Source organism: Ursus maritimus, unplaced genomic scaffold, assembly GCF_017311325.1.
Source record: "Ursus maritimus isolate PB19 unplaced genomic scaffold, ASM1731132v1 scaffold_12, whole genome shotgun sequence".
In the NCBI taxonomy this organism is placed as follows: domain Eukaryota; kingdom Metazoa; phylum Chordata; class Mammalia; order Carnivora; family Ursidae; genus Ursus; species Ursus maritimus.
Genome location: NW_024423564.1, coordinates 61,972,085 through 62,043,907, shown reverse-complemented (window position 1 = coordinate 62,043,907; position 71,823 = coordinate 61,972,085). Strand labels below are relative to the sequence as shown.

Genomic DNA, 71,823 nt, shown 5'->3' with positions numbered 1-71,823 from the left:
TATTTTAAAGCTTTTTTTTGTTTGTTTCCAGAGAAGAGCAGCTTGCTGATTGGAGGATCTGCATTTAAAATAGACCCCCAGAGACACATGTGTGGCCTGAGACATCCTGTGTAATTCAATAAACATCTACCTCTCCCCCACCCCCACCTGTGCTGCCTACAGCAAGCTGGAGAGTCAGAGAGGGGAAGGAGTTATTTTTGAGCGTTTTGTGCTCAGTCTTGTCGGACTACATATGCAGTAGAGTTTATGTGTGCACTTTGCTCCCAAAAGTGACTTTCAACTCTTACTTTACATGCAGTTCCAAGTTGGGTATCTAATTTCTAGGTCCTTAGCATATCAAAAAACAACAATAGTGGATGGGAGTGGGGAGGGGTAGAATAAGAATAGTGGTTAAGAGCACAAATTCTGGAGTCAAACTGTGAGTTTGCATTTTGGCAAACTGCTGCTTCAATGCTGTATGACTTTGAATAATAAACTTGACCTTTTTTGCCTCAATTTCCTCATCTGTAAAATGGGAATAATAATGGTACCTATTTCACAGGGTTGTCATAAATATATATAGTTAATATATATAAAGTCATTCCAACAGTAAGGACTATATGAGCATTAAATAGGGTAGGCACACAAGGAACAGTCATGAAAAGTAAAGGAAATAACTTATAAAAAGTGCCTAGCACAGACCAAAATGGATGTTCAAGTGCTGCTTGCCATTTGCTAAGCATGCTTTAGGCTTGCATCCTATTAAACCTTTGCAACATGGGGCTTCCTTGGCCTGATAAATCTTATTGCCTTTCTTTGCTGGCAATCTGTTCATTTGTGTCACCCAACTTAAATGCATTCTACCCTCTGAAGACTCCCTTGGCTTCTTTGGAGAGAATGAGTCACTCCCTCTTCTTCAGTTCTGCGGCATTTACCCCATCACCTCACTGGATGGCATTGTGTTGTAATTACTTCTTTGTGAATTTTCTTCCTCACCAGATTTTATGGTCCTCCTCCATGGCTGGAGCCACATGTTATTTTCACAGCATCTAGCACAGTACTTGGCCCGCAATAAATGTTTTGATGAATGGATGAATAATAGCACACACTTACACAGGGCTTAGTTCTAGGCTCTGTTCCAATGCTTTATGAGTATTAACTTGTATAATCTTGACAACAATCCTAAGAAGTATTATTATCTTCTCTAACTTAACAGATAAGGTAAATGACACAAAAGAGTTATGTAATTTGTCTAGGGTGCCCTCAGCTATTAACTATGAAAGCCAGGAGTCAAATCTAATCAGCTGGTGCCAGAGACCAGGCTTTAACCAACACACTACAACGCCTCCCAGAAAACAAGGGAACAAATTCACACACAAACTCGGCTTTCCCCAAGGTCTCACTTTCTCACGTTTTGAAATGGCTCATTCATTCATCCAACAAATATTTACATAGTGTTTTCTATGTGTACACCATCATGTTAAACACCTATCTCTAATTGTTCCTTTTTTTTTCTCTCTACCTGACCCCCGTCCCCACCCCTCCCCTGTCTCTACTAGCTCTGCTGTTCTATAAACTTCTTTAATTTTCTTTCTTTCTTTAAAAATTTTTTTATTTTTTTTCAGTTTCTTAAATGTGTTGTGTTCTCTCTCAGCTCTAGGTCCATGACTGCCACTTTACCTGTCTAATTCATGCTTACCTCAGTTCTCAGCTTAAATGATTTCCTTCTGAAAGCCTTCCATTATACCCTAATAAGGTAGGTACCCCTGTTCTGGGTTCCCCATGGCACTTTAACTTTTCCTTATCATAGCATTTGTCATACTTACTGTTCTTGCCCGTTTACTTGTCTGCCTTCTGTACTGGGCTATAGCTCTGTGAGAGCAAGGACTGAGTCTTATCCAGGTTATCCACCTATCCTGATGACCAGCACATAGTAGATGTTGCATAAATATTTGTTGAATGACTGACTGAAGCATGAACAAGACAAAATCTCTATACTTAAGAAATCTAATGGGGGAAAAAGTCTAGAGGGGATATAGGGGGGGAAAAAACCAGATTTCTAATTCTACCTGGGGTAAAATGAGAGAGGGGAGTTCAGCAGAGTCTTAAAGAATGAGTGAGAATTTGTGAAAAGGAAAGGAAAATGTTGACTAGAGGTCATAAGCAAGAACTGTACTAGCAATTGCTTGGTTGCCTAAGTGGCTAAACTATTTTATTGTATGCCCCAAAATAACATTAACTTAGTTCTACAATTGACTGATCTGAGTTTAGAAGCAATAGGAAATAACTTAAAGGAAATATAATGAAATTATTTGTACTCCTGGGGCACCTGGGTGGCTTAGTCGGTTAAGCGTCAACCTTCGGCTCAGGTCATGATCCCAGAGTCCTGTGATGGAGCCCCACATCGGGTTCCCTACTCAGCGGGAAGTCTGCTTCTCCGTCTCCCTCTGCCTGCTGCTCCCCTTACTTGTGCTCTCTCTCTGTCAAATTAATAAACAAATAAAATACTTTAAAAAAATTTTTTTAATTATTTTTACTCCTTAAGTACCTCTCCTGTGAATTCCCATGAAAATCTCTTCTTACCTCTATTATCATATTTATCATGCTGCATTGTCATTGTCAAAGTGTCTCTACTCCACTGGATGAGCTATTTAAGGCCTGGGATTAGGTACTATATGTATTTATTTATTTATTTATTTATTTATTTAAAGATTTTATTTATTTATTTATTTGAGAGAGAGAGAGAATGAGCAGTGGGAGGGGCAGAGGGGGAGAGAGAGAGAGAGAAGCAGACTTCTCGCTAAGCAGGAAACCAGATGGTGGGGGGTGTGGGGGCTCCATCCCAGGAACCCCAGATCATGACCCGAGCCAAAGGCAGACGCTTAATCAACTGAGCCACCCAGGCACCCCAGGATTAGGGTACTTTAAAGTCTGATTCAGTTCTGTATATCTCTAGTACCCAGAACAAACCCAGTCCCAGGGAGAGGATCTGTGAATACTCTAACATGACGATAAAGTCTTAAATCAGCTGACCCCCAGCAGTCTTTCAGCTTTGTATCATGTCCCATACTCAGTGCTCCAGTTATTAGGAACTGAACCTTTCAGTTTCCTGAACAAAATTGGGCTCCTTAAAGCCTCTGGGCCTTCCCACATGCCAATGCCACTCCCAGTCTCTTCCCACTCATTTCCCTAGCTCTTCATCTACCTAGCTCCTGCTCATCCTTCAGATTTCAACTTAAATATTACTTTGAAGGAAGCCTTCCCCAACCCAAAGACAAGTTTAGATGTTCCTATTATATGGTTTTATAATACTCAATATTTCTCACCTGTATCATTTATCATACTTGTAAATACTTGATCATTGTCTCTCCAGGAGGTCATAAGTTTCATAATTCAGCACTTGGAACACAGTGTGTAAGAGAACAGGTGCTCCATAAAAATTATTTTGAATTGGGATGCCTGGGTGGCTCAGTCAGTTGGGAGTCTGCTTTCGGCTCAGGTCGTGAGCCCAGGGTCCTGGGATCAGGAACCGCGTTGGGCTCCTTGCTCAGCGTGGAGTCTACTTCTCCCTCTGCCTGCCAGTCCCCCTGCTTGTGTACTCTCTCTCCCTTTCTCTGACAAATAAATAAATAAATCTTTAAAAAAATTTATTTTGAATAAGTTACTGAATAAATGAATAAAATGCTATTATATAGTATGATTTTAGTGGCCCAGCATTCAGGAAGCTCTGTATGGTATTATGATAGTTTGGAACCAACTAAATCAAACCAGTGATCACCAGTTACTATTAGAAGCACTTCCTCTTCACCATTAAGAATCAGGACTGTTGGGGTGCCTGACTGGCTCAGTCCATAGAACATGAGGCTCTTCATATCAGGGTCATGAGTTTGAGCCCCACGTTGGGTGTAAGGCTTACTTAAAAAAAAAAAAAGAAGAAGAAGAAAAGAAAAAACTCTCCTTCTGAGCTTCCTTTTCCTTTTTTTTTTTTTTTTTTTAAGATTTTTATGTATTTATTTGACAGAGACAGAGACAGCCAGCGAGAGAGGGAACACAAGCAGGGGGAGTGGGAGAGGAAGAAGCAGGCTCCCAGCAGAGGAGCTCGATGGGGAGCTCGATCCCAGAATGCTGGGATCACGCCCTGAGCCGAAGGCAGACACTTAACAACTGAGCCACCCAGGCGCCCCCTGAGCTTGCTTTTCCTATACTAGCTTTCAACTCTTCTCTTGCTCCAGGTCCTTCTTCCTGGTTCTTCAAAGGCTTGCCCTAGCCTGCCAGCCCCAGGATTTACCTTTCCTCAGCAGCCTTTCCCAGAGCATCAAAATATGATTGCTCCTAGCTCCAGACCACCTTACTCAGCACATCTGCAGCTTCTACCAATTTCTTGTAAGCTCAGGCACAAGGAATGGGAATGGGTGGTGTGGAGGAGCCAAAGAAAAGACGGTTCTTGCCCTCAACAAGCCCCCAGTCTACTGAGGAGACAGGATAAATACAAAAAGCAAAATAACATAGCATACCGTATATATTTAAATGCCAAATACTTTTTTTTTATTTTTTAAAGATTTTATTTATATTTATTTGAGAGAGAGAGAGATCATATGCGCACAGTGGAGGGGCAGAGGAAGAGGGAGAGTCCTAAGCAGACTCCATGCTGAGCACAGAGCCAGACTCAGGGCTCAATCTCATGACCCTGGGATGATGACCTGAGCTGAAGGCAGACGCTCAACTGACTGAGCCACCTGGGTGCCCCTAAACTCTTTATTTTTTTAAGATTTTTAAAAAGATTTTATTTTTAAGTAATCTCTACACCCAGTGTGGGGCTTGAACTCACAACACCAAAGTCAAGAGTCACACACTCCACTGACTGAGCCAGCCAGGAGCCCCATTTTTTAACTCTTTAATTCAAAATAATTTTAAATTTATAGAAGAGTTGCAAAAATAGCGAGCAGTTTTTCCGACTATCTTTCTCAGATATGTTGTCATTTTAAATCAAAAAGCAACAGGCAGACATCATTAAAACTGAAAGAATTCAAGGAATCCAGCATCCTTCTTAAAAAGACTTCTTAATGCTGAAATCCAGCTAATCAAGACATGAATGTAAATAAAGGAAAGAAACTATCATAAAGGACTGATGGTGAAAATGGAATCCATTTAAATCTAGAACTAAGCCTGAACAGCTAGAGGAGTTATAGTTACAAAAGAAAATGTAAACATTATGGATCTTGGCAAAGTAAAAATAATGAGCAACAAAAACTAGGCAGTACCAGAGAGAAGATGGGGAGAAGTATAATAGTATTAATCACCCCACCATGACAGACAATAATCAATCAATATTGTCTAACACTAAAATGCATAGTTTCCAGGCACCTGAGTGGCTCAGTGGGTTAAGCATCTGCTTCTTGATTTCAGCTCAGGTTGGGATCTCAGGGTCTTGAGATCGAGCTCCACATCAGGCTCCACGGTGAGTGTGGGGTTTGTTTGAGATTCTCTCTCCCTCTGTCTCTGTCCTCCCTGTACTCTTGCATTCTCTCTCTCAAATAAATAAATAAATAAATAAATAAATAAATAAATAAATAAATAAAATCTTTAAAAGTAAATAAATGCATAGTTTAAAAAAATGACAACTCCATGGGGCGCCTGGGTGGCACAGCGGTTGAGCGTCTGCCTTCGGCTCAGGGCGTGATCCCGGCGTTACGGGATCGAGCCCCACGTCAGGCTCCTCCACTATGAGCCTGCTTCTTCCTCTCCCACTCCCCCTGCTTGTGTTCCCTCTCTCGCTGGCAGTCTCTATCTCTGTCAAATAAATAAATAAAATCTTAAAAAAAAAAAAAATGACAACTCCAATTATTTTCATAATCTCATAACTATCACTTATCAGCTTTTGGTTTTTTTATTTCCTAAATTAATTTCAATAAGACATTTTTATTAAATCTTTTATATGAAGTATTTTGTCCAGTATGAACCCTTTGGATGGATTCCATGTGTTGATTATGCTTTGTAAATACATATAGAGATGTCCAGAATGATTTTTACCACATATTAAAGATGTTATTTTGAGTGTTAGAATTGAGGGTGGTCTGTTATTTTCTTCCTTGTGTTTTTTCTGTACTACTTGAATTTTTTATGAGCATGTATTCTTATTTTTTATAGCATTGTTTTTGAAGCATGATAAATTTCTACTCTAAAAAAGTAAAAAGAGAGCGAGTTTGGTTCTGAGGAAATAATCCCTAACTTTTTAGAGGCAGATTCTCTCAATAATACCAATAGTCATGGTTATATTATTGAGTGCCTATACTATGCCAAAGAGTTTGCATACAGTATCTTTATTACTCATCACAATGATAAAAGCTAGGCATGATAATCCCTAATTTACAGAAAAAGCTCAGGGTGATAAAGCCTTTTGCCCAGAGTCACATATCCTGAAAAGGTCAAAATCAAGATATGTGCTCAGACTTCTCTGATTCTTTCCATTGAACCACTGGTGTGTCCATACAGTTAGAATGAACTCATTATAATTAAGCTTTCTCTTTGAATTTCCACAACCTTGCATTATTCTCTGGATGTTTGATGACAAATAGTAGGACACCCACAAAAAGCCTGGAAATAAGATTCCCCCTGAAATAAAATCCGCTCTCCACAAATGAAATTAGCCATCTATAGGAAACTAAGAACCCATGTGTAAAACCTAGAAGTTTGGGGACACTCAGAATTTCCATCAAGATGACCTGGGAGTATTCTCAAAGCTGCAGGCCTGGAAACTGACTGCAATGTAGTAACTGGAAACCACTTCAGTTGTGTTACATCCTGTTTGGAGAACATCTGTGTGAATAGAAAGGGAGGATGGTCAACCATGGAACCTTAAAAACGGAAAGTCACAGAATGGTCTCTCCAGGCACTGTCCTATGCAACATAAACGTCCGTAACATAAATGTTAACCCATTTCTTTTCCATTTTCTCTTGGGCTAGAGGAAGAGAGAAGTAAAGACCTAGTCAGGAAAAGGCTGAGCATCTTCTCAGACCAATGCACAATGTTCAGAGTGTGATGAGCTCAGACATGGTCTGGATAGGTGGTAAGCACGGCAAGAAACTCCGGTTTACCAGGTGAAAATAGCAGCCAGTCTAGGCAGCGAATGACATTGAAAAGAGTCTAATGGGAGGAAAACTGTGGTTCTGGGTTATCATTCTATTCCCAGCTATATGCCGGCTCGTGGCTAAAATAAGGAGAAGGACCCATTCCCACTCCCTACCCAGATTAGGATTAGTAGGAATTACGCAGGCTGACAACCATGCAACAGTTCTCCTTCAGTGGGAGAACTGCAGCTGAAGACCAGCCATACCAACTGAATCAGCCTTGCCTGTCCAAAACCAGGTCTAATTCTTGGTCCCACCTGCTACCAGAGGTAAGGCAGTCTACCCGTACATTGGTCAGGCAGGACTGGCTCAAAAACTGGGCAGAACTGACCCTTTGGTTCCAGGGTATAACACTAATAATAGTTATAATTTATTAGTGATCACTCTTGCCAAGATTTTCACTTACCTTTTCTCTCTACCTAGTAACAACCAATGGAGATGGGAATTGTTATTTCTAAAAAAAATTTTTTTTCAGAATAAGAAATTTAGTTTCAGAGACCGTAGGCAACCTGTCCAAAACTATATAGTTAATAAGTGGTAGGGCCAGGAATTCAACACATTTCAAAGTTTGCTTGCTGAAGAAAAGAAGAGGTTTTAGGGTTCCCTGGGTAGCTCAGTTGGTTAAGTGTCTGCCCTTGGCTCAGGTCATGATCTTGGGGTCCTCGGACTGAGCCCCATGTTGGGCTGCCCTCTCAGCAGGGAGTCTGTTTCTCTCTCTCCCTCTGCCCCTCTTCCCACTCATGCTCTCTCTTTCTCTCTCTCTCTCTCAAATATACAAATAAAATCTTAAAAAAAAAAAAAAAAGAAGAAGAAGAGGTTTTAATTGTTGGCAATGCAAAGCAATTTCTAGGGAATTTTCTAATATTATAACAGATCCCTTAAAAGTACAATATACCTTCTAATATCTCAATATGGGCCCCAGCTTTGAACCTTTGATAATTCTACCAGGAACCCGTATAACAGAGGGCAGTCCTGTGAAATATTTTCCACAGGAAGCATCTGCCCAAATATTTCCGAGGCTGCAAAGTGTCCCAAGAGAAAGGGGGGAAAGCTGAGGCCAATCACAAGCATGGTGGTAAGTCCAGGTACCAGGTGGACTGAAGCAGAGAGAAAATGCAGGCTTCCTGCTTTCCGTTCCCTCTGGAAGCCTGTTCTAGTAAAATAAACTCTTTCCAAGACTCAGGTTCCCAGGTTAGTGATCTGGTTTTCTTCTAATAGGAAGTGAGCTGTCTCTCAATCAGGGAGTGGGGGAGGGGGAAATTATTGCCAATTACACTAAATACGTTAGGAGGGAAGATTCAGACATTTTATGTCTTTACAATTAAAAGACCTTTTTTCCCCCTTCTCCCAGCCCCCTCCACAGACCTCCACTTTATTCTTAGAGTCAATTACCCCAGCCACAGGACAGACATTCTTTCTTTGAGTGTTTACAAGAGAATCAATTTTAAAAGATTTTTTATAATCCTTTTTTGTTTAAAGAAATGGACATAATAGAAAGGATTGAGTCCCTGCCAAGAAAACGCTTTCTGAACCTTCTTTGGCTCAAATTGACAACACTTTAAGGTCTTTCAATAAACCAAGTCACTGGTCTCAAATAGAAAATTGCTACCAGGGAAGAATTTTTTTTTTAACAAGATGTCTTTGAGTTAAATTAGAGCCCATAATCACCCTGACTCCTTTATTCAGACTCCTTTTTTTAAATTTTTGCTCCTTTTATTATTTTTTTAAATTGAAGTATAGTTGACACACAATGTTACATTAGTTTCAGATATACCACATAGTGATTTGACAACTCTTCATGTTATGCTATGCTCCAAGTGTAGCTACAATTTGTCACCATCCGACACCATGACAATCCCATTGACTGTATTCCCTATGCTAGATCTTTCACCTTTGTGACTTATTCATTCCATAACTAGAAGCCTGTTCCTCCCACTCCTCTTTACCCATTTTGCTCACCCTTCATTTTCCTCCCTCTGGCACCCGCCAGTTTGTCTCTGTATTTAGCAGTCTGTTTCTGCTTTTTTATTTGTTTGTTCATTCGTTTTGTTTTTTAGATTCTACATGTAAGCAAAACCATACGGTATTTGTCTTTGACTTATTTCAGTTGGCATAATACTTTCTAGATCCATCCATGTTGTCACAAATGGCAAGATCCCATTCTTTTTAAAATTTTTTATAATTCTTTTTTTTTTTTAAAGATTTTATTTATTTATTTGACACAGAGAGAGAGACAGAGAGAGGGAACACAAGCAGGGGGAGTGTGAGAGGGAGAAGCAGGCTTCCCGCTGAGCGAGGAGCCTGATGCGGGGCTCGATCCCAGGACCCTGGGATCATGACCTAAGCTGAAGGCAGACACTTAACAACTGAGCCACCCAGGTGCCCCTCTTTTTTTATTTTTATTTTTAAAATGTTATTTATTTATTTAAGAGAGAGAGAGTGAGTGTGAGAGACCATGAGCAGGGGGAGGGGCAGAGGAGAGGGAGAAGCAGACTCCCCACTAAGTGCAGAGTCCACTAGGGGCTAGATCTCCAAATCCTGAGATCATGACCTGAGCTGAAATGAAGAACCAGCCACTTAACTGACTGAGCCACCCAGGTGCCCCAGTAGGCTGCCTTTTCATCAGACTTATTATCCTTTATATTTCTACTTCACGTGTGATTAACGAGAACCATTCCCCATGTGCCAGGCATTAATCCATCCTGATCCTTGTTCTCCAAGGACTTCCAGTTTGGGGAGATGAACTGGCACTCACAGATAATACAAAAGAATGAAAAGACAATGGGGAAAGTGGGAAGGTCTAAGGGGGACTGAGCGTGCAACAATGAGTTAGAGGGTTATGAACCAGAATTTGGGGTCCCTGAGCAGGAGGCACAGTGCTTCAATCGTGTCTCAGTGATGAGGGAAAAATAATCCTCTTCCCTCTGGGGCTGAAAGGGAATCATCTTTTCCTTGTGTCTCTTTTCCTATGTCTTCTCTTCAACCACTGCCATACCACCATCTGCCCATTCATTCAACCAGCATTTACTATGTGCTGAGCATTGTGCTAGGCACATCATACACATTTTTTCATTCAACCTTTCCAGAAGCCCTGTGAAAATGGAATTTTTGCTTCACCTGACCATTGGGAAACTGAAGGCAAGGAAGGTTAAGGTCACGTAGTTAATACCTGATTCAGCTGACATTTGCCCTTTGTTTGTCCCTGAAAGCCTGTACCCTCTCCACTATACTCAAAAGCCAGAAAGTTCCTAGAGATGAATTAGATAGGATCCCTGCCCTTAAGCAACTCATAGTTTAGTGGAGAAGAAAGACAAATGAAGAGTTTGTTCATTCATTCCGTCACTCAACAACACTTACTAATTGCCACTGTTTACTAGTTGCTGTCATCAAGCAGAATCAGACATAGTTTCCGGCCTTCAAGGAACTTACGGTCTTTAGGAGAACAGACAAATTATTACAATCCAGATAAGTGACAATATCATGTAATGAATCCTTTAAGAAAAGACATCATAAGGCTTCAGGAAATAGGAAAGGATCCAAGTCTCCCTGGGATAATTGGGAACAGCTCCACAAGGACAGGGGACATGTTTGAGCAGAAAAGAATGCATAGGAATGCGCCATGAGAAGCTTCTTCCAATTGTCCAAATGCTCCATGCTGTCTTGCCTCTGAACCTTTACACATGTTGTTGCTCTCTCTAAACCAGTTCCCTGCTCCCCCTTCCTGGCCTAACACCTGACATCTTTCTGGTGTCTATTTGGATGACACTTCCTCTTTTTCTTTCACATGCCTCCTTTCCTTCCTACATCTAGACTAAGACTTACTGCCATGTTTTCCCATAGAACTGTGTGTGTATGCAAATGGTGGAGAGGGATAGAGCTTTTGTTTATTGTGAGAAGTTCAGTGTGGTTGCAGTATAGAGTACATGGTTCAACCAAGAAATATTTGTGGAATGAGTGATTGAATGAATGCTTTAAAGAACTACAATTTCACCCAGGAAAGTAGGCATCAACCAGATTATTAAATCTCTCCTAAATTCACACATCCAGACATTAGAACTGTCTCTATCACATTCCCCTTCTCTCTCCCTGTTCTCTCCCCTTCTTCTCATTGTTCAAAATGTCTTTTTGTCCTAGATTCCTTTCCTGACAGCTCTCCTCTATTCTTCCAGTCTACCACTCCTTTGTGCCTTTCTGGGATCAGTGAGGTCAGGCAGACAGGCTCTAGGGGCCAGATGTTCCTGCTATCTGGATCCGAGTCCACTAATTGGAACTCTAGATACCAAGTTGTACGAAACCTTCAAGATCATCCTTTCTCTCACGGGAAACTGGTCTGCTGGCCTTATATCTTTTGTTTGTTGCTGAAGCACCTACTCCATGGAAGTGTTTGACGGGAAGGGCAGCAGTGCCATCCATGGACTCCTGGATCTCTCCAGTCAGTGATCTGTGGGCACCCCAAATTCAGCTTGTCCGAAATCAAAATACCGGAAAGGGCTTGGGTTTTGGAATCAGAAAAACCTGAGTTTAGCTCTATACTTTACTTGTTATATGAACCTTGGGCAAGTTATTTCAAATCTCTGAACCTTTGTTTCCTCAACTGAGAGCCCAAAGGTTTTGGAACAGGGGAGTGCTATGGTCTGTGCCTGTTTTAGAAAGATCCCTCCTGCAGCTGTGTGGGGGATGGGCCGGAGGGGCGAAACTAGAGGCAGTTCAGAGGCTGCTGAATAGAAGTGTTTCCAATTACCTCAGCCTCAGGCCTCCATAGCACACTCTCCACTGTGACCCCGGAGCCAACCTCATGCTGTTGCCTAGCAACTCACCTGCATCACCCAGGGATCTGAAGCTGGGGCCCCACTGACGATGGGGAAATGACCAGTTTAATTACAAAGTCTCAGGGGAATCATGCATCCGTTCATTCCTCAAATACTCACTGGGCTCCCACCAAGTACCCAGCCCTCGGCGAGGTATTGGGGATTTAGAGATTAATAAAACACTGTCTCTTTCCTCAAAAAACTCATAATGTAGCAGAATGGATCACCAAATGACCTATGATGAGTGAAAGAAGCCAGATAGAAAAAGCTATATTGTTTGCTCACAGACTAAGTCACTGAAGGGTATTTAAACAAAAGAGAGCAAACCATGATCAGATTTTTGTGTGAGAAAGATTATTCTGGTTTCTCTGTGGGAAACTGCATTGGATTGGATGGGGCAAGAGTGGAGGCAGGGAGACCAAGGAGAAAGCTGCCCCAGGAGTCCAAGTGAGAGAAACTGAGGCCTAACTGAGGATAGAGGCTAAGGAGAGGATGGGAGGATCTTTAAAAATCAGTGACATCCTACCTGCTTTGAATTTTACACATACTGTTAGAAATAAAACTCCCAAGAAGGCAGAGATTATAGTATTTTATTTTATTTTTAAACTTAAGTGCAGAGAGTTGAGTTAAACATATTACTTAGTTGTTTCTTTGGCCTGGAAGTCCTGTTCCCTTCATTCATTCATTCATTCATTCATTTTCTCTCTCTCTCTTTTTTTAAATAATCTCTACACCCAACAGGAGGTTCGAACCCATGGTCCCAAGATTGAGTGGCATGCTCTATGGACTGAGCTAGCCAGGTGCCCCTACGTATTTTCTTTTACTTTCTTTCCTCTCCCCACCCTTGTAGGTAACTCTTTAATGCATTGACTGTGTGGCTTTTTTAAAAGATTTTATTTATTTATTTGCTAGAGAGAGAGAGAGCACAAGCATGACCTGAGCTGAAGGCAGATGCTTACCCGACTGAGTCACCCAGGCATCCCATGTGCAACTGTTTTTATTCTTGCAAAATGTGCATTTTCATAACGTGTGCACATGTTTCACATTTATGTAAATAGCACTGGATTATGTATCTCATTCTGTCTCTTACTTTTGTACAACACACTGTATTTTTCAAGATCTATCCCTGCTGCTATGTGTATCTTTAGTCTGTTGTCTCTAACTGCTTGCCAGGATTTTAGAATCGGATTGACAACACAATGCCATTGAAAGTGCTCTACCACGGAGTGGAGAGACTTCAACTATAATCTCTACTTCTCTACTAACTTGTTTTGTGAACCTGGGCAAGGGCCTTCTCCTAATCGAATCTTGGCTTCCCCACTTGCAAAATCAGAGGCTCCTTTTACCTCTAACTTCCATGCAATTTCCCTTGTTTTATACACAAGAAACTCCGGTCTGGAGTATATGACTTGATCAAGGTCACACACCAGTTACCAATAGTTTAGCCCACATTTATTGCGTACCGGGCATGGTGCTAAGTACTTTGGATACTTAAATAAGTAAGCCCTGCTGAGTCCCTCCTCCCAGGACCTCTAAACAGAGCTGTGTTAATTTTCCAAGAGCAGGTGCAGAGATAGCCTTCGGCACCGGTCAGAAGTAGTAGAGATATTAATAGGACATAGCCTCAGAAAGAATCTGGGGCAGCACCTCCACCACCCCAGTCAGGCCCCACAACATTCCTGACCTCAAGAAAAGGAAAGAGGTTGGGTTCATAGCTTCTTGTTTGTAAAAGGTTATTTATTGCCATAGCATTTACCAGTGATAACTGATCTAAGAAGAAAACCATTATCTATCGTACGCCTAATATTATGCAGCAGTAATTGCAGGATAAGTAAAATTTTATATTCTGCTTTTAAAAAGTGTTTTAGTTATTGAACAAGAAAACAGCTACTGTCAATTATTTACTCTGTGCTAGACAGCAAGCCCTTTACATGTATTACTTCATTTAATCTTCTTTACAATCCCATGAAGTAGGAGGTACTATTATTACCCCCTTCTTAAATGATAGGGAAACAGAAGCACAGTGAGTTAGATTATTTGTCCAAGGTCAGTGGATTTCAAGCATTGTGAATGCAAGCCACAGTAGAAACATAGTCTATGTCGTAATCTGAATCACTCATACCTGTTTCACAATACTACACCAACACTTACTCTATGGGACCTACTCCGATATTTTCTATTCAAGTCTTTTTCCCCCCTCATACTGGTCTGAGCCACTATATTGATTCTATGACCTACTAATGGGTTGCAACTTGCAGTTTGAAAACAATGCCCGAGGTGACAAATATACCACAATCCTAACAAAATTACACAAAATGTGAAGTCACCATACTCTGTAATGTGAACTTTCACGTCCTGAGCACCTGCCCTGTATCGAGTTCCATGCCGCGTGTTAAAGACATGATCTTACCCTCAAAGCACTCAGACACTCCTCAAGGAAACATAGGTAGGTAGGCAGTGACAACACAGCCGCGGTCCTCAGTCCTGGCAGCAACTTAGAACTACCTGAGGGTTTTTTAAAAGCACTAATGTTGAGGACGTCTTCCCAGGCTTTCTGATTTAACTGGGCTGGAGTGGGACTGGACGTCAGTATTTTTTAAGAGCTCCCCAGGTGATTCTAAGGCGCGCCCAGGACTGAGGATCACGGCAATACAGCGTAAGTACTGCTAGAGGGAAGTTTAGAACAGGCACACCTAGCTGCCTAAAGTTGCTGAGAGCAGCGCCTGGCTGGCTCCATCGGTGCAGCGTGGGACTCTTGATCTTCAGGGTTGTGTGTTCGAGCCCCGTGTTGGGTGTAAAGATTACTCAAAAGTAAAGGATGTTGAGAAGAGCCTCAGAAGTGGTTTTCAGAGTTGGGTTTGTGTGCTGAATTCCTTCTGCTTGGCTCTTTCTTGATTGTTTGGCTCTTTAGATCCACTGTCCACTATCTGCCCAGTACCGTGAACCTGTGCAGACAAGTCATTTGGCTCCTTCGCTCCCTGGCTTCCACTTAGGTATGTGCCAATGCCCCTGCAGGGGATCGCGAGAGGGAGGAATGTGAGGGCTGGGTAATTAATTCCCGGGCTACTTCCTGCAAGTCTCCCTTTAGCTGGCTGTGAACCTTCTTTGAAGGTAACTGTCCCTTTCACATTGGCTGGATGCACAGGACTCTTCCACTTTCTGTAATCTCTCCTCCCTCCCCCCACCCTTTCGGGTCAAGGGGCGTTAACAGCTCACATGAGGTTCCTGAACTCTCCCTGGTCTTCCTCTATACCCCACCCACATGTTTGAAATTAGTCCCTTTGTAAATAAACCGTTGTCTAATTGTCCTAATCTGAGTGTGTCATCTGTTTCCTATTGAGACTGACTGATAAAGCCTGGAAGCAGGATGGGAGCTTGCTGTAAGGATAAGGAAGGGGGGGGGATGGCAGAGGGAGCAGAATGAGTAATGGCAAAAAGCATGAAAATATTGTATTTTTGTTTGTTTGAGTCTCTTTATTGGCTAAGGACAAATTGATAAATCCACTGTTCAGTTCTGTCCTAGTCTTACCACCAGCAGCATTTGACTTCTTAATAACTCCTTCTTGGTAAAACAAGCAAACAAAAAAATGAAGAATTTTAAAAATTAAAAAAAAAATACAAAAAAAAAAAACCTCCTTCTTGAGACAAATCTGTCACTTGGCCTCCATGATATCGCACTCTATTGGTTCTTGTTCTTCCTCTAGCTCCTCTTTTAAGTCTCTCATTTCCCTGATTTCTTCATCTCCCTGATGCTGAATGTTGGAGTCCCAACAACTGTTCTTGGTTCTCCTGTCTATCTACACCAACTCTCCATCATCATCCAGTATCATGGCTTCAAATACTCTATATGCTGTCCACTCCCAAATTTACGTATCAGACCTGGAGTTCTCCTCCAAGTCCAGACTCAGATACCCAACCTAAACAGAGAAGGGAGTGGTGTCTGGACCTGGCTCCTAGAGCCAACTGTTACATTTTCAGGAATTTTTCCAGCCTCTTGTTAAACACAGCCATTACTAAAAATTAAATTATATAAACTTAAAATTAAATAAATTCTATTAAAAACAAAGGTAATATTCAAAAAAAAATAAAAACAAAGGTAATATTCAAAACCATCACTTTTTTTTTTTTTTAAGATTTTATTTATTTATTTGAGAGAGCACAAGCAGGGGGAGGCGCAGAGGGAGAGGGAGAAACAGACTCCCCACCCAGCGGGGAGCACTATGTGGGGCCTCATCCCAGGACCCCGACATCATGACTGGAGCTAAAGTCAGACACTCAATCAACTGAGCCACCCAGGGACCCCAACACTCATCACTTTCCTATATTTTATTGTTTCCTATGCTCTTGGTGTTATTTACATCTATTCTCTCTGTATTCTGGAAATACTATTTAATGGTGTGCTATTCTTTCATTTCTTCCTAACTCCACATTCAGTGACATCATGTTGGTAGCTCTGAAACCAGCCATGGTGAGAGTATTACACTGCAGAAATTGGCAAATGCTACCAATCAGAGTTTGACTTGTTACTTTGTTGATTGCCTATACCTAAGAAAGTGATGTAAAAAATATTAATAATGCAGACTAAATTTAGATTGCATTGTGTCTGTAGCTATTACACTGTAAATAACATAAAATATTTGAGGAACTATTCTTCCAGGGTTAGAAAACAACTATCTGAGTCAACAAAGCAGTCATTTGTGTCATTGACTAGTGAAGTTCCGACATAAGTCTTTATTGTTTCACTTTCATCTTACTATTTTAAGATTTTATTTTTTTCTATTTATTTGAGAGAAAGAGAAAGAGAGCAAGCAGGGCAAGGGGCAGAGACAGAGGGAGAGAATCTCAAGAAGACTCAGCACCATCGAGCAGCCTGACACAGGGCTTCATTCCACCGCCCCGAGACCATGACCTGAACCAACGCCGAGTTGGACACTCATCCAACGGAGCCAGCCAGGTGCCCTTACTTTCGTCTTACTATTTTTTTAAAGATTTCTTATTTATTTGTCAGACAGAGAGAGAGAGAGCTCAAGCAGGGGTAGTGGCAGGCAGAGAGAGAAGCAGGCTCCCCACTGAGTAGGGAGCCTGATGCGGGACTCAATCCCAGGACCCGGGGATCATGACCCGAGCTGAAGGCAGATGCTTAACCGACTGAGCCACCCAGGCATCCCTCATTTTAACTATTAATGCAAACAAATATCAACCAATATTCACCTTGGAACTATACTTTCTTAATTTTAACTCCACTATAGTTAACATACAATGTTATATCAGTTTCAGGTGTATAATATAGTGATTCACCAATTCTATATGTTACTCAGTGCTCATCACTGTAAGTATACTCTTTTTTTTTTTTTTTAAGATTTTATTTATTTATGTGACAGAGAGACAGCCAGCGAGAGAGGGAACACAGCAGGGGGAGTGGGAGAGGAAGAAGCAGGCTCCCAGCGGAGGAGCCCGATGTGGGGCTCGATCCCGGAACGCCGGGATCACGCCCTGAGCCGAAGGCAGGCGCTTAATGACTGCGCTACCCAGGCACCCCATTGTAAGTATACTCTTAATTCCCTTCCCTGTTTCACCCTTTTGCTCACCCACCTCCCCTCTGGTGACCACCTGTTTGTTCTCTATAGTTAAGAGTCTGCTTTTTGGGGGCGCCTGGGTAGCACAGTCGTTAAGCATCTGCCTTCTGCTCAGGGCGTGATCCCAGCGTTATGGGATCGAGTTCCACATCGGGCTCCTCCGCTGGGAGCCTGCTTCTTCCTCTCCCACTCCCCCTGCTGTGTTCCCTCTCTCGCTGGCTGTCTCTCTGTCAAATAAATAAATAAAATCTTAAAAAAAAAAAAAAAAAGAGTCTGCTTTTTGGGTTGTCCCTTTTTTTTTCTTTGTTTTGTTTCTTAAATTGTACATACGCGTGAAATCATATGATATTTGTCTTTCTCTGATTGACTTATTTTGCTTAGCATACTGCTCTAGGGGTCGTTTTCATTACATGTTGTTGCAAAGAGCAAGATTTCATTCTTTTTTATGGCTGAACCTTGGAACAATACTTGTTCAGCAACTGCAAACATTAGTTGGCTACAGATATAAATTTGGCAAAACTCGCGGTGCCTGGCTGGCTCAGTCTGTAGAGCACGCGACTCTTGCTCTTGGGGTTGTGAATCCGAGCCCCATATTGGGTGTAGAGATTCCTCAAATAAATAACTTTAAAAATTCATTTAAAAACAAACAAGCAAACAAACAAGTTTGGCAAAAATCAATGAAGGCATTCTGTGAGAATTAATTGGCCATATGGAATTTATGATAAGGAGTATTATATAAAGTAGTCCTCCCTTGCCCCAGGCTTTGCCTTCAGCAGTTTCACTTATCCAGGCCAACTGCAGTCTGGAAAAAGTCCTCCTTCTGATGTACCAATCAGGAGGTCAACGGTTGCCTAACACTACATCACAAATGTCTAGTCATTCGCCCCACTTCCTCTCATCACATAGGCATTTTATTCTCTCACGTCATCACAAGAAGGGTGAATACAAAAGAGGATGTCAACTACCTGCATTGTGACCTCAGTCTACTTTCACATTGACGAAGTTCTTCTTTCCTGCTCATCTCTTAACTCAGGCAAAAGGCCCTGAGGCCAAAGCATCCCCTGATGGGAGCCCAAACTATCCCCTCAAGCAATGAGGACTGCCCTGAGCCAGAAAAACCCTGCCCCTGATTGACCTCAAGATAATGATCAACCTGACCTTTACCGTGCACCTGCATGTACCCACCCACACAGTCCCACATTTTCCTTATAGAAACCTAGAAGTATTTTCGACACTTTGGAGACAGGCTTTGAGACGCACTAGTCCTCTGTCTCGGTGTTGGCCTCATTGAAATAAATTCCTTTCTAGTTTGACCACCACTCGTCTCACTGCCTTTGGATTTTGTCAGCAACAAGTGGCCAAACTCGGTGTGTTTGGGACCCCTGGAGCCAGGTGCTCTTGCACCCCTGCGCCCCGACTACAAACACAGTACAAGATGTTTTGAGAGAAGGACCACATTCACGTAACTTTTATAGTACATTGTTATAACTGTTCTGTTTTATTATTTGCACTTGTTGTTAATCTCTTTCTGTGCCTATTTATAAATTAAATTCACTGAGGTATGTATGTATAGGAAAAAACATAGTTTGTTTTTTTGGGGGGGGCAAGGGAAAGGGAGAGAAGCTGACTCCCCGGAGTCTAAACCGGCTCAATCCCATGACCCTGACATCATGACCTGAGCCGAAATCAAGATTCAGACGCTTAACCAGCGGAGCCACCCAGGCATACCAAAACATAGTTTCCTATAGGGTTCAGTTCTACCCCTGGTTTCAGGCATCTACTGTGGGTCTTGGAACCTATCTCCTCCCACAGATGGAGGAGAACTACTAAATTTTATTATTTGTGAATTGGGTGCTATGTGTCCATTTATAATACATTTCAATGGGCGGGCGCGCGCGCACACACACATTTTTCCCTTGGAGAACCAGTTGTCAAACACTTACCAGCATACCACTACTAATAAGCAACTCCAGAGCTGAGCTCTTGATTTTCCATCCCAAGCCAGTTGGCCACTGTGGGTGTCTTCATTTCAATTACTGGTAAAACTTCATCTTTCCACTTGCTCTGGCCAAAACCTTAAAAAGTCATCCACGACTCTTTCTCTCATACCCTACATCCAACTATCAGGAAATCCTTTTGCCTCTACTTTCAAAATATATTTAGAATCTGACTACTTTGCACCACCTCCACTGCCATCGCTTTGTCTAAGCCTATGTTTTCCTTCACATCGATTATTGTATTAGCCTCCTGACGGGTCTCCTTACTTCAGAGTGATTCTGCTAAAATATGAATTAGAAATGCCATTCCCCTGCTTAAAACTTTTTTCTTTTTTCATTTTTAAAAAAGACTTTATTTATTTATTTATTTATTTATTTATTTATTTGAGAGAGAGACAGCTGGAAAGCCAGTGAGCGAGAAAGCACGAGCGGGGGAGGAGCAGAGGGAGAGGGAGAAGCAGACTCCAAGCTGAGCACAGAGCTCCACTCTGGGCTTATCCCACTGATGAGGGAGCAGAAGGCAAGCTGAGGGCAAAACACAAGCTGACACCCGGCAATCCCCCCAACTCCCAGGTGTGCAATGCGTGACATTCCTCAGGCACTCCTGGCTGCCCTAAAGCTAAGGCAAGGAAAAACAAATGGTTCACTTACAGAGACCACAGTCCAGTAAACCAGGAGTCTCCCTCAGTTACAAACGTCTTAGTGATTTACAAGAAAAAAAAGCATTGTTACCAATAACCTAATTTCCAGAAGGAAACTCCCAACTATCATAAAGTTAAGGCTTTACTAGAGGGGAAAACCCCCTTAACTTGACAATGACAAGGCCTCTAGTATCTTGTAGGTCCTCTTTAGCATACAAAAGTTCTTTTGAAAAGCTCCCTTTTTCCTTATGTCCCCCAACTCCCAAGTATATAATCAGTCACCCCTCAGAACCCCGGGGCAGTAGCTCTTTCTGCCCACGGGTCCTGTCCCCTTGCTTTAATAAAACCACCTTTTTGCACCAAAGACATCTCAAGAATTCTTTCTTGGCTGTTGGCTCCAGACCTCACCAACATTCAAAAACTACATCATCACGAACCTGAAATCATGACCAGAGCCGAAATCAAGAGTCAGACACTCAAACGACTGAGCCATCCATGCACCCCCCCTGCTTAAAACTCTTTAATGGCTAACATCTCAGATTCCAAGCCAATGTCTTTAAAATGGCTTGTAAGGCCCTACAGTACCAGCTGCTCCCACCCCATTACCTCTCTAGCGTCATCCGCTGCTACTCCTCCCCTCATCCACTCCAGCCACACTAGCCTCTTTGCAGTTCTCCAGATACACCTGCCTGCTCCCACCACAGGGCCTGTGGACTTGCTGTTTCCTCTATCTGGAATGTTGCTCTTCTACTAGTTTTCCCCATCGTTTGCTCTCTTTCTTCAGGTCTTTGCTCAAATGCCACTTTCTCAGTGAGGCCTCCTGATCATTTGAATTAAAGTTGCAAAATCCTGCCCATCCCCCCACCATTCACCACCACATTCTCTGTCCCTCTCCCCAGTCATCACCATCTAATGTACTATGTGTTTCATATTATACATTTCAGTTATTATTCTTTTCCCCCTACAAGAATGTAAGTTCAAGAACTATTGTCTTTTTCTTTCTTTTTTATTTTATTTTTTTTGTCCTATTAACTACTGTATTCCTAGCCCTCAAAACGTGTTTTGTTGGGGTGCCTGGGTGGCTCAGTTGGTTAAGTGTCTGCCTTCAGCTCAGGTCATGATCCCAAGGTCTGGGATCGAGACCTGCATCCGTCTCCCTGCTCAGAAGGGAGCCTGCTTCTCCCTCTCCCTCTGCTGCTCTGCCTGCTTCTGCTCTCCCTCTGTCACATAAATAAATAAAATCTTTTTTAAAGATGTGTTTTGTAGATAGTAGGTGATCAATAATTTGAGGAATGAACAAAACACTAACGAGTATTCTAAATACCCATAAAAAGCTTCTTTGAAGTTATTATGGGGAAAAGGAGTACAGGCTATTCAGGAGTGAGTCCCCTACCCTTTCAGGCACTCAGCTAACTCTGTGTGCATTTGTGTATGCCTGTGGGTCTCCCCCTTGTATAGATAAACCGCTTGGAAATAGCTGTACTCTTGGAAACACAAAAAATTCATAGCGGACTGAAAACAAAATGACAAAATATACACTGATAGCTAAAATCAATAGCATCTCATATCAGATTCTAGCATAGACAAGAAATAAAAGTCACCAGAAGTTTCAAGAAAAATGAATATTTGCTGAGCAGCTAGTGTATGCCAGGGGAACAATGATGATTCTGATATGGTCCAGCCTGCTCCAATGGCTGATGGGGAAGATGGCCATGGAAACAGACAACTACACAATATTATCACCAGCCCACCAAGAGGAAAATATACTAGCTACAAAGGCATCAGAGAAGAGAGAGTGATTAAGTGTAGTACCAGAGGAAGGTGATATCTGATCTGGGTTCCCATGCATGAATAGGGGAGGAGGATAGGCCCCAGAAGAGAAATTTTAGTAAGAAACATTTCATCACTATTTTTTTTTTCCTGCTTAGTAGAAATGCCTACCCATCTGGATTTTAACAGGAAATAACTTAGCCAAGCTTGCAAAACTCTAAGTTGTATGGAGCAGAATTTGAGAACTCATGGTTATTGGGACATCCAGGGAGAGGCTGAGTGAAAGGGACAGATGGCAGGAAGGGAGATCAACATCTTCATGGGGCATAGCAAAGTGGGAGCCATTTAATACCACAGAAGCATCACAAGTGACGGCTCCCACGGTGGGGTGGGGGTGGGGGAGGGAGTGGGAATGGCAGGAGCACTTTATTTCTGTCTTGGCACTTGCCGGGAGCACCTTTTCTCCTTTTCCTCCTCTCCTTGATAATGTTGTCTGCTCCAGAAGAGAGAGGCCACTTGGCAGATCAGAAAGGTCTCATGTTCTGAATATGAAGGCCTGGATTTGAGTTTCATTAACTATGTGATCTTGTGCCCACCTTCCAAAACTTCGCTTATCACAGCATAGAGTGAAGTCCAAGCTCTTTGGCTTAGCACTTAAGACCCTTCTCCATCTGGCCCCTGATGACTATTCCAATTTCATCTACCCTCTACCCTTCTCATCCCAACAGCCAAGCAGAGTCTTGTTAAGACTCTGTGTCTTCAGACACCGCTCTCTCAAGCTGACATTTTGCCCTCCTCTTCCCCAAACTGGAGAATTCCCATTCCTCTTTGAAGACATGATTCTGTTGTTACCACCTCCAGGAAGACTTTCCTAACTGCTAGGTTAGCAACTGCCTCTAGGCCTTAAAAACCCAGAGTTTCCTTTACCTCAGTGTCTAGAACACATGTGCTCTTTCCCGTTTCTATGCACTGTCTTTGGAACATCATAAGACTCTCTGCCACTCCCCTGCTTTAAAAAACAACAACAGTGGACACTTGGGTGGCTCGATCAGTTAAGCGTTGACTCTTGATTTCAGCTCAGGTCCTAATCTCAGGGTTATGAAATCAAGACCAGGTGGTGGGTGTGGAGCCTGCTTAAGATTCTTTCTCTCCCTCTCCCTCGGCCCCTCTCCTCTCCCCATCTAAAATATAAACAAACAAACAAATAACAACAGCAACTAACCACCCTCATTTCTTGGCTGAAAGACCATAATCTTTACTGTGGCCTACCAGATACTATGTGACCTCACCCTTACCTGGCTCATCACCTTCCCCTCTCACCCTTTGCTCTCTCTGCCCCAGCCAGACTAGCCTTCTTTGCTTCTCAATGCACCATGTTTCTCTCTCCCTCAGGACCTCTGCACTTGCTTCCTTGCTTCAACCTGGCTACTTTCTATTTATTCTTCAGAGGGCAGCTCAAACTTTCCTTCCTCTGGGAAGCCCTCCTTACCTGGCTCCCCTTCCCCTACCAGGCTAGTTTAGGTGGTACTTAACACAGTAGTAATTATAGACTTATTTATGAATTAGTTAATACCTGTCTCCCCCTGGGTGGGGACGATGCTGTCTTGCTCATCATTGCATAAGAGGCACCTACAGCAGAACCTGGCACAGACCAGGTGCTCAGTAAGTGTTTGTTCAATGACTGTAGGAGTGCTTAGCCCTTGCCACATTACATCAAATTTCCAGTTTACCTGGTTTCTCATGAAAGAGACCGTTGGCTGCCTCCATTTTGACCTCAGGTTTTCTAGTTGGGTTCTTTTTTCCATTTTGCCTCTTGGCTCAGATGGAAGACCTTGCAGGCAAAGCATCCCCTGATGGGAACACAAACTACCCTCCCAAGTAATCAGGACTGCCCTGAGCCAGCAAGATCCTGACCATGACTGACTCCAAGACAATGATTATTTGAATGCCACTGCCTACCTGCATGTACCCACCCACTTTTGTCCCACATTTTCCTTATATAAACCTGGAAGTACTTTTGGCACTTTGGAGATAGTCTTTGAGAGGTGAGTCCACTGTCTTCCCGGTGTTGGCCTCACTAAAATAAACTCCTTTCTCATCTCAACACCACTCATCTCCCTGCCTTTGGATTTTGTCAGTAACAAGTGGCTGAACTTGGTCTGTTTGGGACCCCTGGAGCCAGGGGCTCTTTCACCCCCGAGCCTGGGCTACACTCTCACTGCAGCCTGTGAGCGCCCAAAGAACTAGGACAGCATCAGCACCCAACACCACGCTTGGCACTTTGTGGGGCTCAGTAAGGGTTTTCCGAGTGTGGGAGACACTGTGATGTGCCGCCCGGATTCCCCATCAGTAAAGATCTGAGACACCAACTGCTGGGAGTGCTGTCAGTGGAAAGCCTTTAACTGTCAGCCCCTCCAGGGACAGGATCACCTTGGCTCCTGTCACGCCCCTACCCAGATGGCCCCACATCCAACGACTGGTAAAGCAGGGATATGAAGCCGTGGCCTGGCCATTTTAATTTATCTGCGGACTACTCTGATGGGCCATTCTAGCTCCAGAGTCTCCATGGGGTCAGCCAAGACTGTCTTGGGCCTGCAAGCAGCTCTGGACTTGTGCCCGCTCCTGTTCCCTCCGTCCCTTCCACAGGTGCTGATCCCAAGGGTGTTCCCTAATAAATTCCTGCACCGTAACCTCCATCTCAGAATCTGCTTCCCCAAAACCCAACCTCCAACAGGCCCTCTGTCTTGTCTTCCCTTTCTCTGTGCCATCTCTCTCAGGGAACATACATTCATTCACCTAAAGTTTGTAGGCACCATTCAGCTGACAAAGCGTTTTGAAGTGATGTGGACCAGGAGCAAATGGTCAAGAAAGAATTCTTGAGACGTTTTTGGTGCAAAAAGGTGCTTTTATTAAAGCACGGGGTCAGGACTTGTGGACAGAAAGAGCTGCTCTGGGGTTGTGGGGAGTGACTGATGATATCCTTTTTAGTTAGTGGGAGTTAGGGATGGCATAAGTCTCTAAAGAATTTGGAAGTAAAGCTTTCAGGACCTTGAGGGGGGCTAGCTGCTGCTAAGATACGGTTATTTACTACTGCCTAGTAAAACATCAGTCATGAGACCCTTCAGATGTCTATCAGTGGGCCGTATGCTCAGGAGGTAATTGCAAATATATCTTGGGTAGTGTTTTCAGCAATGGGGGAAGTGACACTAGTAAGAGCAAAGCTATAATGGTAAAGCAGTAAGTCCTGGAGAGAGCTGTAGGAGTTTTCCAATCTGTAAGCCTCAGGAATTCTGCCTGGAGACTGCCAGCAGCAGCAAAGTCTGGCCTTTGTTTTTCTATTACTCCCATTCTATATTGTCTGGCTGCGTCAGGAAGGGAGGCTAGCTAGCCCCACTGAACAGTTGGAGAAGCCGAAGCCCAGAGAAGTGGCATAACCAGCTTAAGGCCACTGAGCTCATTAAGAGTTGAGCTCTCAGATCCAGTTTTTCACCTCCCTTTCCCTACCAAGTTGCTGCATCCTGGAATGAGACGGAGCCTCACTGCTACTGATCCCAATGGTCTGTGGTCAGAATCCCCAAACCATGGCTCTGGGGTCAGGGAACGGTGCAGGTGAGGAGACTGAGGTCCAGAGCCCGGTGCTCCAGCGCCAGCGGGGCAGAAGGCGAGGGGGCGCGTCCATCCTCCCCAGCAGCCGGCGCCGGAGCCGCCTCCGCCCGCCCCCCACGCTGGGTCCCCCCGCCTGGATTTTGCCCTCGCAGCGCCGGCAGCTCGGGAGCCAGTCATGGTGGCTGCACTGGTGGCGGCGTGGCTGCTCCTGTCGGCCGCGGCCTGCGCGCAGCGGGAGCAGGACTTCTACGACTTCAAGGCGGTCAACATCCGGGGCAAGTTGGTGTCGCTGGAGAAGTACCGCGGCTCGGTGAGTGTCCGCCCGCGGGGCCTCGGCGCCGCCCCGGCAGGGCCTGGTGCTCGAGCCCCGCGGCCCGGGACCCTGCAGGTGTGGCTCCGAGGGGCCTCCGCAGCCCTGCCCTGGCTCCCGCCACCCCAGGCATTCCCCACGGGGTGCGGAGCCCCCAGATCCTGCGCTGAGTCTGTCCCGCGACGACGTGGCACGGCCCTGGCGCGCACTGAAACCCGAAACTCTCCCAGCCGACGCCGATTTCCCTCCCAGCGATTTTGGGTATTGGAGTCCAGACCTCTCCCAGAGGCTGCTCGCCTCGGCCCAGCCTTTGTCCTGCACGGGTCGGAAAGCACCCTGGCATCCTGGCGCCTTTGTCTCTCCCACCCCCAGCCCCGCGTCTGGAGCTGGGGTTGTTGCTGATATTGAGTTGAATGAGAGCACTGTGAAAATGAATGTGCAGTGTAGGGAAAGTTAATCAGATGCACGGGGACCTTACACAGATCTTCCTTTAGAGGGAGGGGACACTAAGGACCCGGAGAGGAAGGGTATTTGCACAGGGCCACACATCTCTAGAAAGCACAGAGCGTGGAGGAGAATCACCCTTCCATCTGTGGACTTCTCTGGGCAAACTCTACGATGGAAGCTGGGGCTGAGCTACAAGAGTCACCCAGGCTCACTGCTATCTCCTTATCAAGAGGGAATCTCAGCTCAGAGAGTACTCAGACAGAAAATGTGCCTGGGTGAGTCTTTAAAACGAGAGAGAGTTTTGGCAAGACCAAGAAGAGCATTCCAGGCAAAGAACTGTTCATACCAAGGCTCAGAAGCAAACAGCAAGAAGGATGGAGGAGGGGTGGGTGGGCTTCAAGCAGTTCTGCTTGCAGGAGTATAAAGCATGAGGCTGAGCAGTGTAAGATGAGGCTGAAGAGAGTAGGGAGGGCCCGAGAGGAGTCTTGAACACTATATTCAAAGGCCTAGATGTGGCACTGTGTGTAATGAAGAGGGCTCCAAGTCCATTTCTCAAGATGGACCTGAGACAAAAAAAGAAGAAAAGAAAAGATGAATCTAGGTAGGGCCTTTATGTGGGAAAGGTGGGAAGTTGGTGATGGACACATAGGTACAGAGTTCAGATTTGGATGGACCGCACAAAAATGGCTATCAGCACTCTTCTCCTGGGAGGAAGTCTTTAGTGAAGAAAGTACTTTCTAAATCTTAAAATGCCCAGTTACACTGGGAGTCCTGGGGGCAATATTCCTTGTCCCCCAAGGTGTATTTCAAATGAGATGACAGTGTGGAAGTGATACGGGAAACAAAGGCAAAAGAAAAAATTAAATTTCCTTATGGCCTACAGCCCATGGACAAGTCCTTGAACAGGTAGAGTGATCTTCTTGGAGCTCAGCTGCCTCAATGTTGACACTTCGCTAAGGGCAAAAGACAATCTTAGCCTGACCCCCCAGGATCCTGTGAGTCTATTTTAACATATAAAAATTCCTTTGGAAACTTCCTTTATCTCTACCCTCCAAGATGTTAGCAATCATCCTCCAAGCAAATGACCAACTGATACACACCTGAAGGGTCTCATGTCTGAGTTTTTACTAAATAGTAATAAATGACCTTTTCCCAACAATGGCTAGCCCCCTCAGGATCCTGGAAACCTTTTTTCCAAAATACCTTGGAGGCTTGCGCTATCCCTACCCCCCTCCCAACTTGAAAGTACGTAATGAACCACTCCTCATGATCCCAGAGCAGCTCTTTCTGTCCACAGGTCCTGTCCTCGTGCTTGAATAAAAGCACCTTTTTACACCAAAGACGTCTCAAGAATTCTTTCTTGGCCGTCAGCTCCAAACCTCAACATTTTCCTACATCAGAAGCACTTGGTAGAGTGCTCTGTTCCTATGTTAGGTGGGCCCCAGCAGGAAACTCATCTAGCACTGAGGACAAAGAGCCAATAAGAGTAGGGCCCATTCCCAGTCAGGCCTCTCCTTCCTTCTAGGGCAGCTTGACAGAGAGCCCCAGGTTTAGCACTTGACCAGCTCTGCTATTCATTCATTCATTATTATTGAGCACCTACTCCCTACTAAGTACTAGGCTGGTCCTTGGGATACAGTGGTGTACAGACAAGTTTCCACTTTAATAGAGCTTATATGAAATGGAAAAGAGAGAGACAATAAACAGGAACAGAGAAATGAACAAGGTAATTCCTAGTACAGTGGTACTAAGTGCTAAGACATAAATAGAACAAAGTCTATTTATTTTCAGAAGTAACAAGGCACTAGGAATGTGAGGAACAGAAATCTTGGAGAAAAATGACTCAGAGCAGTGATCCCAGAATTCTGGGTGTTTTAAAACTCTAGGTCATTGGTAAATCCTAAAAAGCATGGGAGTGAGAAGCCAAGAAATCTATCAGAAAGAAATTGAAAACAAACAAACAAAAAAAAGAACAAAGTCGCATACCTACTAAGAGATATAGGGAGAATTTGAACCCAGGCAGTCCAGCTCCAAAGCCTAAGCCCTTAACTGCCAGGTTTAAAGGGAAATCAGGAATAGTCAGTCCAAGGAAACTGTAAAGGATTCTGTGAGTTAACCCAAGCTGGGTCCACCACTGGGACAATAGGGTCATTCATTCACCTGTAAATAATTACTGGCTCAGTATGTGTATTTTACCACAGTCTTTTTAAAAAATTGAAAAAGGTTAAAAAAAAAAAAAATTGAAAAAGGTTTACTGGCTCCCAGTACCTGTGTGGCAGTGGGTCCAACCCTGGAGACAAAGCCATGAGCAAGAGTATATGGTTTGTGCCCTCAGGCTAACTGGGAAGGCTGTCATCTGGACCAGTGTTGAGTATGGATGAATAGATGGCCACCTGGGAATGTGCTTGTCTAGAGTGTGAGCTTACGTACATGTAGGCCTGAGTGAGGCATGTGTGCAAATGGTTTGTTTACTTCTATGTGTACACCTGAGTCTGTATCTATGTTTGGATATACATATATGTAAATTAACTGTGTATTTGGGTGTGTCTGTCCATCCATGTTTTGGTCACTTTAAGGATAAACTTTTTGTTTTCAGGTATGGAACTCGAAGCAGAACTTCCCTCCTTCCAAAAGAGTGGGCAGACGCACAAGATGTAGGTTAAAAATAAGCAAACTTTAATGCTTTCATTGTCCAGGGATCCAGCAGAGAAGAAAGAGGAAGGCCGCTAACTAGGGAAGGGAGTTAGGGTCCTAGTTTCTCACCACCACGGGCAGAAAATGACATGCTGACACAAATGAGGGAGATTGTCCTAATGGCCTATGGCCCCATAGGATGGGTCCTTCCTTATCTGGTGGAGGCAGGGTAGGGGAGTTGTAACTCAAGGGTTCTCATCATCCTGCCAAGTAGTTCTCAACTACTCCAGGAGACATACAACGTTTGGAGACATTTTTGACTGTCAAAACTAGACATCTAGTGGGTAGAGGCCAGGGGTGCTGCTAAATTTCCTACAATGAATAGGATAGCCCCTGCATAATAACGAATTATCTGGCCCCAAATATCCATAGTGCGGAGGTTGAGAAACCCTGTCTAGCCTGAGCAGTTTGTGCCTGCACATGTCCAGTGCCAGGCTGCCTCTGGGAGGTGGCCCTCTTTACAGAGCCAGCAAGTATAATCCCCGCTCTTCTAAAAAAGTGGCCAAAGAGATAGGGCTGGGCTGCCCAGACACAAGGTAAGATTTAAGAATTCTTTAACAATGTATAACTAGAGGCTAAAAACAGCACTGGTGCCAAAATTCTAATTGCGGTATTATAATTGAGTTCCATCAGCCAGCTTTGTATTTATCACCTAAAGGCTATAAATAAATGCATTTATTATAAGGTGATAATAAAGTTAAGTATTAGTCTAGTGACTCAAGAAAGTGATATTTGTGTGCTGGGATGGATTGCTCTGGGGTCCTTTTACGAAGAAAACCCATGTCTGTCTATATACCCACGCAGGTGACTGTGTAGGTGTGCACATTAACTTACTCACTCAGCACACACTTTCTGCTTTCTTTTCCATATGTTAAGCCCAGGAGGGAAGCAGGCATAGCTCCTGCCTTCATTGGGTTCACAGTAGGCTTAGTACAAGGGAGACCATATAAAGTGATGAGTGCCAGTTGACTGAGCCAGAAATTGAACCCAGATCTGCCTTTCCACTCCCCTGCATTACCTCCTGATTGTGAGCTCACCAGCGTGTGCTCCTCTCTCTGTAAATGTGTTGTGTGTGTTTGTGGGCATGTGTGATGTGTGCTGATATATTTTTGTATCTTGGGGCATATGCATCCCCATTTATGGATATTGTATTCTTATTCTCATGAATGGTCATGTATGAGTATGCACACATACCTGTAAGCCCCTGCATGTTTGATTTCATTTGTGCCTGTGTGCATATGTTCATGTATCTGTGAGAGGATTGCACGTGTATGTATGTATACGTTGTGCCTTATTAATTGGTTGGGGGGGGTCACCGTGTGGGTCTGTCAGGTCATGTACAAGTGCATGACTTATCACTAAGTTGTGTATGTGTCTGGGTTTTGTTTTTGCCACCCAGGTGTCCCTGGTGGTGAACGTGGCTAGCGAGTGTGGCTTCACGGACCAGCACTACCGAGCCTTGCAGCAGCTGCAGCGGGACCTGGGGCCCCACCACTTCAATGTGCTTGCCTTCCCCTGCAACCAGTTCGGCCAGCAGGAGCCTGATACCAACAAGGAGATTGAGAGCTTCGCCCGCCGCACCTACAGTGTTTCTTTCCCCATGTTTAGCAAGGTCGCAGTCACCGGCGCTGGTGCCCACCCTGCCTTCAAGTACCTGATCCGTGAGTCCTGATCCTTTCCCTCATCTTCTGGTAGCTGGCTGAGGTCATGGCTCCTGGGGCAGCAGGAGCCACTGGCTGGCTGGGTGACCTGGGGCCCCTTCCAGACCCCTGCATGTAGGTTCATGGTCTGTTCCAGCACTAATCTTTGAGGATGCGCTGAGAGATATTCCTGCCTGAAAATATTTCTAACCCCCACCCTGCCCCGCTGCCTTGAGGTTCTCCCTCAGAGTTACTCTTACAGACTTCTCCGGGATCCTGTTTTCATATGCAGGGGTTCTTAAAAGGAGACCAGGCCCTCAGATTCAGTCAATGTGAATTAGTTAAGCTTATGGACTTAGGATAGAGAAACCAAGGCACAGACAGGGGATGCCACATGCCTGGAGAAGGCTGACCAAGACCACTGACAGGTATCTCCTGTCCTGAGTTAGGAGCAAAGTTTGTAGCCCATGGGAGGCAAACCTTTGGAACCAAAAATACCAGATCTTAATATTTCAGAAATAGATCCCTTCTGCATCCCCAGGAGCCTCAGAACCACAAGATGGGGTCATGGGCCAAGCTTGTCATTATGGCCCTGTTTCCTCCCTTGGGCCATTCTCTTCCTTTGGGGGCTCCATTTCTGCCTTCTAGTCCATGCTGCTGACTGCCTTCATATCCCTCACTACCACCCCCCATTCGCCTGGAGGAGTAAATGAAAAACAACAGTGCAGCACACAAAAGATCCCTTACTGAGGCAGACTTGAATTTTGCTCTATGGGTCAATCCTAATATTTGCTTTTTTTCCCCCTGTGTGTTTTTATTAGTACCTTTCCAGTTCCCATAGTTATAGATCAAACCTCACACTGCTTTAGAAGCAACTGGGGAGCTCTTAAAAGTGGTTTAGACTAGACTTACTGAATCAGGACCCAAGAATCTGTTTATTTTAACCACCCCCATCATACCACCACCACCACCACCATGATTCATATGCAACCAGTCCACAGACTAACATTTGGAAACCGTTAAGATTTCATTTGAGAATAGGGTGTAGACTATTCAATTCAGTAGTTTGAGATCATTAAGAAAGGAGGATCTGATACTGCTTTATCAAGCATTTCACAGAATCCTAAAGCAGTAGTTCTCAACCTTGGGGCCATATTGGTATTTTCTGAAGAGCTTTTAAATAATACTGATGTCTGAATCTTAACACCAGAGATTCCGATTTAAGTAATCTGGTGTGGACTGGGCATCAGCATTTTGTTTTATTTTATTTTATTTTATTTTACTTTATTTTATTTTATTTTATTTTATTTTTTTGAAAGAGAGAGAGAGCGAGCACATGCACAAGCAGGGGGAGGGGGCAGAGAGAGAGAGAGAGAGAAGCAGACTCCCTGCTGAGCAGGGAGCCCAATGTAGGGCTTGATCCCAGAACCCCAAGATCATGACCTGAGCCGAAGGCAGATGCTTAACTGACTGAGCCACCCAGGTGCCCCACGAGCATCAGGACTTTTAAAAGTTCTTTAGTTAATTCTAACTAACAGAACCACTGCTTCAAGGGAAGGATGGACACTGGTAGTGGAATTCCAGGAGAGGGGATACAGGGAAGCACATTTTGCTCTCCTTCTTCCTTTTTCTCTAGAGACTTCTGGGAAGGAGCCCACCTGGAACTTTTGGAAGTACCTAGTGGCCCCAGATGGAAAGGTAGTAGGGGCTTGGGACCCAACTGTGTCTGTGGAGGAGATCAAGCCCCAGATCACAGCACTCGTGAGGAAGCTCATCCTGAAGAAGCGAGAAGACTTATAACCACTTTCTCTCCTCTCCTACTTTCCCATCCCCCCCATCCTCCACCTTGAATGGGAGACCAAAGCAAACTCAGTGGTGCTCAATGGTGCTTAGAGGGAGGACCTATGGACTCTCCTTCCTCCATTTTTATCCCATCTACCCCATCACTCCTATGTGGGAAAAATTCTAGTATTTGGATTATTTGAGTCTTAGAAGAACCTATAGGAACTCTTGGCCAATGAGAGCTCTTGGCCAATGAATCACCAGCCAATAAGAACCTCTAGCCCATGAAAACATGTGGCAAATAGAAGTATATCAAGCAATAATCTCCTGCCTATTAAAAACTCTGTAAAATGGGACCAATTCCTACCTCACAGGGCTGTCGTGAGGATGAGGATGAAAGATCTATGAAAGTGCCTAGGGCAGTGCCAGCTCACTGGGAGGCATTCAATAAATGGGTTTTTTGGCTTATAAACCAAAAAATATCTTGTAATCAATAAAAAGTTGTGCCCAACATGAATTTCCAGCCATTGAGAATCCAAGCCAAAGATTTATTTGTTGTTACAATTGTTTTCCTCTGTATCATTTTTTTTAAATTACAAAAGTAATAGAAATAGATTGTAAAATAATACAGGATGATATAAAATAAAAATGAAGATATCCCCCTTGTTTTCTATATCTCACTCCCGGAGGTAAATAAATACTGTTAGCAATTTGGTACAAAGACTTCCTAATTTTTTTTATCAAGCCAATAATTATTGCCCAATAAGAATTCACTGACCAAAAGTATACTATAATAACAAATAGGCAAAGGATATGAATAGATAATTCACAGAATAATGTAGATGGATAATAAGGATATGAGAAGATTTTTAGCTTCATTAAAGTTGGTAAGATTTTTTTAAATGATAAGACCCATAGTTGGTAAGGATGTGGGGAAATGGGCATTCATAGTAACTGTTGGTGGGACAATGAACTGGCACAAGTTTTTAGGGGGTGATTTGGCAGTATCTTTTAAAACTAAATGTTCATGTCCTTTGATCCATCATTTCTCGTCCTAGAAGTCTCCCAAACTGTGCAAATATGTATGTACGTCGTTCATAATAGTGAAAATTGGATGCAACCCTGTATCCATCAATATGGTCTGATAATGAATTATGGTACAAATCCAAATGGTACACTAATACAGTTATTAAAATGAATGAATTAGGGGCACCTGACTGGCTTAGTCAGTAGACCATGTGACTCTTGGTCTCAGGATTGAGTTCAAGCCCCACATTGGGTGTAGAGATTACTTAAAAATATAATATTTTTAAAAATCTAATTCATTCATTTTATTTTAATTTTTTTTTAGATTAAAAAAAAAAAAAACGTTAAGTAATCTCTACACCCAACATGGGGCTTGAACTCACAACCTTGAGACCAGGAGTCACACGCTCTACTGACTGTGCCAGCCAGGTGTCCCAAAATGAATGAACTAGATTTCTTTTTTTTTTTTTAAAGATTTTATTTATTTATTTGACAGAGATACAGACAGCCAGTGAGAGAGGGAACACAAGCAGGGGGAATGGGAGAGGAAGAAGCAGGCTCATAGCGGAGGAGCCTGATGTGGGGCTCGATCCCATAATGCCGGGATCATGCCCTGAGCCGAAGGCAGACGCTTAACCGCTGTGCCACCCAGGTGCCCCTGAACTAGATTTCTATATGCTACCATAGAAAAAGTTGTCCAAAAGTGAAGAAAGGGCAGCTTGTAAAACAGAATGAATACATACGCACCACACAAATCTAGTATAGGGGTACCTGGCTGCTCAGTCTGTAGAGCATGGACTCTTGATCTTGGGGTTGTAAGTCCAAACCCCATGTTGGGTATAGAAATTACTTAAAAATAAAATCTTTTTTAAAAAAATCCAGTATAAAGAAGTATAATATTTTTATCAAAATTTTTTGAGATTAAGTGAGAGGAAGAGAGAGGAATATAGACCAAACTATTTTTTTTTTTAAGATTTTTATTTATTTATTTGAGAGAGAGGGAGCATGGGAGGAGGAGCAGAGGGACAGGCAGACTCCCACCCCCTGAGTGCCGAGCCCGACTCCAGGCTGATGCGGGGCTCAATCTCAGGACCCTGGGATCATGACCTGAGCCAAAGTTAGATGCTTAACTAATTGAGCCACCCAGGTGCCCCTAGACCAAACTATTAATGGTGGTTGTCAATGAGGGAGTCAGGGGAAAGAGGGGATAACAGGAGACCTTCCCTGTCTTTGTTATGTATTTCTGTAATGTTTGAATTTTGTATGTAAAATATGTATTTCACTTTTATAGAAATATAAAAAGAGGCAGCTAAAAACTGAGATGATGGGCAAAGTCACTGATCAATAATTTATTAGCCAGTAAGAATTTCATGTCCACTCCTCCCAAGGTCACTCTTCTAGAAGACAGACTCAGATTTAAGTCCTGCCCCTGACTCACAGACTGAGCAAACTGTTGCCTCTTTGGAGGCATGGACAATGAAAGGGTTGAACTGTGCTTATAGTTCTTCCAGTGTCCCTTAATGGTACCTCTCAAAAGCTACCCAGAGTAAATGAAGGCTCTCTGTGAGCAGACCACAAGCCCCACTATGGTGGCCTCCAGCCTGCCCTTACACACTCTGCTCCAAGTTCCAGCTCTGCATATGCTGTGCACACACACAATGAAATGCAGCAATCACAGAAATGTTCGTGATGGACACCTCAGAACTACATTCTCCATGCCCCTCTTTCTAGGTTTTACCCCTTTCTCCTTTCTCTTTGAGTGCTCCTTCCTTCTCAGTATCTGTTGATGTCTCTTCCTCCTGCCCACTCCTACCTTGTTGGTCTTCCTTCGGGTGACAGGCTGGTCCTTCTTATCACTCCATGTGCTCTTTTGCAGCCATCTCATTTTTTTCTCATAGTTTTGACCACCATCAATGCCCTATTTTTTTTAAAAGATTTTATTTATTTACTTATTTACTTACTTATAGCTAGCTGGGGGAGGGGCAAAGGAAGATGGAGAGAGAATCTCAAGCAGACTCCAAGCTGAGCGTGGAGCCTGTCATGGGGCCGGATCCCTTAACCCTGAGATCATGACCTAAGCCAAAATCAGAAGTCAGGCGCTTAACCAACTGAGCCACCCAGGCACCCCACCATCTACACCCTACTGACACCCAAACCTCTACCTTGTATCTACCCTGGACTCATACTCATTTGCCTAGTGGGCATGTCTACAGACATTTCAGTTCAACATGCCCAGAGCTAAACTCATCATCTCTCCCTGACACACCTCTCTCCCTTCCACTCAGCCTTCGCAGAACCCCAAAGCCTTTCCTTTCACACACCACTCACTCTCTACACTACTATTATTTAAGTGACTGTTCTCCTTTCTTTCCTTAGCACAGCACCTGGCCTTTAGCATATATAATTTAATTATAAAGTAAGCATTTTGAGCACCAGCTCCATGCTGTCCCTGACCAGAACCGATCTAGAAACCAAAGATAAGCAGTTTCCCCCAGAAATTTAGAGTCCAGCTGAGGATTTTGCAGTCACAAGTCGGCCTTTATTCCTATGCTTTGTCAGTGTTCTGCTGCTCCCATGTCCCCTCTAATGTGCAAGAGCTCCCTACGGAAAAAAAAGCTCACTTTAAATCCTTATCAACTGTTAAGGTAGTCATTGGCTAACAGGTATCTGCTAACAACTCAGTTTTAAATTAATCCCTTGTTAATCAGCTAACACTTGAGTAGTTAATATTTTATTTTCTACTGGCACTTTAGTTATCTTCTAACACTTTATTTATAAGCAATACACTTTATTTACTGGGTTTTATCTTAGCTCTTAGTAGTTCAGCTATTGCCAAGCCTTAATTATTAATCAATATTTTAGTTATCTGCTTAAATCTTATACTGATTGCTTAGCTATCTGCTATTAGTTTAGAGTAAATTAGCAAACCAGAGACCACCAGTTAGGAATTTAGAGAGGGGTCATTTCTGGCTGTGGATATGACAAAGTCCTTTGTGTTTGGCTGACCGCTCCTTCATCAACTGGTCCCAGGTCCTTCAAGAAAGGGAGGTCCATCCTCATTACTTTTTTACCTCTCTGAGCTGGGCTAGAGTGTGGTGAGAGGAGAGTATGACTATGAGGGTGCTTCCTGGAAAGTTATGCTTGGAAGGGACATTCATTCAACAAATATTTCTTGAGCACTGTTTATGTGTCAAGTTCTGCACTAGGTTCTAGGAATACATCAGTGAACAAAACAGGCATGTTCTCAGCTGCCGTGGCACTTAGAGAATAGTGGGAAAGACAAGCATTAAACAAATAATTATACCAATTATTATGTAATTATGATAAGCACCAGGAAGAAGTACAGGGAGGCTGGCATTGGAGCTACTCTGGAGTTCAGAGGTCTCCCTGAGGAATGGCATTTAAGTCAAGAGCTGAAATTTTATTTTATTTATTTAATTATTTTTAAGATTTTATTTATTTATTTATTTATTTGAGAGAGAGGGTGCACAAGGTAGGGAGGGGCAGAGGGAGTGGGAGAAGCAGGCTCTCTGCTGAGCCAAAAGCAGATGCTTAACCTACTAGCCACCCAGGCACCCAAGAGCTGACATTTTAATAAGAGTTAGGGGAAAGAGGGGCACCTGGGTGGCTCAGTTGGTTAAGCGTCTGCCTTTGGCTCAGGTCATGATCCTAGGGTCCTGGGATCAAGCCCCGCACTGGGCTCCTTGCTCAGCGGGGAGTCTGCTTCTCCCTCTGCCTGCTGCTCCCCCTGCTGTGTTCTCTCTCTCTCTGACAAATAAATAAATAAAATCTTAAAAAAAAAAAAAAGTTAGGGGAAAGAAGTGGGAAGTTCCTAAGTAGATAGAGGCCCTAAAGAAGGAAGATACTCAATAGGATGGTGACAGTGCTGCCTGGAGCCATGTGATAAGGTGAAGGGCGAGAGAGGTAGTCAGGGGCCAGATCAGTCAGGGCCTTGTGGAATCCAGGTGAAAAATGATAGTGACCTGACTTAGCGTAACAGAGCCTGTCTTCAGTCCTAAATCTGAAGGCCAGAAATAAACTCTGGGGCAGAGGCAGACTCTGAACTACTGATAGGAGAAGAGGCTGCTCTGCTGGCTGCCTGGAAGACAGATCACTATGGAGACGCCTGGGGTAGGCAGGCAGACCTGGCAGATCCCAGTTCCAGCAGGGCCAGCCTGGCAGTTGAGGGAGGGGACTGCCAAGGCCTGGGTACCTACAAATCACCAAGTGGACTCCACCCTGAGAGACTGCACGGCAGGTGGTCAAAGGGGTACATTTCAAAAAAAAAAAACAAAAAACAAAACACTGGCTTGGGTATAATAAAAACCTCTGCAGCTCCCCCTCTTCCCCACATCTCCTTTAGTCCCTACATCTTAGCTCTCACCTGTGGCTTTTACCACTTTGTGTTAGGATGGAGATTTGGCAACTATGACAGGAACCCAAAGTAAACACATCCTCAAATAAAATAAAAGTTTATTTCTATCCTATGTAAAAGCTGGACCTTTAGCCAGGTTAATGGCTCTGCCAGCCTTAGGATATTGCCATCATTTGCACGATCCAAGACAGCTGGCCACCTCAACACTATCTATACCTTTTTTTTTTTTTTAAAGACTTTATTTATTTATATTTTATTTTATTTATTGAGAGTGTGTGACCAGGGATGGGGCAGAGAGAGAGGGAGAGAGAGAATCCCAAGCGGACTCTGTGCTGAGCACAGAGCCCGACACGGGGCTCAATCCCACCACCCTGATATCGTGACCTGAGCTGAAACCAAGAGTCAGATGCTCAACTGACTGAGCCACCCAGGCGCCCCTCAACCCTATACTTTTAAGTGAGGGCACAACAGTATATCCTACAGGTCAGAAGAACTTAACCAAATAGCCCCTCAGACAAGGATCACTGAGAAATAAAGTTTTTATTTGTATGGCCATGTGCCCAGATGAAAATTGGGAGTTTCATTAACATAGAAGAAGGGGAGAACAAATAGCCCCAACAGTTAGGGGGCAGGAACAAAAAGCCCCACGTCTTAACATCTCTCAATTCTCTCCCCTCTCCTTCTTGCTACCATTATCCTAACTCAAGACTTCCCATCCTTCTAGCTCATCAGCTTGGTTCCAACTCCCTCCTCCAATCCATCCTTCACATCACAAGCTAAATGATGCTCCAGAAAGCACATCTGAGCCTATCATCTCACTGCTTCACTGAGTCCTCCATTCCTGTTCTTGGAGTAAAGGCTCAGTTCCTTAATCTGCCATTCAAAGTCCTTGTGCTTCATCTTCCTCTATTTCTTGCCATATTCTCCTTACTCCTTGCTCCCATTGCACAGGTAAAAAATTGTCTCACTTTCCTTAATTTGCTATATTGATATTGCCTTATCCCTCTTGTATTCTTTAAGAAATGCTTGGCTCAGAGTAGGTGTTTAAAGGCATTTGTCAATGGACTGACCTCATTGTCATCATCTGTGTTTCTGAATGTCCCAAGGACTGTCTGACCCCTGCATCGGGTAGACTCCTCCCACAGAAGGCGTGACCCATCTCAGTGAGATGGGAAAGCCCAGTCAGAAGACCCCTTCCTCTAATCCCTTAGAATATAAGTGCTCCACTCTGATCGCATGGCTAATTGAGCCCTGCTCATTGTTCTCCAGCGGGAGTGCCAGGGCCACCATCGTCTTTGGTACTAGTGATGATTATATGGGGCACTAAAAAATTATTTGTTGTTGGGGCGCCTGGGTGGCTCAGTCGGTAAAGCATCTCCCTTGGGCTCAGGTCACGATCCTGGGGTCCTGGGATGGAACCCTGAGTCAGACTCCCTGCTCAGTGGGGAGCCTCTTCTCCCTCTCCCTCTGCCCCTCCCTCCCACTTTTGCACTCTCTCTCAAATAAATAAATTAAATCTTTAAAAAATTATTTGCTGTTTACCTGAAATTCAATTTTAACTAGCCACTCTATATTTTATCTGGCAATCCTTCCCTGGATTGAACACCATGTAGTAGGGAGTTGAGCTAATAGCCTCTAGGATTCCAGGGCGTTCAACTCTAGGAAACAAAGATCCTAACTCTTCTGATTTACCTTGTTCCTCCCAATGAAAGCAAAAACTCTTTTCAGGATTAAAGTAGAAGAGCTGAGAGGCACCTGGGTGGCTCAGCCGTTAAACGTCTGCCTTCGGCTCAGGTCATGATCCCAGGGTCCTGGGATCAAGCCCCACATCAGGCTCCCTGCTTGGCGGGAAGCCTGCTTCTCCCTCTCCTACTCCCCTTGCTTGTGTTCCCTCTCTCGCTCTCAGTCAAATAAGTAAATAAAATCTTAAAAAAAAAGTAGAAGATCGGAGAACAATAGTTAACAGGTTAATTGACATGACCAATGACAATACCCACTTAGAAGCTGTGTAACCCTGGAACTGTCACTGAACCTCATGAAACCACCATCACTCCGTCTAGCCAATAAAAGAAAATCAAAATGTTACCTAATAAATACTGGGCACTGTGCTAGACACTTCTATGTGTTCTCTCACCTGGAATATTCAGAAAAACTAATGTATGAAAAGGCACTCTGTAAGTGGAAATGGGCTGTAACAAATATGAAACAGTATTATCATCAGTGTAGTACTTGTCTGCAGTTGATTTCCTTTACTGACTCTTGTGGGGAAAGAAGCTTCCCTATCTTGGTCACATTGCAGAGGAAAGACACTGCCTAGGACGTAAAATAAAGACAAGTGGTTTTTAATTAAGGGTGATTTTGCTCACCAGGGAACATTTGGCAATATCTGGGGACATTTTTTGTTGTCACAACTGGGGGATGGGTACTACTGGCATCTAGTGGGTAAAAGCCACAGAAGCTGCTAAACATTCCATAATGCACAGGACTGTCCACCACAACAAAGAATTATCTCAAAATGTCACTACGTTGAGAAATCCTAAGCCTACAGTATTGCAAAGCAGGATCACATCCCAGCTCTGCTGCTTAGCAGCTGGGTGACTCATAAGCAAACTACTTTACCTCTCTGGGCCTCAGTGTCTTCCTCTGGGATGTGGGGGATATTAATAGCACTTAATTCATAAGCCTATTGAGTTGATTAAATGCTAATACACCCACAAACCACTGCCATGTCTGACACATAGTAAATATCCAGTAAATGATAGTTCTTCTTTTGGTTATTTAGGGATTACTGTCTCCATTTAAAAGACAGGAAATTGAGGCTCAGAGAGGGGAACAGACTTGTCCAAGATCAAGAGAAAAGACAGTTCCAGCCCTAGGGTTGACAAATGTCACTAAGAATCTTCTGTAGACAAATGCTGTAGTTTTCTTGTGTGTGGACCTAATGTGAGACATAATCCTTGCTCTCAGCAAAGTGGAAGGAAGAGGAGGACTAACCTTTCCCGAGTGCTCACATACCTCTATCTCATTTCTATAAAGTAGGTATTTTGATTTCCATTTTACAGATGAGGCTAAGTAAGGAGTCCAAATTCTCCCAGGAAGTCAACTGCCAAACAGAGACAGGCTGATCTGGTACCAAAGTCCTTGCCTTTCCCTATTCTCTGCTTCCTGGACTCTGGTAACACTCCAGCTAGGACAGGGGGGTTAAGGTTAGAGACATAATCCTGGAAGACGCCAAGACATTCACTCCAGACTGCAGAAATCTTGGAGTAAATTCAGAAGTGGCGGATTGTGGGCTGAAAAGAACTGTGAATGTGAAAAATGCTTACTAACATGTAAAGTGCTGGATTCATGTTGAGACCAGAGAAGGAGGTAGTCAAAGGAGTGTTTCCTTGAGCTTTGGGGACTGACGGAACCAGGACAAAACCGACTGGGTCCCCAGATGAGTAGTTTAACCTCTCTAAGGCTCGATATATATAATACCTACATATTTATATATAAAATACTCATATTTCAGAATGATTTGTTCAGTTATTAATTGCTCCCTGAGACATAATTGACCTTTACGGCCATGCAGGTTTTGAAGATGTGCAGCAGAAGAGACAAGTGGAAATTGAAATCTGGCCTGAACTCTAATTACCCATCCTTACCTTTGGCATAGAGCTACATCAGGCCACAGGAAGGGTCACTTTTTTTTCTGATATGCACAAAGGAACAAAGGCAGTACAAAGCAGCAGCCCTGCCTTCAAGAAGAAGACCCTAAGCTGAATGCAGTGGAACTGGGGCTGAGGCAGGTACAACTTCCATCAAAGAGGAGCCTGAAGAGTAGTCTGAAGCTGTGATTGCTAAAAGAGATGATAGCACATAGAAGGTGCTCAATGAATGGTACATACAGTCAGGAGAACACATACTGCAAAAAAGAATGATACCCGGAGAGCTGCTCAAAGAAAGGCTTCCTGCAGAAGGGGTTTCTTCGAGCTGGACCTTGAAGGGTGGAGAGGATTTAGATAAGCACAAGGGGGACTATATGAGCAAAAACTCGGGAGAGAAGGGTCTTTTCTCAGGTCAGACTGGTTAAATCAGAAGCTTCCTTTAGGAAAGAAAAGGCAGGTATAGCTGGAGAGATAGCGAGAGTTCAGATTTTATTTTTTATTTTTTATTTTATTTTATTTTTTAAAGATTTTATTTATTTGACAGAGAGAGACACCGTGAGAGAGGGAACACAAGCAGGGGGAGTGGGAGAGGAAGAAGCAGGCTTCCTGCTGAGCAGGGAGCCCAATATGGGGCTTGATCCTAGGACCCTGGGATCATGACCTGAGCTGAAGGCAGATGCTTAACGACTGAGACACCCAGTCACCCCTTTATTTTATTTTTTTAAAAGATTTTATTCATTTATTTGTCAGAAAGAGAGAGCACAAGCAGGGGGAGCAGCAGGCAGAGGGACAAGAAGGCTCCCCACTGAGCAAGAGGCCAATGCAGGACTTGATTCCAGGACCCTGGGATCATGACCTGAGCCGAAGGCAGATGCTTAACTGACTGAGCCATCCAGGTGTCCCGAGAGTTCAGATTTTAGAGGTAAAACTGGAATCACTGGGGCTACTCCAACAGCTCAGGACACATCTTTACAAAATCTCTGTTTATGAATATGTGGTGGAAAATAATCAAGTACACGGGGGGGAAAAAGAAAGAATTGCATAATCTGCCTCAAAACTCAAAAGAATTTTTTTTGACATTATACTAGAGATCCTAGACAATGTAACAAAACAAGGGAAAAAACTGAAAGGCATAAGCTGGAAAGAAAAAGTAAAACATTATTATTATGTTGCCTGTGAATAAATTACATTTTTATGTTAACATAAAAAATCTTAAAGTGGTCTACAAAAAAAAGCTACTAGAACTAATAAGTGAATTTAGCAAGCTCTCAGAATACAAGGTGAATACACAAAAATAAATTGTATTTCTACATACTAGCAACAAACAATTGTACAATCACATTAAAAATGTCATTTACAATAGCATCAAAAATAGAAAAGGGATAAATTTTACAAAATATGGGGGCGCCTGGGTGGCACAGCGGTTAAGCGTCTGCCTTCGGCTCAGGGCGTAATCCTGGCGTTCTGGGATCAAGCCCCACATCAGGCTCTTCCGCTATGAGCCTGCTTCTTCCTCTCCCACTCCCCTGCTTGTGTTCCCTCTCTCGTTGGCTGTCTCTATCTCTGCTGAATAAATAAATAAAATCTTTAAAAAAAAAAATTTTACAAAATATGTACAAGACCTATACATAAGAGTACAAAGCACTCCTGAGAGAAACTACAGAAGAACTAAATAAATGAAAAGATATACCATGTTTATGGATTGGGAAACTAAATATTAAGATGTTAATTCTCTCCAAGTTGATCTATTAATTAAATGCAATCCTGAGCAAAATCCCAGCAGGGTTTTGGGGGGCTGAAATTGACAAACTGATTCTAAAACTTATATGGGGACGCCTGGCTGTCTCAGTTGGAAGAGTATTCAGCTCTTGATCTTCGGGTTGTGAGTTTGAACCCCATGTTGGGTGTAGATTGCTTAAATAAATACAATTTAAAAAAAACTTATATGGAAATGCAAGGACCTAGAATTACTAAAACAATTTTGAAAAATAAGGACAAAGAGGATTTTTACACTACCTGATTTCAAGACTTATTTATAAAGCCACAGAATGGTACTGGCTTAAGGATAGATTCAGATCAATGAAATACAATAGAGAATCTGGAAATAAATCCACACATTTATAATTGAGTTTTGACAAAGGTGTCAAGTTAATTCAATGGGAGAAAGGACAATTCCTTTCACAGGATGATTTTGGAACAATTGGATATCCATATGTATTTTTTTGGTAAGTTTTATTTATTCAAGTAACCTCTATACCCAACATGGGGCTTGAACTCACAACCCTGAGATCAAGAGTCACTAACTCTTTTGACTGAGCCAGCCAGGTGCCCTTGAAGATCCATATGTAAAAGTGCACTTCAACCACTGCGTCACAATAGACACAAAAACTAACTCAGAAAGATAAACATAAAACTTCTAGAAAAAAGGGGCGCCTGGGTGGCACAGCGGTTAAAGCGTCTGCCTTCGGCTCAGGGCGTGATCCCGGCGTTATGGGATCGAGCCCCACATCAGGCTCCTCTGCTATGAGCCTGCTTCTTCCTCTCCCACTCCCCCTGCTTGTGTTCCCTCTCTCGCTGGCTGTCTCTATCTCTGTCGAATAAATAAATAAAATCTTAAAAAAAAAAAAAACTTCTAGAAAAAAAACACAGGAAGGCTGCTGGGAAGATGGAGTAGGAGGATTCTGGGCTCACCTCTTGCCACATGGGCACCTAGAGAAAACCCACATTGGCATAAATAACCCAGAAAGCCACCAAAGACTGGCAGAACAGACTCTCCAAAGCCCAACGTAGAAAAGAGGCTACAGCAAAGCAGATCCACCCCCTCTGATTGCTCTTGGCAAGATCCCATCAAAGCAGCACCACAAGCCTGGCAGTGTGCAAGCAGCCCAGACAAGGGCCAACACCACTCCAATGTGAGTCCTGCTCCAGGGAGAGGGGAAGATAACCACACACTGGTCTGACTGTGACCCTAGCAGTGGGCTGGGGACAGGCAGCTGGTCTGACTGCAGGCGCCACACACCAACAAAAGCTTCTCAGGAGACAACACAGGGAAGTGCCTGCAGGTTGGTGCTACTTCATCTCTGGCAAACACCTGGTCTTACTCAACTCAAGCCCAAGGCAGCCCTGGACCAGCCCACTAACACCACAGGCATCAGACTCTGCCCACAACAGGCAGAGAGCCATTACAGACTGGACTGAAGGCAAACACAGCTCTACCACAATGGAAGGACACCCTTGTAGCAACGGACACAGGAGATACCCCCAAAGCACCATTTTCTGGTGAAAAGGAGACATTGCACTGCAGGACCTCTTCTTCAGAAAACCACTACTTTCAAGTGTGAGAGACATAGCTGACTTTCCTAACACATAGAAACAGACACAACAATAGACAAAATGAGGAGACAGAGGAATATGTCCCAAATGAAAGAGCAAAATCAGAGCAAGAGACCTAAACAAAATGGAGATTAGTAATATGTCTGATTGTGAATTTAAAGTAATGCTCATAAAGATACTCACTAGAATTGAGAAAGGAGTGCAGGACCTCCATGAGACCCCCACCAAGAGATAGGAGATGTGAAAAAGAACCACTTAGAAGGGCGCCTGGGTGGCACAGCGGTTAAGTGTCTACCTTCGGCTCAGGGCGTGATCCCGGCCTTCTGGGATCGAGCCCCACATCAGGCTCCTCCGGTATGAGCCTGCTTCTTCCTCTCCCACTCCCCCTGCTTGTGTTCCCTCTCTCGCTGGCTGTCGCTGTCTCTGTCTCTGTCGAATAAATAAATAAAATCTTAAAAAAAAAAAAAAGAACCACTTAGAGCTATTGGACTCACTAAATGGAAATAAAAATAGACCACCTGGAATAAATAGCAAACAAGAGGAAGTAGAAGAACGGATCAACAACCTGGAGGACTGAGTAATGGAAAGTAATCAAGCTGAGCAGATGAGAGGTGGAAAAATATCCAAAATGAGAATAGACCCAGGGAACTCAGTGACACTATCAAGCATACCAGTCGCATGTTAGGGATCGCAAAAGGAGAAGAACAAGAAAAGGGGGCAGAAGATTTGTCTGAAGAAATAATAGCTGAAAACTTCCTGAATCTGGGGAAGGAAAGAGAAATCCAGATCCAGGAGGCCCAGAGGGCCCCCAACAAAACCAACCCAAAGAGGTCGGCACCAAGACACAAAATAAATAAGATGGGCAAAAGTAGTGATAAAGAGAGAATTATAAAAGCAGCAAGAGAAAGGAAAGCAGTTACATACAAGGGAAACCCCATAAGGCTATCAGTGGGTTTTTCAGCAGAAACTCTGAGAGTTTCTCTGAAGTTTCTCTGAGAAAGCAGCATGATATATTCTAAGTGCTAAAACAGAAAATCTACAGCCAAGAATACTCTATCCAGCAAGGTTTTCATTCAGAATAGAAGGAGAGGTAGAGTCTCCCAGAAAAACAAAAGTTAAAAAGCAAAACCAGGGGGCGCCTGGGTAGCGCAGTCGTTAGGCGTCTGCCTTTGGCTCAGGACGTGATCCTGGCGTTCTGAGATCGAGTCCCACATCGGGCTCCTCCACTGGGAGCCTGCTTCTTCCTCTCCCACTCCCCTGCTGTGTTCCCTCTCTCTCTGGCTGTCTGTCACATAAATAAATAAAATCTTTAAAAAAAAAAAAAAAAGCAAAACCAGCCATGTCCCCATTACACACGATGCCCTCAGCCTGTGGGTCCCAAATTCACAGTCCAGCCACCCTCCTGCCTGAGTCAGCATGCATGTCCTGCCACCTGCTCAATGCCAGTCAACACCCCTTCACCTCAGCTTGACAAGGACTCAAACTGACACTCTTCCCCTCAAATTCCAGCCCCTGTGCTCAAGTTTGTGGACAAAAGTGAGCATAATTATAACAGCAGAGGGAAGCAACCCAAATAATGACACTAATTCTGTGGACTATATAATAGATAAAAAGAGTGTGCTAGGCTGAGAACCTCTCCAACAAGCACATCAAAGAACAATATATACAGCATGATTCTGGTTAGTAAAAGAAGCAAACTCGGGAAAAATAAAACAAGATGAAATCAGAGAGGAAGACAAACCATAAGAGACTCTTAATCGCAGGAAACAAACTGAGGGTTGCTGAAGGGGAGGGGGTGGGAGGACAGTGTAACTGGGTGATGGGCATTAAGGAGGGCACATGATGGAATGAGCACTGGGTGTTATATACAACTGATAAATCACTGAACTCTACCTCTGAAACTAGTAATACACTATATGTTAATTAATTGAATTTAAATTAAAAAAAAAAGGAACGCCCCCCCAAAAGAAAACATAGGAGAAAATCTTTGCCATCTTGAGGTAGATAAAGACTTTTTTAGATAGAACCTCGCAAGCACAATCTTTTTTTCCTCAAGATTTATTTATTTATTTGAGAGAGAGGAAGAGAGAGAAGGAGAGAGAGAGAAAGAGCACATGTACGCACACAGAGGGAGAGGGAGAGGGAGAAGCAGACTCCCCACCAAAAGGGAGCCCAATGTGGGGCTTGGTCCCAGGACCCCAGGATCATGACCTGAGCTGAAGGCAGACGCCACCCAGGCACCTCCCAGCAGCACAATCTTAACAGAAAAAAGTGATAAATTGGAGTATCAAAATTTTTAATTTCTGCTTTTTAAAAAAATATATTTATTTATTTATTTATTTATTTATTTATTTATTTATTTGAGAGCGAGAGTGCATGAGCAGGAGGAGCAGAGGGAGAGAGAGTATCTGAAGCAGACTCTCTGCTGAGCGTGGAGTCCTACGGGGCTCAACCTCACCCTGAGATCAGACCGAAGCTCAAAACAAGAGATGGAAGCTTAACCGGCCGCGCCACCCAGGCACCCCTAATTTCGGCTTTTTGGAAATCACCTTTAAGAAAATGAGAAGGCAGGGGCACCTGGCTGGTGCCATACAGCATATGACTCTTGGTTTCCAGGTTGTGAGTTTGAGCCCCACACGGAGTGTAGAGATTACTTAAAAAATAAATAAGTAAAGTCTTTAAATATTAAGTAAAATAAAATGAGAAGGCAAATCACAGACTGGGAAAAAATACATAGTAATATATTTGATAAAAGGTTTTGTGTGTAGAATATATAAGAGCTGTTATAATTCAATGCAATTTAAAAATAGGCATAATAGGCTCAGTCGTTAAGCGTCGGCCTTCGGCCCAGGTCATGATCCCAGGGTCCTGGGATCGATTGGGCTCCCTGCTCAGCAGGGAGTCTGGTTCTCCCTCTGCCTGCTGCTCCCCTGGTCATGCTTGCTCTCTCTCTCTCTCTCTCTGTCAAATGAATAAATAAAACCTAAAAAAAAAAAAAAAGAAGAATGGTCAAAATAAAAAAATACTGATAAAACCAAGTGCTGGGGTGGATGTAGAGCACTGCCTCTTTTTTTTTTTTTTTTTTTTAAGATTTTATTTATTTACTTGAGAGAGAAAATGAGAGCCTGGGGGAGTGGGGGCAGGAACAGAGTGGGAGGGAGAGAGATGAGCAGACTCTACGCTGAGCATGGAGCCCAATGTGGGGCTCAATCCCAGGATCATGACCTGAGCTGAAACCAAGAGCTGGATGCTTAATCAACATAGCCACCCAGGTTCCCCTGGAGCCTTGCCTCTTATACATTGTTGGTGGGGATGCAAAATGGTACAGCCACTCTAAAAAGCAGTTTCGTAACTTCTATAAAGTTAAACATACATCTACCCTATTACCCAGAAATTCTACTCCTAAGTATTTACCAAAGAGAAATGAAAATATATGCATGCACATGGGTGCGCACACACACACAAAAGCATACATGTAAAAATGTGTATAGCAACTTTATTCATAATAGTCCCAAACTGGCAACAATCCAAATGCCTATTAATGGTTGAGTGGATACACAAATTGTAGTATTTCCATATAATGAGTATATATCCATGTATTCGGCAATAAAAAGGAAGAACTATCTGTACATGCAACAATCTCTGAGTATCTCAAAGGCACTGTGGTGAGGAAAAGAAGTCAGACACAAAAGACTTACCATCCAATTCCATTAACAAAGTTCAAGAACAGGGAGAACTTATCTGTAGGGACAGAGAGTAGAGCAGTGGTGTTTAAGGCAAAGCTGGGGGTGGAAATGTGTTGTATGTTGACTGTGGTGGTGGTTACATGAATGCATACATTTGTCAAACTCACTAAGCTATACAATTAAAATGGGCATGTTTTATTGTTTGTAAAATATACCTCAATAAAATTGATTTTAAAAGAAGGAAAAAACCTCAAGAGAAGCATCACTATATAGCAATAAAAGAAATTGAAAGGAAACTAAACGTTGAAGAAAATGGATAAATCATCATATATTCACTAAATGGAAAGCTACATAGCAGCAAAAATGGATGAACCATATACATCAGTACAGACAAAGCTCACAAACATAAGATTGTGTGAAAAAAAAAAAAAAGGTTCCAGAAGAATACATGCCGTATAATGATTTCTATTTAAAGTTTTATCACATGTAGGGACACTTGGGTGGCTCAGTTGGTTGAGCTTCAGACTTGGTTTTGGCTCAGGTCATGATCTCAGGGTCCTGGGTTCAGCCTTCCTCAGGCTCTGCTCTCAGCCAGGGGTCTGCTTGAGGATTCTCTCCCTCTCCCTCTCCCTCTCCCTCTGCCCCTCCCCCCTGCTTGTGCCCTCTCTCTCTCTCTCTTTCACATAAATAAATAGATCTGAAAAAAATAATAAAAACAGGGAGAGTAATACTGCACAGAATTGTTGCAGGTTTTAAAAGAGTGGATGAAAATCACAGAACACAATCTTGAGATTACAGTGTGTTCTCCATAAATGTGAGTTCTCCCTGCTCACCCCTCCTTCCTATACTTTCTTTTCCTTGTGGTATTAGAGACTCTGGTCCTCCGACTTCAGTTGGGGAGGGAGTTGGTGGAACAGGACTCTGATCAGTTACTGGCTGTGTAGCTTTGGGTAAATCACTTAATCTCCCTGAGTCTCAGTTACTTTGCAAGATGGGAAGAATAACACCTATCTCAAAGGAAGTTTTCAAGGACTATATGGCATACAAGATGGGGAACTTCCAGGTATTTAGTAGGTCTACAATAAGTGCCTGCAGGAAGAACAAGCATTAGGATAGCATTTAGGCCCAAAGAGCTACAGGATTTTAGCATAGGCTCCACAGAGCTCAAGGGCTCCAAGGTTAGAGTTCAGGGGGGTGGTGCATAAACTTATAATGGGAAAAAATTACATCCTGTTTTCACTAACCTCTAATTGGAATTTAGCATTTCTTTTTGTCATGCAGGTAAGCAACAAATCACAGTACTATTTAGCAGGACCTGTGACTCTGTCACCAATAGAAATCATAGTTTCGTATTACATTACAATAACAATATCTTAAAAATGCTGTTTATTCACCACCTCAAAATTACAGTACCTAATAGACCAATCTCTAGATCTTGTTATTTAATGTTTAAGAAAGACATTCATAAAATAAATACATTTTTTTAAAGATTTTATTTATTTGATAGACTGAGAGAGAAAGAGAGAGACAGCGAGAGCACACAAGCAGGGGGAGCAGCAGAGGGAGGGGGAGAAGCAGGCTCTCCTCTGAGCAGGGAGTCCGATGTGGGGCTCGATCCGAGGACCCCGGGATCATGACCTGAGCTGAAGTCAGACATTTAACCGACTGACCCACCCAGGCACCCCTCAAAATATTTTTTAAAAAATATTTATTTTATGGGGTGCCTGGGTGGATCAGTCGGTTAAATGTCTGACTTCAGCTCAGGTCATGATCTTGGGGTCCTGGGATCAAGCACCACGTCAGTCTGCATGCTCAGTGAGGAGTCTGCTTGTGGCTCTCCCTCTCCCTCTGCCCCTCCCCCTGCTTGTGCTCTCTCTCCCAAATAAATAAATAAAATCTTTAAAAAATATTTTGATAATGATTCTATATAACTGGTATTCTTATTATCTTAAGTAATTTACTTTTTGTGGTTAAAAGTACTCTTCTGAATAAGGGTCTGTAAGTCTTCATCAAAACACCAAAGGAACCCTTGGCCAAACAAACCTGGATGCCAGTCCTGCCTGGGCCATCGACTGCTATGTGACATTGGGTTTGTTATTTCTCAGGGGCATAATCACCCCTGTCTGGCTCACCCCACAGGGTTTTTGGGAGAATAAATTAATTCTTGGCTGGGAAAAGGCTCTGGAAACTGTTGGCAGCTTCACAATTTTCCCAAAAGTCAGAGCAGAGTGCTTTCTACCTCCCAGCTAAACCCTGTCTCCAGGAGACCTCTCTCCTTTCCACAGGATTTCCACTCTGCCCTTTACTCTGCATCTGATAAATAAAGAGGCCAAAGTGCACCTCCATTAGGGTATGCCATCCAGCCTCCAGTTTGCAGAGAGGCACAGCTCGGTAGAAAGGTTTTCTGGGGGACAATAACAATTCCCTCCAATTTTCATATTTGACCTTATTGTGACCCTCAAGGACACTACCCCCTTGAAATTCTTCCTCTCTCCTTCAGACAGTGACTGTTTTGCAGCCATGGTCCCTACACTTCCCCTTTCTGTCCCGTCCTATGATCATCTGTGTGACTCCCCCACCATACTGTGTGTTTCTCAAGGGCAGACCCGGATCTGAGTCCTCTCAGGGGCTCCAGTGCTCTGCTCAAAAGCATGGCACACATTAGTATCTTAGAAGCTGGCTAAATGAAGAAAGGTAACCTGAAACACAGAAAGAAAAACTGGAAAAGGGGGAGAGCTAGGGCTTGAGCCCAGATTGCCTGATGCCCATGTTTATCCCACCACACCCAAAGCACAGGATGGAGAAACCTGGGAGTCCCAAGTCATCACAATAACTATTTCCTACTCTACCTACTCCTGTGAAAAATTAGAAGAGCTAAAGATCTTATCATCTTGAGCTAGCCCCTACCCATCTGTCCAATGAGAGATTCAGTGGCTTTCAAACCTTTTTGACCTGACTCAAAGTAAGAAATGCATTTTACATTCTGATCTGGTCCATAATTCATACATACATATGTAACTGAAATAAGCATTTTATGAAAGAATACTTAGCTTTACTATCCACAGTGCACTTTTTCCATTCCACTTAATTATTATTTTTTATTTTTATTTTATTTATTTTTTAAGTGGGCTCCACACCCATCATGGAGCCCAACCCAGGGCTTGAACTCAAGACTCTGAAATCAAGACCTGAGCTGAGATCAAGAGTCCAAAACTTAATGGACTGAGACACCCTGGCGTTCTTAATTATTATTTATTAAAGCTAGCTGTGACTCATTAACTGATTACATGTCCCACAGGTCTTTTTCAGTCCCAATAGCCTATGACTAGCTGAATGGGATGTAAAATGGGACAACTAGGGGCACCTGGGTGGCTCAGATGGTTAAGCATCTGCCTTCAGCTCAGGTCGTGATCTCCTGGGATGGAGCCCCACCTTGGGCTCCTGGATTAGCGGGGAGTCTGCTTCTCCCTTTGCCTCTCCCCCCTGCTCACTCTCTCTCTCTCTCTCAAATGAATCAATAAAATCTTTTTAAAAATTTTTAAAAATGGAATAACTAAAGCTCAGGAGTCTCTAGTCCTAGATCAATGCAATTGGGGCAAGCTGTGTACCTCTCAAAGCCTCAGTTTCCCCAGTGTACTCCGAGAGGACAGACAGGCAATTTCTAAGGACCACATATGGCCCCTTCAGACTGTGATCCCTTGATCCTAGTGAGAACACTGCTCCTGTGATCTGGAAATAATTTCTGAGAGTGGAGAGGTGTGCAGGCTTTGCTTCCTGGGGGGTGGGGTTCCATTTGGGACATCATGTAGCGCCCTTGTCCTAGGCCAGCGTTGCAGAGAGTCTGAACAGAGGAGTGTGAATATGTCAGTACATGAGTTAGCTGCTCAGGGAAGGAAGAGACAGGCAAGGAAGCCAGGGGATGAAGACATTTAAAACTCCACTGGAGGGATGCTTGGCTGGCTCGGTAGAGGGAACGACTCTTAATCTCAGGGGTTGTGGATTGGAGATTACTTAAAAATAAAATCTTGGGACGCCTGGGTGGCTCAGTCGGTTAAGCGTCTGCCTTCCTCTTAGGTCACGATCCCCGTGTCCTGGGGTCCAGCCCCTCCTCCCGCCGGCCCCTCTCCCTCCCCCACGCCCCAGCTGAGAGTCTCCTTTTCCCTCTGCCCCTCCCCTTCTCTCCCCCCCCCACCCCCGGCTCGTGCGCCCGCGCGCTCTTTCATTCTCTCTCAAATAAAATCTTAAAAAAAAAATAATAAAGTCTTAAAAAAAAAAAAAAAAAGAAGTCCACTGCGAAAGAGGCACAGTGAGAACCCCAGAAAGAACAAGAGCCTGGGGACTAGACAGACCCAGGTTAAAATTCCACGGACTTGAGGACTGGGGGAAATGACCTCTCTGGCGCTTAGCTCTCATTTATAAAATGGGTTTGAAAATCCCTGGTCCTCTGGGTTGGTGTGGGGTTAAGTGAAGTAGTGTACCAATCATCCCATACTGACCCTACTGTGTCGCGCACTAGCCCGGACCTGCCCTGAGGTCGAGCACAGCGCCCAGCACCAGGAGGGTGCTCAAGTGCAGCTGTGGAATCCGCGGCGGTGGCCTGGATTCCCGTCCTGCCACCTTGGACTTGTCGTGTAGGCTCTCTGAGCACCCAGCACCCTCGGCATAAACTGGGAACGCGGTGGGGCGGGTGGGGGAAGTGCAGGCACAGACCCGCGCCCAGGAGGCTCCCCCCGACCGCTCCCTCTTCTCGGCTCCGCGGGTCGCCCTCGCATCCGGTCCCCCCGCCCCGCGCTCGCGCTCAGGCGCCAGCTCTCCGCCGCCTTCCCGCCGCTCTCCTCTCCCACCGCTCCTCCGCCCTCCGCCCTCCTCTCTCCTCTTCCTCCCGCACATCCCCTCCCGCCGCGCCCGGTCCGCGTACCTGGTTGCCTCTCTCGGTCCTCAGGGATTCCAGGTCTCTAACCGCGGCGTCTCCGCGTTTCTCTCTGTCTCGAGGCTTCTCTCTGCTTCTCTCTCCCTCAGTCTCTTTCTCTGGCTCTGTCTCCGTCCGTTCCTCGCTCGCCCGGCCGTCTGGTGGCCCGCGGTGGCGGCGGGCCCGGCGCGGGGCGCGATGAGCGGCGCTTGCACCAGCTACGTGAGCGCAGAGCAGGAGGTGGTGCGCGGCTTCAGCTGCCCGCGGCCGGGGGGCGAGGCGGCCGCCGTCTTCTGCTGCGGCTTCCGCGACCACAAGTACTGCTGCGACGACCCGCACAGCTTCTTCCCCTACGAGCACAGCTACATGTGGTGGCTCAGGTACCGGCCTCGGCCCTAACCCCAGCTAGAACCCCACTCCAGCCTGAGCCCCTCGCCGCACCCTCAGTCCAGAGCGTGCTAAACCCTCAGCCCTCACCCACGTGCCCACCCCAACATCAGCATCGACCGCACCCGCCCTTTAGCCCTTCAGGCCCAACGCTGACCTTTGCTCTCACCGTGTCACCGAGCCAGCTCCCTCCTTCCCCCATCCTGAGCCGAACCGTTATTCAGATCCAAACTTGAACCTCATCCCCAACTCCACCCTGGAGAAACTTCAGTCCATCCCGACTCCCAGTGTCATCCTCTGCCACCTGGAACCCAGTCCCAGATTACACACCAACCCTCTCCCTGACACAACACTCCCATCTCCCACATTCACAGGAAACCCAAACTCTACCCTAATCCAAGAGCTCACCAGGGTCCCCATCCTAATATTAGCCTGACCTCATCCCTGACTTTACTCACTCCCCAGTCAATACTGATCACCAGCCCCAACCTCCCCCTGAGTCCGCCAGGCAACCTACCTCAGCTGTCCTCCCCACCCTGACTCCAAACATGGTCTAGCCTTACACCCAGACCTCAGCCCCAAGTCTTACTCCTCACCTCGTGCTACACCCCAAGTCAATCCCGGCCTAGCTGAGGCTCAGCCCTTTCTCCCCCCTCATATTTAGTCATTCTTTAGCTACCCCAACTGAGCACTTAGCTGCGCCAGGCCGGGGGTGGGTACTGGGGATGTACTCTACTCCCAGAGCTAAAGCAGAGTCCCAAGGGATCAGAGCTGCATGCAACGTCATAATGCCACAGCAGAAGGCAGCTCACTATAGATTAATAGAAGTGTAATTTGGGTTAGAACCTCAGTTTCCCTACCTGTTCAGGGCATTCCTGGAACCTAAGTATGGTGCTGAGAGGGCAGTGGTTCTCAGTCTCTATCCGTCTCCAAAGGCCTCATCCAGGAAAAAAGACCCGAGCCTGAGCCTGCTCTGGGAAGTAGGTATCAGCAAAAATGGAGTGGGCCATCTCAGTAGACAGTGATTTTCCTGTTTCTGGAGGTATGTGACGAGAGGCTGCATACCTTCTGGGTGGGGAAGGACAGTCTGCCACAGAAACCTCTCTGAGCCTCTGTCTTGACAACTATCAAATGAAGAGTATGATAAATGATTGCCCTGATTTCTGACTAGGACCAAAGAGATAAATAGGTGAAATCATCTTGACATATGCCACTGACAACTACAGATAATCACTTTTTCTAAGCTGCTCCACCTGTAATTCTAAAACTATTTTCAGATGGCCAGGTTTCCCAATCCAGCACGTTCGGCTGCTATCTGTAATCTGAGGAATTATATTAGTTTATTCTCTATTCAGCCGTATATTCATTCAGTCCTTATAGCCTTTGCTTTGTGCCTGGTGCTATGCAAGGCAGTAGGGACACGAAAAGTAATTATTCCCTGTCCCTGAGGAGCTCATGATCCATTCAGAGAGCTATGACATGCACCTAGAGTATAATAATGGAGTATTTCCTGAAGACCCACTGTGTACTTAGCACTGAGCTGGGTGTGAAATATGGTAGCACTGACCTCCCTTTGAGGTATAGAGACAGCATAGAGGGACGCCTGGGTGGTTCAGTCGTTAAGCGGCTGCCTTCGGCTCAGGGCGTGATCACAGGGTGCTGGGATTGAGCCCCACATCGGGCTCCTTGCTCCGCTGGAGCCTGCTTCTTCCTTTCCCATTCCCCCTGCTTGTGTTGCCTCTCTCGCTGGCTGTCTCTCTGTCAAATAAATAAATAAAATCTTAAAAAAAAAAAAAAGAGAGAGAGAGAGTGTAGAACTTTGGGGCTGATTAGAACCCAGTCAGTCCAAACCGTGGCTCTGTCACTTAATAGCTATGTGAATTCAGCCAAATTATCTCCAAGGATCTTTGTTCACCTTCAAAATGGCAATCGTACTACCTGTCTCATGGAATTGTTGTGAGGATTAAGTGAAATAATGCATGTGAAAGTGACTAGTGCACACTGTAGGTGCTCAGTAGAAGGGAATTTCTCCCTCTTTCACAGGTGGGAAAGTGAAGCTGGGAGTGTGAAAGCGACTTGTCCAAGATCTTCTAGCAGTGTCTTGGTAGACAGATTTAAAGAGCATCACCTAGGAGAAACCAAGAGTTAGATGTATTCACACATTCACAACACTGACATGTCTTCTGTCCATATTACAGATGAGAAGACCTGAAGTTAAGTTACTCTCTGCTAAGGCCCTGCTGAGAGCAAGTGGCAGAGCTGGGATGAAAACTCAGGCCTCTCTGGCCCAAGTGTGGGCTTGTCCTGTGGCACAACTGTTTAAATCTGGCCTGGCTCTCTCATAACCCTCTCTACTCAGATCATTTGAAAAGACACTCATTGGCCTTCTTCTGTCTCCTGGGCACTGTGCTGGCCCTTGGAGACACGCACCCCCTCAGCACCTAGCCAAGATCCCCTCCTCTTCTAACACCTCCTTCCCTCTAACTCTCCTGTGGTCCCTCCTGTTGCCTTGCACCCTCGTGATATGTAGAATGCTTTAGTGGCTCAGACAATGAGGTGGAGGGTTGGATGGGGTGGCCTCTGAGGTCACATTACATGTCAGTGTGCTCCCGTTCTGTGACCTTAAGGGCAGTTGAAAGGTTTAGCCTTCAGGGCTGACTCTTCCCAGGCTTGGTTCATAAACATCACAGTTGCCAAGTGGAGGAGAGGAACGGAGGGTCCCCAGGACATCTAGGTAATCGGTGTACTCTAAACCCTAAAACAACGCTTCTGGAGTGCTCCTCAGAGCGCCACCATTTCAGGGTGGAGACCTTGTTTTGCTCTCAACTCCATTTGGCCTTTTTCATGAAAGTTGGTCCTTAAAAACATACAAATCTCCAGGTAAATGACCGTTTCCTTGGATGGTGCTCAAGGAGAGTTGGTGTCTTTCAAAGTGTGTCTCAGGAAGTGAAGACTCCCTGTGGCGAAGCAGCTGGTGCTATCACATGTCTGGTCCACTTTCCAAACACCCTCTATTAGTAGCTCCGTTTTTACCAGGGTGTGAGCCAAAAGGCAGCAGCCTTGCTGCAGGGCAGAAGCGGTTGTCAGATGCTGTATCTACAGCACTTCGTTTAATCTTTAGGGACACCTGGTGGGATAGGAACCTTTACAAATGAAGAAAATGAAGATCAAGAGATGAAGGATTTTTCAGTTTATATAGGACAGAACCCAGATTTGAACTTAGAACTGCCTGACTCAAAAGCCCTAACAGAGAAATGTTAGGCCGCCTCTCCTGTTCTCTCCTAGGGGTCACAGTGTGTTATCTGTCTCTGAGAGTTATGGATCTGTGAACTCCTAGAAGGCTAGCAGCTCTTCAGTTTCCCACCCAGGGCAGGAAGCTCTAACTTCAGAGAGAAGTGTACTGTCCAGGTGTTCTTTACAAACCCGTGCGGTAACAGAGAACTTACCACCTCTCCAGGCAGTCCATTCACCTGGGGACAACTCTAATTGTTTAAGTTCACTTCTGCCAAGCACAGATGTTTCCCCTTAGAGCCTCCTCTGTTGTTCCAGCTCTGTCGTTGGGGCCTGGTTCCTCTGTCCCCAGACAGACCATCAGAGACAGAGCCCACTCCCTGACTGACTGCTAATCGGGGACATCTCCTGCCAGCTCTCTCACCCATTCCTCAAAGGACCTTGCTTTTAGAGAGGGCCCTTTCCATCCCGCTGGCCACAGATGTCCCATGTAAAGTGTGGAGTCCCAACCGGAGCACAAGTCTTCCAGATAATAGCCTTGAAAATAGTGAGCATATCTTGAAAGGGGAAATAATGTTTGATTAAAGTACTTATAAGAACTAAAAGGTACTGCATGCTCAATATGGAAAATGTGGAAAGGACAGGGGAATCATAGGAGATCTAGTGTCTTAGCTTGGATTCCCCAAAAGACTTAGAAACAAGGATTTGAGGGCAAATATATTTTATGGAAAGCCATCCTAGAAAATATTGGTAGAGGGTAGCAAAGTGAGGCAGGGAAGGGTAAGAGCAAACAACAGTGTGTCCCCACTGAGGGTCACTGGAGCTTAAGCTGGCTGAACTCTGCCAGCCAGTGTAGAAATTACACCTCAGAGTAATCCCACCTGAGGGCCAGGAGACTGGGTATTCACATGCAATTTGTGTCAATCATTGGTTGTATGTCGATGGGAGAAGGGAGGCATTAATTTTCCTGCACTTTCTGACCTGCTCAGTGTACAGACGGAGACTGTTCTGGGCCCAAGAAAGCCCTCAGGCCAAGGGATACAGATGCTGGCATTTGAAACTCTGGCCAGAGTATTCTACAATTACAAGACCCAATGGGACATGGACAGGACATCCACAGCCTGCACTACAACCAGAGATGGCCTGTTAGCATTTTGGTGTATTTCTATCCAAACTTACATACGTATATTATGTATATGTTTACATTTATTTAAGTTGGGATTATGCTATATATTTAGTACTATGTCCTACTCTTTTCACTTAACATTATCTCATCAGAACTTATCCTTGATCTTAAAAATTATTTTAAAATATGTTTTTAATGGCTCTATATTATTCCATTGCAAGGGTGTTCAATAATTTATTTAGCCATGGGAAGATAGATTCTCCAAAGCTCTAAGGTGGTTCTGTTTAGTGGAACTTAGCCATCAGCTAGCTGGGAAATAAGTCACCAGCTAGCGGGGAGCAAAATCTGGCAGAAGTGGCAAGGGCAGGAGTCTGGGGCTGGGGTCAGGGAGAGGGGTGGGCAGAAAAGCTGGTGAAGAAGTCATAGACAGGAAGGGCACACAAACAAAGCCTGCTGCCTACCTATCCACTACTGTTGGGAGAACATCTCATAGTGCCTGACACATAGTAGGTACTCAGTAATACTTACTAAATGCTTGCTATGTGCCAGGGCTTCTGCAAGGGGAGGACGAAGCTGATTATATATGGTCTGAGTCTGCCTTCAAGGAACACATGAGGAGTGTACTGAACACCTACTATGTGCCAAGAATATTACATATTAGTCATCCTCACTACCACCTGTGAAGTACTGTGTGTTTTTTTTAAGATTTTATTTATTTTTTTGACAGAGAGAAAGAGAGCACAAGCAGGGGAGTAGCAGGCAGAGGGAGAGGGAGAAGAAGGCTTCCCGCTGAGCAAGGAGCCTGATGCGGGACTCGGTCCCAGGATCATGGGATCATGACCTGAGCCGAAGGCAGATGCTTAACCAACTGAACCACCCAGGTGCCTCTGTGAAATGCTGTGTTTTGATCATTTTCACTTTTTAGACAAAGAAGCTGAGGCTCAAAAGTTATAATAACTTCATCAAGATCTCAGAGTGAGTCGTTACACACCTGGGTTCTAACCCAGGTAGGTTTGGTTCCAAAGCCCTTTGCTCTTTCCTACCAAAAATTGGGCTGCCTAACCCAGTGGGAAGAGCTAAAGGCCCTGAGTGAAGAGTCCTGGGTTTATTAGCCTGGCATAGGGGGAAAAGGAAAGAGAAAGATGGCCAAGGAAAGCATTATTGAGGAGGAGACGTTTGAGATGGGCCTTCAAGGACAGGTAAATCTCTAGTGTGGGGAGATGATGGGGAGCAATCATGTGAAGCAGGAAAGACTGTGACTCCCAAATGAGCCAGGAGGTAGTCGTCCGGAGACCAGGTGACCAGGGCCTGACTTGGGGCACAGGTGGCAAGATTGGAGGGTGAGGGGACAGCAGTGAGGAGGTCTTCTAAACACGGAGTCCACACTGGCGTGATGACCACTGGAGGGTGAGTCAGAAACTACCTTGAGGCTGGAAGGACAGCTAGTTTTTAGCTAAGGCCTACTATGTGTCATGATTTTTAAGAAACAGCATCGTGGGGAGGGCTCTCTGAGACCATCTCCAGCTCCCTGGGGGAAGGGAGGGAAGCAGGCTGAAGAAAGTAGGGAGGGAAGGAGAAGAGCAGAAAAGGAACACATACCGAGCCCCAACTACGTGGCGGCACTGACGCAAGTCATGTTACACATGTGGTGGGTCCTTGGCATATAACTGATGCTCTGTCTCATGCTTAGGCACAAACAGCCTAAGACAAGTAGAGACAGAACGAAAGTTGAAGCCAGCTGATGCTATGACACCGACAACACTTCCCATCTAACAGGTTGCCTCTTATGTCCCCTGCCGACCTCAGCTCCCTCTGGTCTTCTCTCCCCAGCATTGGAGCCCTTGTGGGCCTGTCCATAGCAGCAGTGGTTCTCCTGGCCTTCATCGTCACTGCCTGCGTACTTTGTTACCTGTTCATTAGCTCGAAGCCCCACACGAAGTTGGACCCAGGCTTAAGCCTCCAGCCTCCAGGTAAGAAACAGACCTCATGATTTCCTTGTATTAAACAGGCTAGCACCTTTACAGAGGGGAGATATTTAGATGATGTTTGGAATGTTGGAAACTCACGAGAGTTTCTAGAATATTCTGAAGCAGCAGCACATTTTTTTAGGAGGTTCACGGTCTGAACATTTTCATCCCAAACTCTTCATGTGCTCAATGTTTATCAAAATAACTTGATTTAGTCAGCATTCTATTTGCCACACAAAGACTGATCCATCTTGTGGATTTTCTCAGACAACATTTTAAATTCTAGCCTTAGGGAATGAAAACTGATTTTAATATTATCCCAAACAAATTACAATTAATAAGCAAAATTTGCTGCTCTCCAAACTCAGTTTGTTCAGAAATTAAATACAGTTATTTTTCGATAATACGAATTGCTGGACTACGCCTTCCCTCATTATTAACATAGGCCCTCTAGAGCCTCAAAGGGACCCCTGCCAAAAATGTTGCTTTTTCATAAGTCTTTATTGCACACAGTTTCACAACCTCTCCAAGGTACTGTGAAAGACACAAGCGCCTACTGGCAAGTGATCTTTCTGTGTAGTTTGGTAGACCACACTCAAAATGAGTATTATTATCTCCATTTTACAGATGACAAAATCAAGGCTAAGACAGATTAGATGACTTACTCAAAACAGTACAGCTAATAAATGGTAAGGCTAAAATTCAGCCCATGTTTTTCTACCTTGAATCCTGCTCTTTCTTCTGCCTACCACCCTGGGTCTGTGCAGATCTATAATTAAGTACAGAATTGTCTAATAACAAACGTAAAGATAATTCCAAAAAGGAGAGTAGATTTGAATTAGTGCTGAGTTAGCAAAGGAGTGGGTTGGGTAAAAGGAGAAAAGGCATCCCAGGATAGGGTAAATAATGGGTAAAAGTATGCAGGCAGTTCTGAGTAAGACCTATGCAGTGACTGGGTCATTCACCCTGGGGCATCATAGAAAATAAGGCCAGGCAGGAATTTAAGCTAAGCAGAAGAAGCAGGGATGGCAATTATCAGGGCAGTAGAAATGTGGGTAGTAGCTAAATTTCAGAGAATGACAGAGAGAGCTTTTTTAGTTGTAAAAGATTCATTTTCCAACTTGAAATCAACTCGTGCAACAAACAACAGCACAAAGAACCCTTCTCAGATCCTGGTGACAATAAATAACGCTGGGCTGCTGAACGTTGAAAAGCAGGAGGGATGGCTTTGGAGGATCGAAGGATTCTTCTGGCTCCCCTTACAGTCAGGAACCTGGCAGGGGAATGGGAAGAAAGCCTGAGCATAGATGCAGACAGCTCAGGCTTCAACTTTTATAGAGAAAAATCACAGATGTTAATGAAAGGCATAAAAGAACCTATCTCATGAGATAACGGCATGTATGTAGATGGAAGGCTCGATATCATAGACATATCAGTTCTTCCCAAATTAATCTGTAAATAAAATTCCCAAGAAAACATTTCATGGAATTTGTCAAATCAGTTCTAAAATTAATCTAGAAGAGTAAAAGTGCAAAACAATTTTGGAAAAGAAAGAAGAGGAGGGACTTGCCCTATCAGATAACAGACATTTTAAAAAGATTTAAGAATTATCCTCAAAAAAAAAAAAGAGTTATCCGCTTGATATTGGTACAGCAATTGACAGAATTGGGCAATGCAGTGGTCCTCAACGGGGTGCACATTTGTCCCTCTGCCCCAGGGACATTTGGCAATATCTGGAGACACTTTTGGTTGTCAAAGCTGGGGAAGGTATCTCTTGGTAGAGGCCAGGGATGCTGTTAAACATCTTATAATACAGAGGACAACGCTTCACAACAAAGAATTATCCAAACCAAAATGTAAATAGTCCTAATGTTGAAAAACCCTAGAATAAAAAGAGAGTCTAGAAACAGATTAATTAAAATATAGGAATTTGAATAAAATATTCAATTTTTTTAAATAAGGGGAAAAATTGGCAAATTTGCCTTCATCAAATCCAAATAGTCATGAAATAAAAATAAGACAGGGGCGCCTGGTTAGCTCAGTCATTTAAGCGTCCAACTCTTGATTTCAGCTCAGTTCATGATCTCAGGGTCATGGGATGAGCCTGAGTGGGCCTCAGCACTCAGAGGGGAGCCTGAGATTAAGATTCTCTCTCCCTCTGCCCCTCCCTGCCCCACTCCCTCTCTCTCCTGCTCTCTCTCTCTCAAAAAAAAAAAAAGAAGAAGAAGAAGACAAAAGACATCATACCTAACGTTACAAAACAAGTGGTGGACTGCAAAGATATTATAAACATAAAGTTAAATGCACATACAGACAACGCTCATTATTCACAGAGCTGATATTTGCAGATTTGTCTACTTGCTGAAATTTATCTGTAACCTCAAAATCAATACTTGCAGTGCTTTTGAGGTCATTTGTGGATGTGGACATGTGCAGAGCAGCAAAAAATTCGAGTTACCCTATCACACACATTCCCAGCTGAGGTTAAACAAGTCTACACTCTGCCTTCTTGTTTTCAACTCTCATACTGTAAACAAGAGTCTATTTAGTGCCATGTTTTTTGCATTTTTGTGATTCTTGTGAACTTCACTGTCTAAAGTGGCCCCCAAATGTAGTGCTGAAGTATTCTTTACTGTCCCTAAGCATAAGAACGCTGTGATGTGCCCTGTGGAGAGAATACACGTGTTAGATAAACTTTGTTCAGGTATGAGTTATAGTGCTGTTGGTCACGAGTTCAATGTTAATGAGTCAATAATATATATTAAATAATGTGTCTTCAAACGAAACACACAAAAAATAAATTTATGTATTGGTCAGTTGATGAAACAGAGTTTCGTTGTGACCAGAGGATCACAGGAACCTAATTTTGTATTTTCCCTAGGGGCAATGATTCAGCATTCGTTAATTCAATGTTTGGGGTGACTTTATAGAATATAATTACTGTGAATAATAAGAATCAACTATATATAAAATAGAGATGAGGCTGATATCCAGAATATATAGGCACATCTTTAAACAAATGAGGAAAACGTCATTTACAAAAAAAAGAAATACAGATGCTCAGTACACATGAGAAGAAGCTGCTCGGCCCTACTAATAATGAGAAGAACGTGAGGCACCTGGGTGCCTCTTGACTTCTGCTCTGGTCATGATCTCAGCGTTGTGAGATTGAGCCCTGTGTTGGGCTCTGCACCAGGTGTGGAGCCTGCTTAAGATTCTCTCTCTCCTTCTCCCTCTGCCCCCCCCCAATAAAGAAAGAATGCAATTTAAGAATGATGTAACTTTTTGGGGTGCCTGGGTGGCTCAGTCGTTAAGCGTCTGCCTTTGGCTCAGGGTGTGATCGCAGAGTCCTGGGATCGAGCCCCGCATCAGGCTCCCCGCTCCACTGGAGCCTGCTTCTTCCTCTCCCACTCCCCCTGCTTGTGATCCCTCTCTCGCTGGTTGTCTCTCTCTGTCAGATAAATAAAGTCTTAAAAAAAAAAAAGAATGATGTGACTTTTTAATTTTTAAAGATTTATTTGAGAGAGAGAGGACGATTTATTTATTTATTTGGGAGAGATTGAGAGAGAGAAAATGTGCACAAGTAGGGAGGGACAGTGGGAGAGGGAGAGAATCCTCTAGCAGACTCCCTGCCGAGAGCTGAGGATCACTCAGTGGGCTCCATCTCACAACCCTGAGACCATGACCTGAGCAGAAAGAGTTGGATGCTTAACTGACTGAGCCACCCCGGCGCCCAAATTATATAACTTTTTAAACAATTGTTTTTTCAAAGATTTTGTTTATTTATTTGACAGAGACAGCCAGCGAGAGAAGGAACACAAGCAGGGGGAGTGGGAGAGGAAGAAGCAGGCTCCCAGCGGAGGAGCCTGATGTGGGGCTCGATCCCGGAATGCCGGGATCACGCCCTGAGCTGAAGGCAGACGCTTAACGACTGAGCCACCCAGGCGCCCCTAAACATTTTTTTTAAACAACTTTTTTTAAACAATCACATTGATGGGGTGCCTGGCTGGCTCAGTCAGAGGAGCATGCAACTCTTGATCTTGGGGTCCTGAGTTCAAGCTCCACATTGGGGGTAGAGATTACTAAAAAAAATTATTAAACTTAAAAAAAAAATCAATTACATTGGCAAAAGTCCAAAAATGGATCATATTAATAGTGAGAAATTTGGGTGTGAGGAATCGATACTGTCATATGCTACCAGTAAGAGTATAAATTGGTACAACTACTTGTGGACCAATTTGGCAATATCTATTTAAACTAAAAATATCTATACCCTGTACTCCATAATTCCACTTCTAATTATCTGCCTTAGGGAAAGAGTTGCACTAGGGGAGAACTTGTAAAGAACGATCCATGATAGCTTGTCATAGTCGAAACAAACTCAATGTCCACCAGTAGAGGATTTATGAAATACGATATCACAGTTAAAAAGAATGAACTAATTCTAAATAGACCATCTCATTTGCTCTTCACAATAACTGGGCAGAGTATAGATCTTATTACTGTGCATTTTACAGGTGAGGACTTTACAGACAGGGACCCGAAGTCACCTAGTGAGTGACAGAGCCAAGTCAGCCTTCCCCCTCCTTCGTTTCCGTATCCCTGTGCTGTGAAAGGGAAATCCTCACCGTGGGCCAGACACTGAAACTTTACATGCAATATCTCATCTCATTCTCCCAACTCTCCCGGTGCGGTAGATATTATCGCCCCCCATTTTACAGATGTAAAATCCAGGTGTCAGGGAGGTTAGATGACTTGCCCAAGGGTTTACAGCTTGTAAATCATGGAACTAGAATTCAAATACATTTGTCTTTTTATGTCTCCAAAGTCCTATTCTTTCTGTGTCACCAGGCCAGGTCTGTGGGGTGCTCCTCTTGTGTCCTGCTCCCTCCCCTCTCCCCATGTTATCCCCCTTAGCCTTTCTGACTCAAAGGAATAAAGTTCATGCCTTGGCCTTGTGAATGAAAGCCACCCCCCACTTTCACTGCTCATCCACCAGCTGGATTATTCGGTCTCTAGGGTTTAAGACAGCTTGTGTTCTTGCTTTTTGCTTCTTATTTTTAAGATGGAAAATGCATTTCCTGATCTTTTACTAAGTGATAGCTTTCAGCTCTCTCTGCCTTTTGCCCAAACTCAGCTCTTAGTTCCTGCCCTTCATTAAGTGCTGTGCTCTCCTTCCTCCGAACTCACAGCTTCTACCAGGAGCCTCCTGTCCCTCCTGCATCTGAGACAGTTTACAGGCCCACTATCTTACATTCATCAGAGCTTTACCTTCACAAAAATGTTTCATTTCTGTCCCCCTCGAGTAGAACACGTGCAGAGATCATTAGCCCCATTGTACGGCAGAGGAAACCAAGGGTTAGCCAAGGGAAGTGAATTAGCCAAGTCCCCACAGCTAGTGAACTTGTGTTGCTGAGGAATTAACCCCGATCTCCCAGATTCTAAACCCTACAATCATTGCGCTGTATCTTGGGGCCATGATATCTGACTATGGGGACAAGGGCAGTGTGAGGAGTACTTATTAAGAGCAGAGTGGAAGTGGACCAGAATTTCTGAAAATAGGTGCCTCCTGCTGCCCAGGCATTCTGTACTATCCCACCACTCCCACCCCAACCCCATCCCCCACACTCAGGATGCAAAAAAGACCATAACTTTCTTACTCTGGTACTCTGGTACTTTGTGAGGAACTAGCTTGATCAGAAGGGTGACTGAGTTCCTACCATTGTGCTTTAAACACCTTATGCCATTTAACCTGCTCCACAACTCTGCCAGGTGGCTATTATCAACACTATTTTGCAGATGAGGTGAATGAAGTAAGGGTAGAGGTGATATTACAACCTAGACACATTTAATAAGAGACAAAAAAACAGGGGGAAAATGATAAACAAGAGTTCAGTTCTCCCTCTAAAAGGTGTTGGTGGGAGATCCCTAATCACCCATTCTCACCATCCATCTGCTTGGCGTTTCATGAAGTTAAACACACACTTACTATATGTATTAGCTCCCTACGGCTGCTGTAACAAATTTCCACAAACTTGGTGGCTTAACATAACAGAAATGCATTATCTCACATTTCCAGGGGCCACAAATCCAAAATCATTCTCACTGGGTTGAAATCAAAGGCTCCAGGGGAGAATCTCTTCCTTGCCTTGTCCAGTTTCTGGTGACTGCCAGCGTCCCTTTGCTCCTAGCAATCTCTATATGTGTCTTTACATCACTCTGTGTGTGTCCATCTCCCTCTGCCTTTCTCTTGTAAAGGCAGTTGTGATGGCATTTAGGACCCACCCAGATAATTCAGGATAAGCTCCTTATCTCAAAATCCTTAATTTGGGGCACCTGGGTGGCTCTTGCGGTTAAGCATCTGCCTTTGGCTCAGGTCATGATCCCAGGATCCTGGGATTGAGCCCCACATCAGGCTCCCTGCTCAGTGGGGAGCCTGCTTCTCCTCCCCCCTCTCTGCAGCTCCCCCTGCTTCAGCTCTCCCCCCACCCTCTGTCAGATAGGTAAATAAAATCTTTAGGGGAAAAAAAAAACCCTTAATTTAATCACATCTGCAAAATTTTACCATATAGGGTAACATTCACAGGTTCCAGAGATTAGGACCTAATATCTGGGGGCTACCATTCGGCCCACTATACCATACAAATCAGCAATTACACTCCTACGTATTTATCCTAGAGAAATGAAAATGTATGTCTGCACAAAACCTATACATGAATGTTCATAGCAGCTTTATTTGTAATTGACAAAAACTGGAAACAACCCAAAAGTCCTTCAATGAACAGATTGTGTTCAATGGAATATATGCAGCCATAAAAAGGAACGCACTATTGATACACACAACTTAAATGGATTTCAGGCGTGTTATATAGAGTGAAAAAAAGCCAATCTTAAAAGGTTGCATACTATGGGGCGCCTGGGTGGCACAGCGGTTAAGCGTCTGCCTTTGGCTCAGGGCGTGATCCCGGCGTTATGGGATCGAGCCCCACATCAGGCTCTTCCACTATGAGCCTGCTTCTTCCTCTCCCACTCCTCCTGCTTGTGTTCCCTTTCTCGCTGGCTGTCTCTATCTCTGTCGAATAAATAAATAAAATCTTAAAAAGAAAAAAAGGTTGCCTATTATATAGTTCCATTTATATCACACTTCTGGTATGACAAAATTATAGTAATGGAGAACGGGTTAGTGGTTACCAGGAGTTAGGTTTAGGATGAAGGTCCGAGTATAAAGAGGAAGTATAAGGAAGTTTCTTTGTGGTGATGGAAGAGCTCTTTATCCTGACTGTGGCAGTGATTATGTAAATCTGTATATGTGATAAACTTTGATAGTACCATACACCAAAAAAAGAGTACATATAAAAACTGGTAGAAATTGAATAGGATTTGTAGTTTAGTTAATCTGTCACTCTCCTAGTTTTGAAGTTATTCTATGGTTATTTAAGATGTTATCATTGGGGAAAGCTAGGTGAAGGGTAAGTGTACTATTTTTGTAACTTCTTATGAGTCTTCAATTATTTAAAAATAGAAAGTTCAAAACAAAACAAACAAGAAAAAAGGAAATTTATTGGCTTTGTAGGTGAGAAGTCTAAAAGTAAGGTGGGCTTTCTGCATGGTTTGAATAGAAGTTCACTATGTGGTCAGGCTTGTGGCTCCATTCTTTAAGATTCTTTCAACTCTACCCTCTATTTTGAGTTGGCTTACTCCTCAGGCTGACTTTTCTTATGGTAGAAAGTTGGCTACCAGCAGTCCCTGGGCATGGAACGGGATTATCTGATTGGCTGAGATTAGCCAGGCCCCACTCCTAGAGCTGGGATGGGCCAATACCACCCAAATATAATTGCTATTACCAGATGGGAAGAGGTGGAATGAATGTTAGGTAGCCAACTCCAATGTCCAATATAACTTCCTTCTTAAAATTCACTCTTCTCCTGGTTTCAGAGGCATCATTCTTCCTGGGTATCCCCCATCAATGGGTCTTAAAGCAAAGGAGTTTTCTAGACAGAGAAGGTATAATATGTCATTCCAGTCAGAAGAAACAGCACAAGCAAAAAATCAGAGATGAAAAGGAATGGAGCTATTTATGGCACAGTGAAAACCTTGGTGTCACAAACATAGAGTTCTTAAGGGAAGAGTGATAGAATGAAGCCAAAGAGAAGGAATAGGGCCAGTATGTGAAGAGCCTTGAATGCCACCCCAAGGGTGACAGGTAATGGAAGACACTGAAGGCTTTTGAGAAAGAACAGTACATGGACTCACTTGACTTTAGAAAGCTCTCTCTGGCTACAGCTGGAGGGTAGACTGAAGGAGCCCCAACTAGAGGCTGTTCCAGTGGTCTGGGAGGAAGAAGATGAAAGCCTGACCGAGGGTGGTGACCTTGAAGATGTAGAGAAATGGGTGAATATGGAAGATGGTAATTGGTGGAATGAGCAGGACTTGGTGACTCACATTTCCGGCTTGAACACTTGATGTGCTTTTTTTTGTTTTTTAAAGATTTTATTTTAAAGTAATCTCTACATCTAACATGGGGCTTGAACCCACAACTCTGAGAGGAAGAGTCGCACACTCCACCAACTGAGCCAGCCAGGTACCCCTGAACGCTTGATACACATTTTATCCAAAAAGGCAGGAATGTTCAATTTTATCAAATGCTCCTGATAAATCAAGGTACATAAGGATTTGTAAGTGACTGTGGGATTTAGTGACAAAACATTTTGAGGTATGCTGGGAGCAGAAACCAAGTAAATTTCGGCAGAATAAGTCCTGAACAGGAAGTGGGGAACACTAAGGCCAAGTTAGCCTCCTTTAAAGCTCATATACAAGAGGAGGAGGGGATAAATCAGTAGGTGAAGAGTGGAATCTATTCTTAAAGAAGAGAATAATGTATGTTTTAAATTTTTCCAGCACTTCTCTGCATGCTAGCTGTGTAATCAGCCTGTACCCTCACCTATAAAATGAGTTTTTAATAGTACCTACCTCATGAGTTTATGGTCAAGGTCAAGTCTTCATTTTTTCCTAACAATTGTTTATTGTCTGTCTCCCCCACTAGACTCTAAGTTCATTAGCTCCTAGTGAATTATGTAATATGTTGTTAGTAAATATTTATTAAGCAGATGATGCATTTAAGGCTGAGCTCAGTCCTGCCCAAGGTAAGCGTCAGGAAAGTTAGCCAGGGCCTGTGTGAGACTGTTGGGGAGGAAGGTTTGTAAGAGGAATGCCTTCCGCTTGCTGTTTTCCAGACCTGAAGGAGGAGGCGCCCCCTGACTGCCAAGGTGGAAATGCAGGCAATTCGATGGAGGTGCCAGGAGTGAGCATTCTTGGGCAGAATCACCCCTTCCTGAACCCACCGCTAGACTGCAACGAGGAGCAGTCTGTGGACCCCAAACGCCTGCTCCAGCATTGCTTCATGGCCACAGTGACTGCCAGTGACATCCCAGGCAGCCCTCAGGAGGTCCCTGTCCCAAATCTAGACCCATGTGACGGACCAGCCCCATAAACATCCAATAAATGTCTCTGCACCATCCTTTTCTGGAGCCTCTTTCCCATGAAAGGTGGGGGTGGGGATGATCAAAGGGACTTTGGTGGATAAATGAGGGCTTTCCCCAGCAAACCCACCCAGGCTCTGCTTTGGACCCAGTTACACTGGTCTGCCTGGCCTACAGTTGACTCCTACTTCTCCTGCAGCTCTGCCATAAGGAACAGAATGAGGAGTGTAGAGTTTGGGGAGGGGGGTTAAATTACTTAGTCCATGCAAAGTACTTAGAACAGTGTTGGCACATGGAAAGCACTCTGTGTCAGCTATCATCACCACCATCATCATCATTATTATTTTATTGTTAAGGAATCTTAGGGCAGGATGGCTGACTGCCACCCCTCTCCTGGCTGTTCTCTTCATCTTAACTTTGGCAGTTGCTTTAGGCTTTGCCTTGGAAGTGCAAGGCAAGGACTGAGGAGACTCAGTGGCCACTGAAAGCAGCTCTCAACATTTCTGACAGCGATCTGACCTACTGCTGGATTTGGCAACAGTGAAATGGCCACTCTTAGATATTTGTGCATGGGGCCTGAGCCAGCCAAGGGCACATGGTGGGCTGGCAAGGCAGGGTGAGTCACCTGCAGAAGTGGCCTGGGCTGGGAGTCGAGAGCTTTTGGTTCTGGTCTTCATTTGTTGTCTTCTGTGTGTGTGTATAAGTGTGTGCGTGTGTGTGTGTGTACGCATGCACACGTGTATGCACACAAATATTTGCATGTGTGCATATATGTGTGTTTTATTTTCAGCGCTCTGAACCCAGCACCTTTGTCCACTTATCGTACATCCAGCAGTGTCTATTCTGTGCCAGGACTCGCATGGGTTACCAGAAACAACAGGGAATCAGCCAGAGCTGCTGCCCTCAAGGGGATCCCATGGAGGGCAAGGAGAGCACACGAAAGGGAAGTGGGCCCAGTGGTGGCCCCTCATGTAGTCTGAGCGAGGAATAAGTGATGTCTGAGCTGAATCATCAAAGATGAGTCAAAGTTCCCAGGTGAGAATGTCAGAAGACATTATGTTCAGAGTACAACCTGTTCCAAAACAGAGCCTAGCACAGCTCAGGAACTGCAAGTTATCTGTTTCTGTTGGAGAGAGAGCTTAGAGTACTTCTGTGTGTGTGTGTGTGTGTGTGTGTGTGTGTGTGTGTGTGTGTGTGTGTGTGTGTGGCACAAGTGGGTGACAGACGGGAGGTTTAGTCACTGATGTTCTGCATGACCTTTCACGGGACAGATCCTGTCTCTCTTCTTAGTATTCCCATCAGTAAATTTCAATTTTTCTCTGAATTTCCTGTGCTGAGCCTTCCAGGAGGTTTCAAGGAAGAAGCCAATACTGCCCGTGCCTTTAGGCTGCTCATGGTCTCATGGGGAGACATAATCTGTAAATTCTAAAAACTCAGTTGGTCATCAGTGGCCTAAAGCAGTGGTTCTCAAGCGTCAGACTGCATCAGAATCAGATGGAGGACTTGTTAAAACACGGATTGCTGGGCCCACCTCTTTCCCACCTTGGAGTGTCTGCATCTGTAGGTCTGGAGTAAGTCCCCACAATTTTAACTAGTTCCAGGTGATGCTGACGTTGCTGGTCAGGGCCAGCTTTTTGAGCATGACTGGGCAGGAAGAACAAAGAGGACTCAGCTGGAGAGATTAAGAGGAAACCTCACACTGAGCAGATTCCCTGAAAGTCTAGTAGAACTTCCCAGCAGGAGCCTGGTAGATGGGGTGGGAATAGGTGGAAAACAGACTGTGTGTTGCCTTTGCTGACCTATACATCCCAGGCCCCAGAAAGCTCTTCCCATCCCCCATGTTTCAGGTTCTCCCATTTGAATTCAATCAATCCTCAGAGCTGGCTCTCATTGGGGTTGGCTTGTCTGAGTCTGGGGTCAGAAGCCAACTGCCCACCCTGTGAAGTGGGAGCCCCATTCGCCAGTAGAGCAGGAAGGAAGCTGGGTGGGCTGACGCAAAGACAGAAATAGTCTGCGCTCACCGCTGCTCCCAAGCACACATCGACCGGCAATTATCTCTTGTAAATTGCTTTCCCGGTTATGTTCAGAACATGTGTGTGTGCCTGCCTGCCTGCCTGAGAACAAACGACTCAGAAGGCACAGGGTGGAGGTGGCTAGCTGGGGAGTGGGGCCCAGATGGAGGGAAGCCCAAGTCTGAATCTTCAGCCAAGAATTAGGGAACTGTTGAATCTTAGACCTCAGAAATATTAGAACCCTGCACTAGCCCTTATAACACT

General features: G+C 44.3%; 1 protein-coding gene across 3 annotated transcripts; it reads left to right on the top strand.

Moving 5' to 3' along the window:
* Positions 1 to 24,802: 24,802 nt before the first annotated feature.
* GPX7 (glutathione peroxidase 7) lies at positions 24,803 to 69,583 on the top strand. Of its 3 annotated transcripts, XR_005834165.1 has the most exons (5): positions 24,803 to 25,815; positions 28,859 to 28,916; positions 30,356 to 30,617; positions 59,932 to 60,071; positions 69,302 to 69,583. XR_005834165.1 is itself a non-coding variant. In XM_040627297.1 (4 exons), the coding sequence occupies exons 1-4, from the start codon at positions 25,454 to 25,456 to the stop codon at positions 32,394 to 32,396; spliced, it is 846 nt and encodes a 281-aa protein (XP_040483231.1). In that variant the 5' UTR covers positions 24,814 to 25,453; the 3' UTR covers positions 32,397 to 33,058. The 3 variants fall into 3 exon arrangements, 2 of the variants coding, with proteins under 2 accessions (XP_040483231.1, XP_040483232.1); XM_040627297.1 differs by lacking the exons at positions 59,932 to 60,071; positions 69,302 to 69,583 and adding an exon at positions 32,233 to 33,058 and having other exon boundaries at positions 24,814 to 25,815; XM_040627298.1 differs by lacking the exons at positions 28,859 to 28,916; positions 59,932 to 60,071; positions 69,302 to 69,583 and adding an exon at positions 32,233 to 33,058 and having other exon boundaries at positions 25,627 to 25,815.
* The last annotated feature ends 2,240 nt before the right edge of the window (positions 69,584 to 71,823 follow it).

Bases quoted from the DNA above. Each gene is read 5' to 3' on its own strand.
- GPX7 (XM_040627297.1), top strand. From the start codon at position 25,454: ATGGTCTGTGGTCAGAATCCCCAAACCATGGCTCTGGGGTCAGGGAAC. The intron at 25,816-28,858 runs GTGAGTGTCCGC...TTTTGTTTTCAG, and splicing joins TGGAGAAGTACCGCGGCTCG to GTATGGAACTCGAAGCAGAA. The intron at 28,917-30,355 runs GTAGGTTAAAAA...TTTGCCACCCAG, and splicing joins AGTGGGCAGACGCACAAGAT to GTGTCCCTGGTGGTGAACGT.